The sequence below is a fragment of the Bidens hawaiensis genome, unplaced genomic scaffold, assembly GCF_021521415.1.
Source record: "Bidens hawaiensis isolate Kalapana, Puna unplaced genomic scaffold, B.hawaiensis_p1.1 tig00013347_1, whole genome shotgun sequence".
Lineage (NCBI taxonomy): Eukaryota > Viridiplantae > Streptophyta > Magnoliopsida > Asterales > Asteraceae > Bidens > Bidens hawaiensis.
In genome coordinates, this window is record NW_027492132.1 from 22,252 (window position 1) to 94,340 (window position 72,089).

At 39.2% G+C, this 72,089-nt stretch overlaps 1 protein-coding gene and 1 pseudogene across 1 annotated transcript; both read right to left on the minus strand.

Moving 5' to 3' along the window:
* Positions 1-22,697: 22,697 nt before the first annotated feature.
* LOC143543892 (ankyrin repeat-containing protein At5g02620-like) lies at positions 22,698-26,604 on the minus strand. The gene is made up of 3 exons (XM_077036111.1): positions 26,229-26,604; positions 24,292-24,701; positions 22,698-23,726 (listed from the first exon to the last, which is right to left on the minus strand). Exons 1-3 carry the CDS (start codon positions 26,560-26,562, stop codon positions 22,842-22,844), a joined length of 1,629 nt encoding a protein of 542 aa, XP_076892226.1. The 5' UTR covers positions 26,563-26,604; the 3' UTR covers positions 22,698-22,841.
* An 18,208-nt stretch (positions 26,605-44,812) lies between these two features.
* LOC143543893 (exocyst complex component EXO70H1 pseudogene) lies at positions 44,813-46,962 on the minus strand (annotated as a pseudogene).
* Between the last annotated feature and the right edge of the window lie 25,127 nt (positions 46,963-72,089).

The window sequence follows — 72,089 nt, forward strand, 5'->3', positions numbered from 1 at the left end:
GACTATCTCTATCGGATATGATGGATAGTGGCACACCATGTAAGGATACTATGTTTTCGACATATAAGTGTGCTAACTTATCCATACTAAACGTTTCTTGTATTGGAATGAAATGAGCAGACTTCGTAACTCTATCTACAATAACCCAGATTGCATCATTTTGGCGTGAAGTTTTCGGTAGCTTCATAATGAAGTCCATAGTTATCATATCCCATTTCCAGATCGGTATTTCCGGTTGTTGAAGTATCCTAACGGCTTTTGGTGCTCGGCTTTCACTTTGGAACACGTCAGGAATTTGGCTACATATAATGCAACATCTTTCTTCATACCGATCCACCAGTAATCATCCTTTAAATTGTGATACATCTTATCACTACCTGGATGCATCGTGTATTTTGACTTGTGTGCTTCTTCGAGAATCTTATTTCTTAGATTTCCGACCATTGGTACCCAAATCCTTATACCAAGTCTAAGAATTTCGTCACTTCCTTCAATCAATTGATCAATTGTGTCGTTTTCTTTTTCGGCCTTGATGTTTCCTTCTTCCAGTGCCAATTTCTGAGCTTCTTTGATTTGACTAGCTAAATCAACTTTAAGTTCCAATCTAAGAGCTCGAACTCTCTTTGGCTTCTCATGTTCTTTTCTATTTAAGGCGTCAGCCACTACGTTGGCTTTCCCTTCATGATATACGATCTCACAATCATAATCATTAAGCGTCTCCATCCAACGCCTTTGTCTCATATTCAACTCCTTTTGATCAAATATATGCTTCAAGCTTTTGTGGTCAGTGTATACCGTGAACTTAACACCATACAAGTAATGTCGCCATAACTTCAATGCGAAAATTATAGCGCCTAATTCAAGATCATGCGTGGTGTAATTCTTTTCATGCACTTTCAATTGTCTTGAAGCGTAAGCAATCACTTTCTTTCCTTGCATCAAAACACTTCCCATTCCCATGTGCGAAGCATCACAGTAAATGGTAAAGTTTTCCAATCCATATGGCAAGGCCAGAATAGGTGCGTTGGTTAACTTTTGTTTGAGTGTTTCGAATGCTTCCTCTTGCTTCGGTCCCCATTCAAACTTAATTGCTTTCCTTGTGAGTGAAGTTAGTGGAACAGCTATTCGGGAGAAGTCTTGAATGAATCTTCGGTAATAACCGGCTAAGCATAGAAAACTTCGAACTTGAGTCGGTGTCTTGGGTTTCTCCCATTTAGTTATAGCCTCAATCTTTGCTGGATCTACTTGAATACCCTTCTCATTTATAACATGACCAAGAAATTGTACTTCAGATAACCAAAATTCATATTTCGAGAATTTGGCGTATAATTTCTCGTTCCTTAGGGTTTCAAGTATGATCCTAAGATGAACTTGATGATCTTCTTTGGATTTTGAGTAAACAAGAATGTCATCAATGAAAACGATAACAAAATTGTCCAAGTATGGCTTGCAAATTCGATTCATCATGTCCATAAAAGCTGCTGGAGCATTAGTGAGTCCGAAAGGCATAACGGTGAACTCATAATGTCCATATCGGGTTCTAAATGTTGTTTTAGGTATATCTTCTTCTTGTACCTTCAACTGATGGTAACCCGATCTTAGGTCAATCTTTGAAAACAACTTGCTCCTTGGAGTTGATCAAATAAGTCGTCGATTCTTGGCAGTGGGTACTTATTCTTAATCGTGACCTTGTATAGCTCTCGGTAATCTATACACATTCTCATCGATCCGTCCTTCTTCTTAACAAACAGAATTGGAGCTCCCCACGGTGACGAACTTGGTCGTATAAATCCTTTTTCTAATAACTCGTCCAACTGTTTCTTCAGCTCTTTTATTTTCGTAGGTGCCAGCGATAAGGTGATTTGGCAATTGGTGATGTTCCTGGCATGAGGTCGATCTTAAATTCTATTTCTCTATCAAGCGGGGCTCCTGGTAGCTCATCAGGAAATACATCTTGAAATTCGGATACTATTGGTACTTCCTCCATCTTCTTGGGTTCGGGTTCCTTCGTTACATAAGCCATGGATGCAAGACATCCTTTACCTATGCAATGAATTGCTTTGATCTTCGAAATAATTCCTACTTTTCCTCCTTCTTTGTCTCCAGTTATACGAATGGTTTTGTTATTAGGGGTTCGTATGTCGATGGCTTTATCGTTACATAGGATACGAGCTTGATTAGACGATAACCAGTCCATACCTAATACTACATCAAAACCTGCTAATGTCATGGGTAACAATCGTACAGATATGACGTGATTTGCTAAGGATATTGTGGCATTCTCTAAAGCCTCGGTTATTCTACTTACATTCCCATCAGCAGTTTCTACTTCATAATGTTTATCTAGTTTAACTAATCATTTAATAGACTACAAAATTTATAATCTATAAAGCTTTGGTTTGCACCCGGGTCAAATAATATTCTAGTATAAACATTATTTATAGGAAACGTACCGGTGATCACATCCGGTATGTCTGCTGCCTTTTGTGTGTCTAGTATAAAGACACGAGCATTTCCTTTCTTGGCATCGGTCTTCGCACCGCTACCACTTGCACCAACTGTCACCGTCGTTGGTTTCTTCTTCGAACACTTGTTGATATAATGTCCCTTCTTACCACATATGAAACATTCTACTGTTTTCCTGGTGCAATTTGCTTCCACATGACCCAATCTTTTACAGAAATTACATGTAACCGAGTTGTTTGGTCGAAGGAATTTTCCAAAGTGCCTCCTTCCACATGACTTACAAATAGGGCGATTATACACAAACGCCCATTCCCTCTTCTTCCCCGTCTTTTTCACCTTTCCACCCACACTCATTTTTCCATCATCCTTCTTTCTCTCATCTCGGTTCCTCAACATTCCATCCATTAAATATCCGGCCAACTCCATGGCCGATTCCGTCGAAGACGGCATGTGTTAACGTACTAAGTCACGGATTTCTATTGGTAACCCGTAGATATAACGCGTCACTTTATTAACTTCGGGAGTGACCAAGTGGGTACAATTCTGCAATACTCAAGGAACTTGGTATTGTATTCCTTGAGATTGGTTCCCACAACATTGTGGTTCCACAGCTTGGTTTGAATCTGATCCATTTCGTTGATCGGACAGAATTTCTTCAATATCATAGCCTTGAATGTTTCCTAATCCAAATTGTATAGGTTTTCTCTACCCTTGACTCCAATTAGGGTATTCCACCATTCCAATGCCTCTCCCTTGAACATCTGGGAGGTATACTGAATTTTCTCTCTTTCCGTACACATGCTTATCAGCACAATTGATTCCATTTCCTCCAACCATCGGAGGGTATGTATCACACCTTTATCCTCGTGGAACTCCTTGGGGTTATAGACCTTAAACACCTTGAAATCACAACCTTCATGTATTTTAAGTTTCTTTGTTTTCTCATGTAGGTTGTTTTCAGTAGTCGAGCTTTCATCACTAGCTTCTTTCTTTTTCGATTCTTCCCTTTCTTACTTTCTTTCTTTTCCGTTTCCTTCTTTGATTCTTTCTTGGATTCTCTTTTTGAATTAACCGTTTCACTTCGACTTACTCTTTTATTAGATTGAGAAGCAGTTCGGCTTAGATCATTTTTCAGAATTTCATAAATTGGGTTCACAGCTTCTTTTATTAAGTCGCGGATACCAAGCACATAATTTTGAGGTATGGCTTGTATATTTTCCGTGACAACTTTTTCTTGCAAAATTTCTTCAATTGTCTTTCCTTTGTTATTTTCTTGAGTTTCTTGATTACTGTTTGCTTTAGACATGCTGTTACATGAATAAAACAAAATTTAGGGGAAAGACACACCTTATATTACATTATTTATTTTACATATAGATTATAACAACAAACAACTATACATAACATACTATCTAATACTTAATCCACTTTGTAACAATATTTTTCATCTTGTCACATTTCTTAGCTATTTTCCTTCCCATTTTCTTCTTATCCACAACCTCATTCCTCAGCTCGTCCATCACCGAGTTTGGCGGGATCGGATATCCCGTTGGTGCAGACGCAGCTGGGAAGAGATATGCATTTTCCTTGGGATAGAGATATGGATTAGCAACGTATGCATGCATTTCTTCATCGGGAATATTGTTGTTGTAAAATTCCTCGATGAGATTTGCCTCTTCGCGAATCTCTTTTGCTTGTTGTGAAATCGAAGGTCTTGATCCTAAGTATGATGGGAAGTAAGGATTTTCGTTTTCCTCTTCTTCTTCCTCAGGATCCTCATCTGATTCATAAGGATTCTTGATTGGTGAATTGAATCTCTTTTTGTATGGCATGTTAACCCTCATTTTTGATTTGTGACTGGGTTCTGTAGATGCTGGTGGGGTCTCGTATTGATAGTTTAATGGTGGTGATCCAAATTGCCATCTCCTTTGATCAGAGTGACAATTCATCCAGCTTGATGATTCCGATTCAGTTTCCTGCTTGATCTTACTCTGCACCTCCTGTTCCTCGGAAGGATGGTATGTTGGAATGTCGGAGGGGTAATACTGGGGAATATTTTCCTCAGTATTATCAGAGATTTCGATTGGATATTGTTGACTGCCTGGGAGATACACGGGTTGACTCCCATAGGGTATCACCGGATTGATTGGTTGATTGTGATTGAAAAAGCTAGTATAATAACTATTGCTACTTTCCATATCAGATGGATCGTAATTGATTGTCGGTTTTGATCGAATGACTACTCGGTGTCTGCGACCAAAGTAGTTAGTATAAGACATCTGCATTTTAGTTAAATTAGGGATAGGAGGTTTACCAATCCTATCTTATCCCTACGAATAATAGTGATAATAATAATGGTTAAAGCTTAGGTACTAATGTTTAAATACCTAATTCGCTGAAACCGATGGCTCTGATACCAACCTGTCACACCCCGACTTAGGGCCTAGGCGTGTGACCACAAGTTGGTACCTGTTTTGTAAATGTCACACCCCAACCAAAGGCGGCGGAACATGCCGGGGTGCAACGATTGCTCATAAGCGCATGACACTATTTAAAGCGACAATATTTAACAAACTCGATTCATTTCACAACATCGAAAATGTCACATAACCAAATATTCATAACTCAAATACAACAAAATATAGCAAATCAAATATTGTTCATTTTTGCTAATATCCTGACGGTATTTGTGATGTTTTTTTCACCGAACTCCATAATCAACCTAGATGCAAACCTGTAACATTTCATAAAATAAAATTTATCAACACAAAGGTTGGTGAGCAATTCATAAGTTTGAACAATAGATATATAGTATGAAAAGCCACAAAACTAGTATACAAAACCATAAATAATAGCTATAAACTTGGATAAATAGTTATCGCTAACAAGTTAGCGACACCCAACTATAAGGGGTTGCCAAATAGTTTAGGATTTTATAGTTATCGTTAATTGCATTACGTTAACGACACCTTGCCATGAGGGGTTGCCAAATGGTCTAGGATTTATAGTTCCACCATCCAAAAGCGATAAACACATAGTCAAATAAGCATAGAACACCAAATCGAGCAATTATTCAAGTAAGGTATACAACAACGTTTGTGGTTTAAGACCCAAGTATAAAACATTTAGTTTAGAAAAGTTGAAATGTCACCCCAAAATAAAAGATAGAAAACGGGGTATGAAGTTACTCACGTTCAAGTAATAAACTTGAAAGATTGATTATTTGGAGAATTGCCGGAACGACGAGTTTAACGTATGAAGCCTAAAATAAAAGAAAGTCTTGGATTTAGAAAGGTTGTCTTGAAGATCTTTAAATAAAATAATTGTTGCAAAAACTAATCAATTAAAGTTCAATGTTTAAAATGTAACTATTTAAGAATTTATAATAATAACCCTTTAAAAAAAATGTAAGTTTGCTCAAAACCGGGTTAAAGTATCTAACCTTAATATTTACTTAACCAATGTTAAGTAATAAGGTGGAGAAAATGCTAAAATGCAAGTTCCATTAGGCTAAAGATACTAAAACGGGTTTTTAACGAGTGTTCGGGTTGTCGGTTCGGGTCTTCACAAATGGTCAAACCCAAAGTCAACTTTCCAAAATATTAATTGTTATGAGATAACTCATTAAAACATACTAACACTTAACCAAGTATGTAGATCTATTGTTTAGAACTAACAACGCACGTTAAGCGAGTGTTCGGTTTTGTCGGTCCAAATTATGTTATGAGATCAAGTTGGATCCAACTATTCCAAGTACTTAAGAAAATAATTAAAATCAGTTTGTAAACTATTTTTAAAGAAATATACAAGTCTTGATAGCTAAAAACACACTTGTGTGTCTTAAGCGAGTAAAAGTCGGTATAGTTCGGTTTGGTTCGGTCTCCATCTCACAAATAGTTCATAGATGGTTTCTACATGCCCAAATATCATAGAACTTGTATATTGGTTTATAAATGAATAAAACTTAAATTTTACAACAAAAAAAGTTAACTACAAGTCTTTTAAGCAAAAGTTTCGGTTTAGTTCGGTTTCCATCTCCCAACAAGTTCATAGATGGATTCCATATGCTTAATATCAAAGAACTTGTAAAAATGATTTTTGAAACTCAAATCTAGCAATAAACATGTTTAAAACAACTATTTTAACAAAACTAGTAAACAAAAGTTCGGTTTCCGGTTTGGACTAGTTTCGGTTAAACCGAGGTTAGTCTTATACAAACCCACACCATGGAACTTGTAAATAAGATGAACAAACTAAAGGGTTAGAAGTAGTCATAAGTGATATGTATAATAAGTTATGTGTGTGTAAATATATATCAAGAACACGAAGTCCTCCATGAAGCCTTGCCTTATGACATTCGAAACTTAACCAACCAAAGTCGGTGAAGTAACAAATAAAGGAAACAAGGGGTGTGTATTATATATATGTTTTACCACCATATTCAAGAGTTAGTAATGCTAGATGAACAAGTTAGAATGAAATACTATAGTTAGTTTGACTTGAGAAGTCAAAACTTCAAGAATACATAAGAAATAACAACCTTGAATCTATGGAGTTTTGAGAGAGTTTTTTGGAGATGTAGCAAGAGTAAAATGAAGAAGATGGGTGTGTATATATAGGGAATGAGTGAAGGGTTGGGTATAAAGATTCTTTTATGGTTTGCATAAAAATGGGTATGTTTAAATGGTCAAACAATGCATAATATATAAAAAAACCAATATTTTATATATTTTAAATGACAAGATCCAATATTTTATATATTTGAAATGTTCGGGTTACAAACGGGTCGGGTTTACATAACAAAAGTGACCCGAAATTGACGAATGTCACAGTATTCCCTACTTTAGGAAATTTCGTCCCGAAATTAAGATGAAGACGACGATGCAAACAAATGTGGATACTTCTCTTTCATTGCGTCTTCTCGCTCCCAAGTAAACTCCGCGCCACGCCCTGATTCCCAACGAACTTTTACTAACCGAATACGACTACGCTTGGTTTTCTTCTCGTTGCGATCCATAATCTCAACGGGTCGTTCAACCATAATCATAGACTCATCAACATGAACTTCATCGAGGGGTATATGAAGATTACCCTCGGCTAGGCACTTTTTGAAATTCGAAACATGAAATGTCGGATGAACACCGGCAAGTTCTTGCGGTAGTTCAAGTCGATACGCTACTTTCCCAACACGCTCAAGAATTTTAAAAGGACCAACGAAACGAGGAGCTAGTTTACCCTTCTTTCCAAAACGGACTACCCCCTTCCAAGGAGATACTTTTAGAAGGACAATATCGTCAACATTAAATTCGATCGGTTTTCGCCGTTTGTCGGCGTAACTCTTTTGACGATTTCTAGCAGTTATGAGATTTTTACGGATTTGGTCAATGACGTCGGTGGCTTCCTGGACCATTTCGTGTCCCGTGATTTGAGCTTCACCGATTTCGTTCCAACAATTCGGGGAACGACATTTACGACCGTAAAGAGCTTGAAAAGGTGCCACATCAATGCTAGAGTGGTAGCTATTGTTGTAGGAGAACTCGACGAACGGAAGATGAGAATCCCAATTCCCACCGAAATCAAGAACACATGCTCGTAGCATATCCTCGAGTGTTTGGATTGTACGTTCGGATTGACCATCCGTTTGAGGATGATAAGCGGTGCTAAGATCGAGACGTGTTCCTAAAGCTTCTTGAAGTGAACGCCAAAAATGAGAGGTAAAACGGGCATCGCGGTCGGATATGATAGACAATGGCAAACCGTGTCGGCACACGATTTCCCGAACATAGATTTGAGCAAGCTGCTCGACAGAATACTTTTCGCGGATCGGAATGAAATGAGCAGATTTGGTTAATCGATCGATGATCACCCAAATGCTATCGTTGCCTTTTTGGGTTTTGGGTAATTTGGTGATAAAGTCCATAGCAATGTCTTCCCAAAAGGTCTTTGATGCTCGGCTTTGACTTTCGAGCAAGTAAGACATTTAGATACAAACAACGCTACGTCCTTTTTCATACCCGGCCACCAAAAGATAGCACGAAGATCGAAGTACATCTTATCCGCACCGGGATGAATGGAATAGTGCGAATTATGAGCTTCGTCGAGAATACAAGTACGAAGGTCATCGCGATCGGGAACCCACAAACGATTGAGAAAATACAAAAGACCATCGGGTTTGGTTTCGAGTTGAAGTTCGGCTCCACATGACATTTCGTCATACATGTTACCTTCTTCAACGGAGGTGCGTTGAGCTTGAAAGATACGAATTTGAAGATCGGTTTGAACAATGACGCTTAGAAACAGAACGGATTTAACATTAACCTTTCGACTTAGGGTGTCGGCGACAACATACGTTTTACTGGGGTGGTAGCGAATCTCGCAGTCGTAATCACTAAGTAATTCAGCCCATCGTTGTTGTCTCATGTTGAGATCTTTTTGGTCAAAAATGTGTTGAAGGCTTTTATGATCGGTAAAAACCACATATTTTGTTCCATAAAGGTAATGTCTCCATATTTTGAGAGCGAAAACGACGGCACCAAGTTCGAGATCGTGAGTCGTATAGTTCTTCTCGTTGACCTTAAGTTGCCTTGATGCATATGCGATGACTTGACCTCGTTGCATGAGAACACAACCAAGTCCTTGATGGGATGCATCACAAAATACAACAAAATCGTCGTTTCCATCGGGAAGAGTTAGAATAGGAGCATTGCAAAGCATGTCCTTGAGAGTACAAAATGCTTCCTCTTGCTTCGAACCCCCAATCGAATGGTTGTCCCTTATGGGTGAGAGAGGTAAGAGGCAAAGAGATCTTGGAAAAATTCCGAATGAAACGCCGATAATATCCGGCCAAACCGAGGAAGGATCGAATTTCCGTGGGATTCGTTGGAGTTTTCCAATCCTTAACAGCCTCAATTTTAGCGGGATCAACATGAATACCTTTGTCGTTTACGATATGTCCCAAAAATTGAACTTCCTCGAGCCAAAATTCACATTTGGAGAATTTGGCATAGAGTTGTTCGTTTCTAAGAAGCTCGAGAATGGAACGCAAATGATGTTCATGTTCGGCTTTGGATTTAGAGAAGATAAGGATGTCATCAATAAAAACAATAACGAATTTATCAAGGAATGGCTTACAAACGCGGTTCATGAGGTTCATAAACACCGCGGGTGCATTTGTTAACCCGAAGGGCATAACCAAAAATTCGAAATGTCCATATCGAGTACGGAAAGCGGTTTTTGGAATGTCTTCTTCGCGAACACGCAATTGATGATAACCCGATCGAAGATCAATTTTGGAGAAACAAGTTGCGCCTTGAAGTTGGTCGAATAAGTCGTCGATACGTGGCAATGGATAACGATTTTTAATAGTAAGTTTGTTGAGTTCTCGATAATCGATGCACATACGAAACGAACCATCCTTCTTTTTCACGAAGAGAACAGGAGCGCCCCAAGGAGAAGAGCTTGGACGAATGAAGACTTTATCGGAAAGTTCTTCGAGTTGGTTTGATAGTTCTTGCATTTCCGACGGGGCTAGACGATTAGGAGCCTTGGCCACGGGCATCGCGCCGGGCACAAGATCGATTTGGAATTCAATCGGACGAACGGGAGGAAGACCGGTAACATCATCGGGAAAGACATCAAGGAAATCACGAACAATAGGAATATCTTGGATCTTCCTTTCCTTTTTGTCTTTTGTCACCGAGAGAGCTAAAAACGAAACGTACTTTTGGCGTAAGCACTTTTGCGATTGAGCACACGACATGAGATTTAGCCTTCGAGACGTTGTGTTTCCAAAGACCTTAAGAACCTTGCCGTTGACAAGCGGAATGCGAATGAATTTATCAAAACAAACGACTTCGGCACGGTGCAAAGACAACCAATCCATGCCTACTATGACATCGAAGCTACCCATTTGCATCGGGATGAGATCGATGGAGAATTTATGCTTAGAAAGAATAAGAGAGCAATCGCGGACGACAGAATTGATGGTAATAGAATTGCCATTGGCGACTTCAACAGAGAACGGTCGGGAAAGCTTAGTTCGAGGCATTGCAAGTTTCGACTCAAATTTCAAAGAAATAAAACTTCTATCGGCACCGGTATCAAATAAAATAGAAGCCAAATGATAGTTCACCAAAAACATACCGTTCACAACATCGTTTGCCACTTGAGCTTGATTTGCATTCATCATAAACGCCCGCCCTTGATTACCATGGTTGACTTGATGTGCTTGTTGTGGAGGTGGAGGTGGTGCTTGGATTGTTTGGATGGGTTGGATGAGTGGTGCATTGAGTTGTGGAATTTGGGGTTGGTAAGTTTGAACTTGGTAAGCTTGTGTTTGGTAGTATGGTATGGTTACGGTTTGAGCTTGGTTGGCAAAAGCTAAACGTGGGCAATTTTGGCGGAAATGGTTGGGATCACCACAATTAAAGCAAGCTCGGGGTTGTTGGGGTTGGTTTGATGGGTATGGTGCATAGCGGTTTTGGGCATTTTGGGGAAAGTTTCTCGGTTGGGTTGGTGGGTTAGGTTGGTTGGGTTGGTTTCGTTGGGTGGATCGGCTTGTGTTGGGGAAGTGACCAAATCGGTTACAAATTGTACAATGGCGACACGGCGAGTTCGTTGGGTGGTGAAGTTGGCAAGTGTTACATAGTGAGGAGTTACCAATATAAGGTTTTCGGTTTTGGGGAAGAGTTTGGGCTTGTTGTGGTGGTTGAGGTTGGGTGACGGCAAAGTTTCGGTAATTAGTCTTGGGTTTCTTGTTGTTGTTGTTGTTGTGCCGGGAGGAGTTGGAGTAGTTTATAGCTTGTGGTGCGGGTTCAATCTTGGCTTGGGGAGCGGGCTTGGTTTTGGCTTTCTCGATTGTTTTCTTGAGGGTTAGGGTACCCTCCTTCACGTGATTTTCCGATAGCCAACCGGCTAACGTGATGGCTTCCTCAAGGTTCGCGGGTTTGCTACTCATGACTGAGTCCCGGATTTTCATCGGTAAACCCCCAATATATTTGTCAATTTCACGTTCGGTTGGGGTGACCAAGTGAGGTACAAGAACGCTTAGCTCGTGGAAACGGAGCGAGTAAGTGGCGTTATCACCCCTTTCTTGTTTTAGGTCCCAAAATTCTACCTCAAGCTTTTGGAGCTCGTGTTTAGGACAGAATTTCTTCTTCATCAGCGCCTTGAGCTCGGCCCATGGAAGAGCCATGGCCACATCCGTACCTTGGAGGTGCATGACACTACTCCACCATGTTAGGGCGGTTCCCCTAAACATGCTTGAAGCAAAGTTTATCTTTTTCGCTTCGGGGCATTCGCTGTGTAAAAACACATTCTCCACAGATTCGAACCACTGCAACAACGTAGTCGCACAGTTGGTTCCATAGAATTCGGACGGGTTGGCACTAGTAAATTGTTTAAGCAGGTAGGATGCGGGTTTGGGCTCAATAGGTGCAACAACGGGTGCGGGTTGGTTTGCTTGTATTTGGGTTATTAGTTCGGGAATCACAGCGGCCATTTGCTTGGCGATGATGGTGGCCATGCGTCGAGTGGAGTTCTTGCGCAGTTGGCGTCTTAGCGGAGGCATGCTAAAAAATTATAAAGAAAATAGGATAAGTTTTTGGGTAAAAAGGAAATGAATATAAAAGTGTATAAAATAAAATAAGATTTCGATTTTTGATTTGTGAATCCTAGATTTAGTATGGAGAAGATGTTAGTGTTAGATAAAATATAAAACTTTGTTTATAAATAACAAAACCGAAAACAATAGTAAATGGTTTTTTTTTTGAGAATTTAAAGCTTAAAAATTTGAGATTTTGAGATTTATAGAGTTGGAAAAATCGTGCATGAACCACCATGACTTGATATTCCAACACTAAAAAGTTTTATAAAACAACATATTGGAGTCTTAAACATGTGTACGAACCACCGAAACTTTTTCATGTTTTCGACTCAAATAACGATAATAACACAATAAATCGATATACAACGTCATGTCAAAACAATAGTCTACGAAATCACCGTAGTTCTATTGTTTTAACACCGAAAATTAGGATGGCGACCGGAACGCTCGCATTCGACTACTTAAAGTATTGACATTTATAACACGATTTATGGCCTAGAAAACGAGCATTATAACTCAACCATCCCAGGTAAGTAAATCACCTTCGATTCTTGGAATCTTTTTGTCAAATGATCGTTTTATAATTTCTCGTTTCCTATGATGGCTACAAACCTGAAATAAACGCAACCTTTAAGGGATTTGAAACAACGGAATCCAAGTTAATCTTGTAATCCATAAAACACAATGAAAATCTACTTTTTGCGTTTTAAGGTAAGGATACATTGGAAATACTATGAAAGTGTGTGTATGTGATCATTTAGGATATTGGTGAATTTTAAACAAGTTAATAAATAAACATGCGATATGAACAATTAGATAGAGTAAACACGTATGAACACACGTATAGGACCCTAAGCATAACAATTCTAGGTCTTTACGTCTAACCACCTATCTTAATTGTCATGGCTCTGATACCAATCTGTCACACCCCGACCAAAGGCGGCGGAACATGTCGGGGTGCAACGATTGCTCATAAGCGCATGACACTATTTAAAGCGGCAATATTTAACAAACTCGATTCATTCACAACATCGAAAATGTCACATAACCAAATATTCATAACTCAAATACAACAAAATATAACAAAATATAGCAAATAAAGTATTGTTCATTTTTGCTAATATCCTGACGGTATTTGTGATGTTTTCTTCACCGAACTCCATAATCAACCTAGATGCAAACCTGTAACATTTCATAAAATAAAATTTATCAACACAAAGGTTGGTGAGCAATTCATAAGTTTGAACAATAGATATATAGTATGAAAAGCCACAAAACTAGTATACAAAACCATAAATAATAGCTATAAACTTGGATAAATAGTTATCGCTAACAAGTTAGCGACACCCAACTATAAGGGGTTGCCAAATAGTTTAGGATTTTATAGTTATCGTTAATTGCATTACGTTAACGACACCTTGCCATGAGGGGTTGCCAAATGGTCTAGGATTTATAGTTCCACCATCCAAAAGCGATAAACACATAGTCAAATAAGCATAGAACACCAAATCGAGCAATTATTCAAGTAAGGTATACAACAACGTTTGTGGTTTAAGACCCAAGTATAAAACATGTAGTTTAGATAAGTTAAAATGTCACCCCCAAAATAAAAGATAGAAAACGGGGTATAAAGTTACTCACGTTCAAGTAATAAACTTGAATGATTGATTATTTGGAGATTTGCCGGAACGACGAGTTTAACGTGTGAAGCCTAAAATAAAAGAAAGTCTTGGATTTAGAAAGGTTGTCTTGAAGATCTTTAAATAAAATAATTGTTGCAAAAACTAATCAATTAAAGTTCAAGGTTTAAAATGTAACTATTTAAGAATTTATAATAATAACCCTTTTAAAAAAAATGTAAGTTTGCTCAAAACCGGGTTAAAGTATCTAACCTTAATATTTACTTAACCAATGTTAAGTAATAAGGTGGAGAAAATGCTAAAATGCAAGTTCCATTAGGCTAAAGATACTAAAACGGGTTTTTAACGAGTGTTCGGGTTGTCGGTTCGGGTCTTCACAAATGGTCAAACCCAAAGTCAACTTTCCAAAATATTAATTGTTATGAGATAACTCATTAAAACATACTAACACTTAACCAAGTATGTAGATCTATTGTTTAGAACTAACAACGCACGTTAAGCGAGTGTTCGGTTTTGTCGGTCCAAACTATGTTATGAGATCAAGTTGGATCCAACTATTCCAAGTACTTAAGAAAATAATTAAAATCAGTTTGTAAACTAATTTTTAAAGAAATATACAAGTCTTGATAGCTAAAAACACACTTGTGTGTCTTAAGCGAGTAAAAGTCGGTATAGTTCGGTTTGGTTCGGTCTCCATCTCACAAATAGTTCATAGATGGTTTCTACATGCCCAAATATCATAGAACTTGTATATTGGTTTATAAATGAAGAAAACTTAAATTTTACAACAAAAAAAGTTAACTACAAGTCTTTTAAGCAAAAGTTTCGGTTTAGTTCGGTTTCCATCTCCCAACAAGTTCATAGATGGATTCCATATGCTTAATATCAAAGAACTTGTAAAAATGATTTTTGAAACTCAAATCTAGCAATAAACATGTTTAAACAACTATTTTAACAAAACTAGTAAACAAAAGTTCGGTTTCCGGTTTGGACTAGTTTCGGTTAAACCGAGGTTAGTCTTATACAAACCCATACCATGGAACTTGTAAATAAGATGAACAAACTAAAGGGTTAGAAGTAGTCAAAAGTGATATGTATAATAAGTTATGTGTGTGTAAATATATATCAAGAACACGAAGTCCTCCATGAAGCCTTGCCTTATGACATTCGAAACTTAACCAACCAAAGTCGGTGAAGTAACAAATAAAGGAAACAAGGGGTGTGTATTATATATATGTTGTACCACCATATTCAAGAGTTAGTAATGTTAGATGAACAAGTTAGAATGAAATACTATAGTTAGTTTGACTTGAGAAGTCAAAACTTCAAGAATACATAAGAAATAACAACCTTGAATCTATGGAGTTTTGAGAGAGTTTTTTTGGAGATGTAGCAAGAGTAAAATGAAGAAGATGGGTGTGTATATATAGGGAAGGAGTGAAGGGTTGGGTATAAAGATTCTTTTATGGTTTGCATAAAAATGGGTATGTTTAAATGGTCAAACAATGCATAATATAAAAAAAACCAATATTTTATATATTTTAAATGACAAGATCCAATATTTTATATATTTGAAATGTTCGGGTTACAAACGGGTCGGGTTTACATAACAAAAGTGACCCGAAATTGACGAATGTCACAGTAAATATATCAGAGTTTATGGGTTAATTTTAGCGGAAGACTTTAGGTTTGAATATAATATTAATTGACATTTAAAATCTACTCGGGAATTAAACACCCGAGTATTAGTTTACAAAATATATATTCATATTACAAGGATTATTATTTTATTAAAAAGGGAGCCATCCGGTACGCGCTTCTATCTTTATAAGACTTCAATCCTTGCTAATGCTACTTATGCTTAATTACCTGCAGTGGGTGGGAAAAATACGTCAGCTATATGCTGGTGAACACGTATGACTCAATAAAACATTTTAAATGACATTACAATACAAATGTAGTTTTCTCTACAAGCTCAGCAGAAGCATTTCTACTTCTGGTCTATGTACCACTGCCCTACACACACAATTGTTCCTGAGTCACGTAGCCCTTACCGGGAGACTAGTTATGACCATTAGCCCACGGCCACGTAGCCTTAGAATGATTTAGGCTGAACGGTTATGTTTGGATCCAGACACATGTGTATTCGGTCTGAGTTGACTTTATTTTCTACTTTGTATTATAAAGTTTTAGAGATTACTCGATCTCATGTAGACAATTGATTGACTCGTTAAGACAAACACCCGTTCGTCTCATTGAGTATAAATATGTTTTGACTGATAAAAGGTTAACGTATTCACCTGTACCGTCGGTGTTGGAAAACCTTGACTGTTTGATTGATTGACTGTGAATGATATTAACCTATACATAAATAGGTTTGTATGAATGCTTTTGAATGGTGTTTCTTGATTAAGCTATGATTGCTAAGCTTAACCTTGAAATCGTTTATCTTTGATTGTAATTGAAAACTCTTGGTTTTATGTGACGTTTGATATAGCATGCTTTGGCCTAATAGGATCTAACACGTTGGTAAGTTTCTCCAGTTAAGTAAACGGGTCCCTCGGTTGATTGGGATTTGTACGAATTACTTTTCCTTAGACAAGAAACTTACTACTAGTGATATCCCCCTTCCAGTTACTACATGCCCGTCAAAATATATCTTTCGTTTAACATTACTTCATCATGAAGTAACGTTTATGAAAACATGATTGTGAATGAATGTTTGTAAAATACGATCAAGGTTAAAGGCCATAGCCTCGATTGACAGTCTAAGCTATGATTCAAATAACTTAAACATAACTCCTACCTTAGTTTGGATGCTTAGATTGATAACAAGATAAGGCAGGACTTGATCTACTCGCTTATGTGATTGCTAGCTTGATTATATCTTCGTTTCTTGCACGAACTTCGAGAAAACAGCAACTCGGATTGCTATGGCAACGGGGCACACTTTCCAATGCTATGTGTGTGTAAAGAGAAGTGTGTTTGGGATGAATGGGGTTCATGCCCGTCACCCCCCTTTTATAGCCATTTTAGGACCCCGTCACGGTACGCGACCGGTTCCTTTGGGACCCGTCGCGTACCGCGGCGCCGCAATATTGCGCCGCCTTATGCGGTTGTGACACGTGGTCTATCATATTACGCCACGTGTCGACACGGTGTTCAACACGTGTCCACTGACTCAGCAACCCCATCGCGCTACGCGATGGGTTATTTGTTACCCCGCCGCGTACCGCGACGGGAGAATATTTTCAGAATTTACAGTTTAGCCCCTATACTTATAAAAGTTAGTATTTTAAGCTAAAACCTATAGGGTTTGAGACGTGGTGTTACAGGAAATCAGGGCCAAAGGATTTTTCAGTCTTTGCCGTTTACTTTTTCTGATTTCAACCTCCTCTATCTCAGATTGTTCCCGAGGTTCATCTCCAGTACTTCCGTTTTGAATACTTTTCTCAACCGGTCTAGAATAGCTCGGTTTTCCTTTATCCAAACATGGAAATTATATTCAAATCATGATGCATCCTTTGATTCTATTATAGTTCCATTGTTTATTCCAGGATTCTTGGAATCATGCACAAGAAATCGATATGCACCACCGGGAAGGGTATATCCTATAAATACACAATCCACGGTCTTGGGTCCTATTAGTATGCGTTTTGGTGGAGTCACCACTACCTTGGCTAGACACCCCCACACTCGCAAGTATTTATATGGTGGTTTAATTCTCGTCCATAACTCATATGGAGTTAAATCTTTCTTCTTATTCGGTATCATGTTTAAGACATAATTAGCCGATAAGATTGCTTCCCCCCACATGTCCGGGCTTACCCCATAACTTATCATCATGACATTCATAATTTCTTTCAAGTTCGGTTCTTACATTCCGCTATGCCATTTGATTGAGGGGAGTAAGGAGGCGTGACTTCATGTATGATTCCTTCTTTTTCACACAAGTCAATAAAAGGTGAAACATATTCACCTCCTCGGTCACTCTTTACTCTTTTAATTTTTCGATTTAGTTGATTCTCAACTTCGGCTTTAAATAAGATAAACTTATCAATAGCCTCGTCCTTACTCTTAAGTAAGTAAACATAGCAATATCTTGTACTATCATCAATGAACGTGATGAAGTACTTGTTCCCACCACGAGTAGGAATTGCTTTTAGATTACACACATCGGTGTGAATCATCTCGAGGGGTTCGGTAAATCTTCAATGATGAATATCCAAACATTTGAATATCTCATTACCATATATTAATTCATATGTTACTATTCACACTTAGTGAATTTTCAAAGAGTTAATACATCATTAACATATATTAATTCATATGTTACAATCCACACTTAGTGAATTTCCAAGGAGTTAATACGTCATTAACATATATTAACTCATATGTTACAATTCACACTTAGTGAATTTCTCCAAAGAGTTAATACGTCATATATGTTACAATTCACACTTAGTGAATTTGTCATTAACATATATTAAATCATATGATACAATTCACACTCAATGAATTTCCAAGGAATTACACATCATTTTTTTTTCATCTTAGTATATTCACCTCGTTATTCTATTACCATCTCATGATGTGATTATATATTTGATGTGTCGTCTTAGACTTTAATCTTCGCAACAACTCACAAGTTGTTTATTATACGAAATTATTTTGACGACATTTACACATCAAATCTCCAAGTGTTATTATCTTCAACACTTTCGTCATCCGACATGAATCATCTCAGTGATATCGTTTTATATTATGTATACAAGTATTCACTCAAATAGAAATCCATGCACACATATCCTCATATCCTCGTTTCACTTTTGAAACCATACCCTTGAACAAATATGTTCAAATAACATCAACTTGTTACAATTACTACACTTAAGTAGGAAAGCTTGAATTTTCTAACACATCCATTATAAAATTAACGTTTACACAAAACGTTATAAATAAACGTATCTTACACGCATGTTAGATATTTAACGTTTACAAGAAACGAATGGTATACTCAAAACCATTTCTAACACAATTGTTAGACACAAACGATTGCAAAAATCGTCAAAACAAAACTAATAAAATCCCAACGGTTTTACAAGGTCAGTTCTAACACTATAGTTAGAACACAAATGATTACACAAAATGTTTTCTAAAACCAAACGGTTGATCAAATATAACATTTTGTAACACTGTATAGGATTTAAGATTGCATCATGATATCTAAAATCCAAACACACCAAGATGTACTACGCACATAATTTTCCAAAAGAAAATATTTATAAGATTATAATATCTAAATATTTTTATTTCGAACGATTTCGTGAACCCAAAAATCCTTATAAGTAAGGTTTTAAGATTGTAGCAACAATCTCACGAATTCTGAAAACGAAAATACAAGAATAATAATAAGTAATCTGTTTAAGTTTGTTGGAAATCTTGTATTAATAATAAGCATAGAATCTAAAAATAAGAAAATAAATAATCAAGAAACGGTGAACCGGGCTTGTGTTTGACACAATTCCCTTAAACAGATTCGCGGTTTGTTCCCAGGGTACTCCGGTTCGAAGCTGAAGCATAGTACTGCTGGACTTGATCACTTGCCCGAAACGAAAACCGTAACAATGTTGTTGTAGAAAAAAGGAAGAAGAATAAGTGTGTATGTTGGTGTATTTTCGGTGTAGTCAAAATGATGCACTCATCATGGTTTTAAAACCAAGGAATCATAACCATCATCAATTTCTAATTGATGACAATTAAAGAATAATAATATTCAAATAATGACCATTAAACATAATCAATTCTAATTGATGACTATTAAAGAATAATAATATTCAAATAAATAATGGTCATTAGTGCATAATTGAAAACCAAAAACAATAATCATTATCATAATGATTATTAATTATCTTGCATATTTTGAATTTCAAAACCGAAACCGAATTTCAAAATTGTCTCACGCGGGCTCGGGTTTTAATTGAGACTTCATTCACACACTTTAAAAAAACTTCCAACACAAGATATTTTGGTTCGGTTTGCATAGTTATTATTGATTATGATCTAGTGAATGGAATATTCAAATGTCTTAATACCACAGTCAAACAAAAAAAAGGATATGAGGAAAGAAGATGTGGTGTGTGAAGTTAATGATTCAGGGCATTTTTTGATAGTAACCGATTCGAGATGGTTAATCTCTCAAGATAGTTAATCCGTTGAGTGGATCAAGCTCTAAAGAAATAAGAAAAAGAACAAAATATTTTACTTCATAATTTTCTTTTTAACTATTCTAATTGCAATCGTACGGTATTTAAAGACAAATAAACAAACTACCCCAAACATGAAAATAGGAAATAATGTAAACATGCATAACTGCATGAACTAAACTAAAGTAACATGAGCATAAAACGTGGGTATGGATTAGTGGCAACTGGCACGTATCATTTTTCATAAGGATTACTCCATAAAATAGTAACCAACTTTGAAGGTTGTTCCAATCAGGTCACTGATAAAAACTTTTGTTCCAATTAGGTCACTGAACTTTCATTTTTGTTCCAATCCTAGATATTTTACCTGGATAGCAGGTAATCTAGTTTTTTTTTTTAATTTTTCAATGTTTTTACTTTGCATAATAACTTTTAAAGGATGCGAAAATTAGTAAAAATACGAAATATAATTTTAAATTTCCGAAAATTTGCAAAAAAAGTTCGGAAAATTGAGGTTCGGGTTCGAACGGGTCAAGGTCGGAACCGGTCAAAACGGGTTTCGGGTCAGTTTTTTATTTGAATCAACGAATCAGTGCGTTTTCAACACGTTACAGCTCGTTTAAGCGATTTTTTCAATTCGTTTCAGCACCTAACAGCTCATTTATGCGTTTTTTTCAGTTCGTTTCAGCATCTAACAGCTCATTTAAGCGACTTTTTAGTTTGTTTCATCACGTAACAGCGCGTTTAAGCGATTTTTCAGTTCGTTTCAGCACCTAACAGCTCGTTTAAGCGGTTTTTCAGTTCGTTTCAGCACCTAACAGCTCGTTTAAGCGGTTTTTCAGTTCGTTTAAGCACTTAACAGCTCGTTTAAGCGGTTTTTCAGTTCGTTTCAGCACCTAACAGCTCGTTTAAGCTGTTTTTCAGTTCGTTTAAGCACCTAACAGCTCGTTTAAGCGGTTTTTTCAGTTCGTTTCAGCACCTAACAGCTCGTTTAAGCGGTTTTTTAGTTCGTTTAAGCACTTAACAGCTTGTTTAAGTGATTTTTCAGTTCGTTTCAGCACCTAACAACTTGTTTCAGCACCTAATCATTTAAACGAGCTGTTAGGTGCTTAAACGAACTGAAAAATAGCTTAAACGAGCTATTACGTGCTGAAACGAACTGAAAAACCGATTAAACAAGCTGTTAGGTACTGAAACGAACTGAAAAATTACATAAACGAGCTGTTAAGTGCTGAAACGAACTAAAAAGTCGCTTAAACGAGCTGTTAGGTACTGAAACGAACTGAAAAATCGCATAAACGAGCTGTTAGGTGCTGAAACGAACTGAAAAAATAGCTTAAACGAGCTGTAACGTGTTGAAAACGCGCTGATTCGTTGGTTAAAAAAAAACTGACCCGAAACCCGTTTTGACCCGTTCCGACCTTGACCCGTTCTAACCCGAACCTTAATTTTCCAAACTTATTTTTGCAAATTTTGGAATTTTAAAATTATATTAAAAAAAACCTAGATTACCTGCTATCCAGGTAAAACATCTAAGATTGGAACAAAAATGAAAGTTCAGTGACTTAATTGGAACAAAAGTTTTTATCAATGACCTGACTGGAACAACTTTCAAAATTGGTTACTATTTTATGAAGTAATCCCTTTTTCATAATTAAAAAGGTCAAAGGCACCTACTTGACAGGTTTAAACAATGCAGAGTCAACATCATTACATCAACCATCAATCCTTTCCTTATAAGTTAAAATATAACTAAATTTTGTGAGCGTAGATCATAAAAGGCACCTTGTGAATGTGATTCCAATCTTTAAAGTGGCTAATTTCGCTTTATGCAATGACAGCTTTTGCCAAAGCACAAACTGTTGCTTTAAGCACACTTGCATTCACTTGTATGCAAACACATCATCCATACAACCATCCCAATCACTAATAAGCAACTCATGAATTAAACCCATGACGCGTGTAGTCAGACCCATGGCGCGGGCCTTGGTCTTTCTTGGTTTCTTACTATGTATGCTTTCTAGATGTTAAAAGGCTAGCAAAAAGCAAGCGCGATCGCACATATGCGCACAAATGAATCCTTGTTACGCATTTTGTCCTTTCATCCTTTATTAGAGAAGGATTTTATCATTTCACTACCTGAAACACAACATGAAAAAAGTCAGGTTTTGAGTTCGCTAACATAATCAAACATGAACATGACATGTTTAATAAATGGTTTAACCCTAACAGAGAAGGTTTGATAAATGTGTTGACCACTTGACCTGTTAACCTATTTAGGCTTGAGATTTTTAAAAAATTCACGTTTAGATTTTAAAGAGCAAATGAAAAGATTTTCCTAAAACTTTTTGCCAACCATTTATTTCAAACAACTACCTTTATTCAACACTCTCAACCGCTCATTCTTACCTTCCCATTATCCAATCATTTTCATCAAAGCTTGAGCTAAATAAAAACCCCAAATTTGCTAATTGGAAATTTGAGATAAAAGAATATAAACAACTAAAAAGAAATCGATTACAAAAAAAAGGAAAAAAAAAAGTTCACTTAACATAAGTCATTGGTTGTTTAAATTGTTAGCAAGTCTCAAAAATATTACTCGTATTCGCAAATGAACCTTCAATGGGTTGGCCCAAAACGCACCTGATTCTAGGTGCATACCAGCTAGAGTTGATATCTTTGATAAGAATAAATATAAACCTCTTCAGAATACACACATTTCCAACACTCATCCTTCGAAGATTAAATCAAAGAGGACAAAGAGATTCAAACATGTAGTAATTTAGGGCAATTTTCGGCTACTTTATATCATTCTTACATATATATATACATATCACATGGTGCCATGGTACCCATGTACCAACACAGATATAATAGGCATAAGTTCAACTGCAAAACACATAAAAACACAACACATTATGATGATCATATAGCATATAGCTTTTTGAAATTCTCACTATCAGAATCCGAGAGTGGCGTAAGTGACACCGAACCCGACAACGATTTACTACTCCTCTCAAGCCGTCGACTCTTTATATTACTTGCTTCGATCCTATGCATAATAACCCAATAACACATTGTCCCTAACGTCGACGCCAATGTAACCGACCCAATAACCGTTACCCCAACCGCTAACCACTTCTCTTTACCAACAACAATAAAAGAAAGCGCAAGAAACGCCACGGACACAAACACACAAGCTAACCACATTAACTTATTAATAACCGCCATCACTTGCTTCTTCGCCCGCTTCTCAACTACCACTATTGACGTCTGAACCACCACCACTGCGAGTGATATAAACAACGCTAGCGAGTCAAAGATCAAGAACACGATGAATTCGGGGTTTGAAGCTATGTTTCCTTCTCCTAATGAGAACCCTTGTGGGACATTTTTCGGGTCATCCACGTATTGACCCGGAAGTTGAAAAATGGCGGCAAAAGTGACCGTTGCAATTAAAACCGCAACTACAGTTGTGGAGTTGATGGCATTGTTGAGGCCTTCTAGATGCATTTTGTTGATTCGTTTTCCAATTCCCTTGACTCGTTTTTGGGTTCGGATTGTGTGCTCGAGTTGGTTGTGGACGCCGTGTTTGATGTCGCTGACGGTTTGTTTTAGTTCGCGGGCGGTGGGTGTTAATGGTGGTTGTTTGTTTTTAAGCGATCGGGCTTTGGGGATGCCGTGTTCTTGCAAGATTAAGGCGATTTCGGATCGATTGAATTTCTCGGCCGTGTCGAGTGCGGTCTCGCCGTATTTGTTGATGACTTCTTTGTTGATTGTTCCCTTGTGATTTAGCAATGCACAAACAATCTGCAGATTAAGTAAAGTGATGTTAAAATGAGTTTAAAAAGTCAAAACTAATAGTTTGACTTTAGAAGTCAAACATAAAAAAAAAATACAATGCCTATTTTGAATTTGAAAAGTTGTGGATCTCAATTATGTCGGGTTGACGTGTTAAATTGTTCAATCTAAACATGTCCCATATATTAATTTGTGTAAAAAGCCTTAACTCTACCCTAACACACAAATGTTTAAAATTGTGTAACCCGAACGTTTATATAAATGTATCAAACGGGTTGACTAGTAATAATCAAGTTGCAAACATGTTAATTGGGTCGGTGGGTTGGAAAATTGGGTTAAACGACACACTTAGTGGGCTGACCTATATAACTAAACAGGTTGGCACCCGTGTAGCTAAAGGAGTTATATAGGTCACACAAAACACAAGTCTTTTTTTAAAACATGTTAGATATACCAACCCAAAACCTGCTTATGTTTGGGTTCTCTCATAAATTGGCACCCCTGGGTTTTATGATTAATGTTTTTTACTTGTCAGTACCCAACTCGCTCATTTTGTTGGATGACTTTTACATACCTCTTTGCGGCCCTTTCTTGTAGTTATATGTAGCGCGGTGTTATCCTTTTTGTCAACCATATTTATCAAACCGCTATCGGCTTCAATAAGCGCATTAACAACCTCAACGTTTTGTCCTTTAACCGCCATATGTAGGGCTGTTTGTCCCTTTTTATCAGCTCTACCAACAATCGCAGGTACTTTTTGTGAAAGTGCTTTCACCACTTCTAAATGGCCCTGTCTTGCACCCGAATGTAATGCGGTTTTAAGGTTGCTTCTTGCAATATTTGCCATGCCACTGTTTTTCTCCAACAGATAATTCACCACTTCTATATGACCTTGTTCTGATGCTGTGTGCAATGGTGTGGTGTTACTTTGGTCAAAAGTCAATGAAAGCTCTGAGTGCATTTCCATAAGCACCTTCAATACCTCTGAAATCAGTACTTTAAATCTTGAGAACCTTATATATTTAAGAATATCTTGACATTTTTTTTTGTTAGTGTGACATGTACGTAAAACAGTATAAAAAGTTACAAGCGGACTACTATGACGTTAGGCCCAATTCGGACTTACGTGTCAAAATGGTACAAAAGTTGCAAGTGAATTACTATAAGACATTTATGCAATGAAGTTTAGAACTTATGTTGACAAACTTGCACCAAAAGGGACTTGATTAAACTTTATGATTGTTTGAAAAATCGAAACTTAGATTAAGCATAAATGAAGGAAATTTCATGTGCTAATGTGATTAAGAGATAGTGGATTTAACTTATATAATTCATCGCATTTCATAAAAAAGGGTTGGACACTTGCACTTTGATATCTGACTTCAGAATTATTTCTTTCCATATTTAGAATTCAATGCAATTTTGTTGCAAACTTTTTACCTCATTCTATTTATAGCAACTAAGGACTTTTTATGTCATCAACCAAAACCTTTTCAAGTTCAGTCATAAAGAAAAGATTGAACTTTCTCCTCTTGACCTAAATGTTCAACTTGGGCTTCTAGAAGTGTCAAAAGACTCAAAACACGTGGTCAACTACTACAAATAAGTATATTTATTACATTGATTTTGATTTATAAATAGTATATTACAACAACAATAATAATAATTTGAATCATGGAAAACAAATTAGAGGTTTCTTATTAATAATATATTTTGAACGAGTTTCTAACATCTTTGACCTTTTTTTTTTCTTTTGGTCAAACTTTTTATGTTAAATTATTTGACTCATTTATCATAAAAACCAATGTTTTCATAACTAGATCGGACAATGAACCGGCCGGACCGGCTGAACAACTTCCGTCCAAAAATGACTGGGTAGGGCTAAAAAAAGGATTTTTCAAAAAACATATTTGGTAGGGCCGGTCAAACCCGTTCGAACCGGCTGATTCCCTGAAAACGAGCGAACTAAATAGAACCGGACCGGTCATACCTGTTCGACCGGCCGGTCCGGTCCGGTTTCAACAACATTGATAAAAACAACAAAGCCACCTCCATGTCACCAAAATCGGGGCGTAAGGCACCATTACACCCAAACCAATTGGCGTGCTACCCTCCTATTCATCGCCATTGCACGAACACCTCTTGCCCTCTCTTCACTTACCATTTAATTTCTAAACCAATAAAATAATTACGCCAAACATCTCTTTGTTTTATTAATTAAAATTAAGCATTATTTTAATAAAGTGGTTAGTTAAAGTGTTAAACCATTACACACTTTTGAGGGGTTAGTTAGTGAAGCTCTTCTACCCATGTGATAGTAACTAGACCCTCTCCATAACACTCGGTCTAACTAAATGGTTCAGGATTGTCACTTAAGATAAACACCCTTACATTCAAAATTATAATTAAAACCAGATCTCAAAACTTATCAACTAGGTCAACTCTTAGATCACAATAACATCTAGCACAAAGATATTAAAAAGTAAATGTTACTTATGTTCAAACCCTTACCAAGATTTCCTTGTTTGGCAGCAACATGGAAGGCATCAAACCCATTTTTAGCCTTAATACTTGCAGCCTCAGAGTCATAAAACTTGATCATCTCTTTCACCAAATCGACAAAACCGTACTCCGCAGCCACATAAAGCGCAGTTTCACCAGATTGATTCTTCTTCATCAGCAACTCTACTAACTTTTGTTCATCACAACTACTTATAATTTCAAAAGCAACATCTAAATCACCTTGCCTAATAGCAATATGCAAAGATGTATCATCTTTTTTCTCCATGGTCTTGTTTCTACTCAAACTTTGATGCATATTCTTTCCAGAAGCTGGAGAGTCCATCTTTTCAAGTTTTAACAAAAACCCCTATGAAGAACACAAAGATCAAATCTTGTTCATAATAAGCAAAAGTTTAAATTAACCTTTGGTTCTAGAAGTTAAAAAAGAATACAACTGTTGAAGATATAGTTTATGTGGACATATGAGTAAGAGAGGAAGTTGTAGCCTTTTCATTTTCTTCTTCTTATATATTATTAAATTTTGACAATTGGTACTTAAATTCTTTTCTTTTCACATAATGACTAAATGATTGATGCTAATGGTAGGCTTAGGTCAAATGGAAACTGTTGTAGCTTGTAACTTGTAAGCATGAACTGTTTACAAATTGGAGGCTTTATTTCAGTTTTCAACCAATCTAGAAGAAAGAGAAAAAAAGGTCAAATTTAATTATATCAAATATTTAATAATGGTAAGCATGAGTATATCATGAAAGAAGCAAAATCATGAGTAATTTGACTCAAAAATACACACAAAAACATTGAATATTGATGTATAACTAATCAAGACATTAATTTAATCTTTTTACCTGGGTATTGAAGAACACACAAAGATTCTTGTTTCTTGATGACTCAATTGTAAAAAAGATAAAAACTTTAAGGCTTTCAAGAACATTGGGTAGACTCAATAACCATGATTTTTGTGACAATGATTAAAAGGTGAAATAAGAAGTTGAGTGGTGAGTTGAAGATGTGTAGGGTCTTGTAGTTTTCAAGGATTGCTAGAAAAATGAAATTATGCTTGTATGGTGGTCGAGTCATGTATTTGTGTTTTTTTTTGTGGCCAAGCCTTCAACTACTATTTTTAAATTAAGGAATCAATATTGAATGCTCCATTTGATATTTGTTATTAATATTTCTATTCTTATGTATATCTTTTTGTAGATACAATATGATGAAAAAGTAAGGGATAATCTAGCCATTTGAGATTTAAAAAGGGTATATTAAAGTCATATAAATGTTTAAAATAAAATGATAAAATTTGTCTCTATTGGGCTCTCACATGCATTATTGATAAAAGTATCTCATTTAAAGACGCAAAATGATAGAATTTATTAACGAACAACTCTCTAGTTAGATTGAACAAATTTTCGCATTCGTGGTTAGGGATGAGCTTTACAACTCGGTGCGATTGTCTACAGTTCATCATTTATGGTATAATAATCATTATAGTGTGTTGTTGCATTTGGAGTTAAGAAATAATACTCACTTCTCATACAAAGAGATCAAGGTGGATGAAATTATGGAGAACATTAAATCTTTTGGTTTTCTTTGGTTCAAATATAGGTCCAGACACAATTCTATCCATTGAAAGAATGGTGTGAATTCAATTTCATGTAATTAGTCTTGTTGGGCCCTTGTGTTTGCTTGGGTGTTTTTCTAATGAAACTTGCCTTGGAAAAAAAAATCTAGCTAGATATGAAAAATTCTGTAAAGTTAATTAGCAACATCATATTGTCATTTTAAGATTTTCTATCAAGTTTTCCAACGACAATGATAATTGGATGATCAATAACGTTTATTCCTTCTATATTTGGGTGATCTTGATATAACTTTTTAAACACTAACTAGAAACATGGGCTTTTATGTATTTTTCAACAAACTGATGATGATAAAGTCAATCTACTTTATATGTCTACCGTCCACAAACCAACTTGTCCAAAATAAATTTAAATACTAATTCTATTACCCTAAAAACCAGCTTTAAAAATTGTATTAAAGAGGTAAAAAGATGTATCACTAATAATATCTTAAACCAAAATGGCGCGTAAACCAATAGTACCAAGGTGATGAAGGTGCTTTTCGAGAGAAAATGATTTTAAGTTCTGTTGTGATAATTGTATATAATTTAGAAGTATGTTTAGAGATAAATGAGAAGAAGAAAAATTTTACTATATCTTATTCTTAGAGAGGTGGGGACGGTCTCAGGTAAACCCAACTGGGCACTAGTTTTTCTAGGAACACCGCAAACGCCCCTTAGAGTTGTGAAATCAGGTATCCAAATAAGTTTATACCACCCCAAAAATAGGATATGAGAGATAGATAGGTGTTTGAGTGTGCATTGGAGAGAGAAAGGTGGATCTTGGGCGGGTAGGCGAGATCATTACAGCCGAGGGTTGGATGTTTGTTGGGTTTTGACGGTTTACGATGAGCTGTTGAACATGGGTTGGATGTTTGTTGGGTTCTTGCGGGTTGCCGCCCTTCCTCCTTTAATATGTTTGTCGGGTTCCAACTAATTAATGTAAAATAAATTATGCATATGAGCATATCATTATTCATTACCTCTTAAGAATTTTTGATATCAAATGATTCAAATCCCTTTTAAATTATAAATTTATTCATGTTTGATTTGCACATGAATGGATAACGTGATATATTGGTATTCTTCTATTATAAATTAAATTATTTAATTTGTTATTCAAATTGAATTTTCTATTATATGTACTACACTTAACAGAACAGAATAAATATAAGATGCAATTAACCTTTGTCAGAAGTTTGTATATATGAATTAACACAGGAAAATTTGTATCTCCGGTAGTTTAGTGTCTTTATTATTCAGAAAAAATATATATATAATAAAGTTATAAGCATAATAAATAAATAAATGGAATGCTGACTCATATGTTGACCTGTATTTTGTAAAGGCACGGAAACAATCGCCGAATGGCATGGGACATGAACGACAATACGACGATATGTCACTATGACACTACTCTTCATAAATAAGAGTTAAAACTTGTATAAGTAGGTCTCATGATGTTGAGTTTAATTGATTTTTGGTTTTGATAAAACTAATTAGTAAGCAAAACTCTGCCGGCATGAGCTCGGTTAAGACAGTATAGTTTGGTCAGAGTAGGGCATCGGGACTCTCAAAATTGAGGAGTGTGGTTGCCTAAAAGCAAGAAAGTCGTCGTTCAAAAAAAAAGTTAGTAAGTATTTTAGGGGGGACGGGGGGTCCGTGATGGCCACCCCATCACGCCGGGAGGTCAGTGATGGTCCGTTATGCACTCACAAACACTGGCGCCGGTCTCCCATCACGCGTGATGGAGTCCGGCCGTGATGGCCATCACTAGTATTGGGAAGTGGTGGGGTGGGTGGCACACCCCCCATTAGAAGTGGCAAGTGATGGGCCCCTTAGCTTGATACTTGAACCATTTGTTGAGCCGTTGGAATACGTGTGTGCATACTATTATCATTGTTATTAGTATCTTTTATACACAATTTAACCAACTTATTGTATTTCCTTGTCACGCCCAGTCAACTTACAAACACATACTTGATTAAAACCATTTGATCCATCTAGATCTAGTTCATCCCTTCAAAAGCCAGATATAATTGATAACACCATATAATCTTTTTCCTACCAATCACTTATTCACATCCGCATTCATTTTAGAGACTACCCGCACTGCCGGATCTTTTTATTTGGGTTCACTATCCAAAGATCAACGCAGTGTTTTTGTTTATTGACGTTGTTGGGGCAAAGGATGGCAACAACATGATTGTTACTTTCTGGATACGAGGCATCGTATCGTATCCAAGGTTCGATGGTAAATCTTAAACCGATTGTGTTTGTAAATGTGTTAAATTTTTAATGCTTTATTTTTGTTTAACACAACACTGCAAAATAATTCTTTGTATATGTTTTAATTGTACTAAGAATATTTGGATGTTTGTTTTCATCTTTACATTAAGTGGGTCTGTAAGCATATTCATATTGAAAAGAGACGTGGGTTGACTTGATTTCGAGTCAAGCTCATCCACATACTGAAGAGGTAGGTCCCAGCAGAGCCCAGTTGGACCCACAGGACTCACCTTGAAGAGAGACGTCTGCGCAGAAACCAACTGGATCCGCAGGACCCACCATGCTCAGAGATGTGACGTCCTTACGCGCAGTACGCAAGCTGTTCCCGCAGGAAATGCCTCCCAATGGTGAAGTACTCCGCCTGTTCCCGCAGCTGCGGATACAAGCCATCAGGGAAGGCAACCCGCGCAGCAAGGCTACATGCACAAGGCACTTAGCTCTCAATAATTCAGTAGTCACCTGAAGGAATGAGCAAAGCCGGGAACAATCCCGCACAAAGGCGGGAGGGGGAATACTCCCGCCCAAATGAGCCAGTCCGTACGATACTGGAAGATCTTTTTTACTGTACCTGACGAGGTATGGGCAAAAGATCTGACCAGAGATACGACAGCCCATTGACAACAGTATGGCGAGCAGCATGCTCTTGTACTGTATGTCACTATTTGCCGCTACCTACTCACCAACTCCTGTCATACCACGTGCATAGCCTGCAGTTGGTGGAAAAGGAATAGTACACAGCAGGCCTGGTCACTGTCAGCCGCTGCCTACCCACCAACTACCAGCATGGCACGTGCGTAGGCCACAGTTGGTAGAACAGGAATACTATTCAACCGGCTATACCCTCTTGGAAACCTACCTTCGGCTATAAATACCCCAAATGGTATGATCATCTCATCTTATCTTGTATCTTACATCTTATACCTGATATCTGCTCTAGCAATCTCTTAATATACACTTATATTCAAGAGCAATCTAGTCTGATTCTCACGCCGGAGGGTGGTCATAAGTAGGTACCCCTCCCCTTTTCAGTGACGAGCTCACGGTGTCTGTTTTGCAGGTTATCATAAGAACCATCTTTGCCGGATCTAACCCCTCGTGGGAAACATCTATTTAACCCCCAGATTATCCGTAATCTGCCCGGGGTCGCTTAGTGTTTCTTCATTGGCGCCATCCGTGCATAAAAGCTAGAACTTCATTTCTTTTCAGTTTTTTCAAACTTCTGGAAAGATGGTTAAAGAAACTCCGGTAACCACAACCCCAGCTACTGAGGGGAATACCGGCGACTACACAGTTTTTACGAACACTACCCCGGTTACCCAAGCTGGGGCAAGTGCAGTAAATAATCGCTCACTGGGATTCACCGATACCCAGTTAGAGAGACAACGAACGAGGCTCCCCCGCCAAACACTCGATGAAGTTAAAGCGTGGGCGGAAGCACGTCAAAAAGAATTCCAAGCTGAGTTGAATGAACGCTTACGTTCACTCCAACAGCCTGAGGAATTCGGAGAGTACTGGGACAATGATTCGGAGGAATCCGATAGTGACGCAAACCCTCGTCATAGGGCGAAAGGGAAGCGTAAGGAAACGGACTCCCAACCGAGAAGGCGTTTTGGAGAAACCTTCAAACCAAAAAACGCATGTGGAAACCCACGTGACTTCTCCAAAACATTTACACCAACTGCTGCAAAGGCGGGAACGTCCAAATTTGCAAGGGACATCGCGGAAGCAATCGTCCCGAAAAGTGCCAAACAGATGTCCAACATCGGCACTTACGATGGTATATCTGATCCAGACGATCATTTGAACAGGTTTATAGCGGGGGCAACCGTCAGTAGTTGGACGGAACCTACGTGGTGTTACATGTTCCAAATGACGCTTGTTGGGGCAGCTAGAGCGTGGTTCGATCGTCTACCGGTCCACCACATCTACGATTGGGAAGACTTCCAGCAGAAATTTAGCCAACACTTCAACCAACAAAGAAAGTATACCGAAGAGCAATGGACAATCCTCAAATGCATTCGAGAGGAAGATGAATCTTTGCCAGACTTCATCACTCGCTTCAACTCAAAGAAGCTAAGTCTGGGTAATATTAACGAAGATCTTGTTCGCGCTGCTTTCATCCAGGGCGCGAACGACCCAGAGCTCATCCGCACCTTAACGGGTAAAGATGGAATGCCATCCACATGGGATGCCATCATGACAGCAGCTAAACGCTTTGCGGAAACGGAGAAGCAACTGGGTAGAGATCTCCCCCAGAGCACAAACCTCTACACCCATAAAACAAGAGAAGACAACATCCTTACCGCCCGACTAAACAAAAAGCGGAAGCTAGGCATTTGGCAGTCAAGGGTAAACTTTGACACCTCATCCGGCTTGCAACATCGGTTAGGCGGCAGGGATAACGTACAGTCGAACCAGAACTCCAGATGGACGCCACTCACCAAAAGCGTCACCGAGATATTCGCCACTGAGGAGCTCCCATGGCCAAAGGCTCCAATAATCCGACATCGTCACAATGCTGATCGGAGCAAATACTGTGACTTTCACAGGACAAAAGGCCATAACACTGAAGAATGCACAGACGTAAAGGACATCGTCGAAGCATTTGTCAGAGATGGGACGCTCGCACACCTCGTGGCGTAACGAACGCTGAGCAGGCTGATGCGTGTAGAACCCCAGCTGGGGAAAACACGAATAAAATTGCAGCTTCAATGCCGGAGACTACATACTGCGTAAACAACGAGATCCCGAACCAGGTGCATATCGGCTCGATGGCACTCCCATCCCAACAACATGGAAGGGAGCTTAATTACACAGTTTGCATGTAGATCAATTCCAAATTTGTAAAGGCCCAGAGCCACTTCTAATGGAAATGATTCTCAGAACATCGACGCTGATGATTTTACATTTATACTTATGAACTTTCCACACGGATATGCTGGTTTTCACCGCATAATTACGTGGAAAGTCGTTGCGTGGGGAAGGCGGCAAAACCCGCATAAACCCAAAAAACGGCAAACCTTCACGCAGGTCAGTTAAAGGTAAAGTTCAGTCATCACACTAAATGAAAGTGCCGGTCTATCCGCACGAATCATGATAGAGGAAACTGAACACCAACCTATTAACAACCGCGCGTCGAACGGTTAATTTATTCAACACTGATGCCAGTACTCACCGCATAATTACGTGGAAAGTCGTTGCGTGGGGAAGGCGGCAAAACCCGCATAAACCCAAAAAACGGTAAACCTTCACGCAGGTCTGTCATAGATAAACTTTGGTCATCCCACTAAATGAAAGTGCCGGTCCTAACCGCACAAATCATGAGAGGAAACCGAACCTATTGACAACCGCGCGTCGAACGGTTAACTTATTCTAAACACTTAGAAAATTTCTAAAAAGATGAGGAAAACCTCCACGAAGGTCAGATATAGGTAAAGTTTAGCCATCCTACTAAGTGCAAGTGACGGTCTTACCCGCACAATCACGAACGAGGAAGCAAAACTTCAACCTATTATCTACCACGTTTAAAGGTTAACTTATTCTAAACACTTAGAAAATTTCAAAGGAAAAGATGAGGAAAACTTCCACGCAGGTCAGATATAGGTAAAGTTTAGCCATCCTACTAAGTGCAAGTGACGGTCTTATCCGCACAATCATGAAAGAGGACGCAAAACTTTAACTTATTATCTACCACGTTGAAAAGTTAAATTATCTAAGTACTAAAGAAATTGCTAAGTTAAATCAGAATATGCGTGAAATAAACAAGGCAAGGGATTGGCAAATAATCTTTATTCCATCGAAATTCAAATATTATAAAGATTGTTGGGTACATACCCGCATACAAAAGAAGCTATACAAAAATAAAAATCTACTCTAATGGTGGAAAGGGATCTTCAGGATCAAGCCTCAGGACCACTTCCACTTGGACCCGCACCATCAGTAGAGTGTGGCGGTTCAAGAAAAGCTTTAAGGATAGCTAGCCCATCATCAGCAGCGGCAACTTCGTTTACCTTCTCCACCACCGGATGCGGGAATGCGGCATACTGATTCACTGCTTTGTCATATACAGCTTCAGTATCCACATCAAATAAAGGGAAGTTGGAAGGCGGGATGCCTTTCTCAACGAACCCTAAACCAAGCAGGAAGCCGGCCTTTTCCCCATCCTCATGAGAAGCGTTGAGGGCTGCGCTCATAGCATCGTCATAAGACGTATCCGTGAAGACCCGATGCACAACCTACAAAAAGAAAAAATACAAGTATCAAAACCTTTTCTATTTACAAAGAAAAGCGTAAAGACATTATGAAGTTAAACTTACCTGAGACAACGCTTCTCGAAGAAGCCATTCCATGGCAACCAGATCCTCTTGGAGGGCGGCTTGAGCTTGGTTACGGGCGCGTTCGGCTTCACTTTTATTGAGGTTGGCAAGCAACACTTCCTTGCAGCAGCCTCTTCAACGCCCTTTAGCTTCCGCTCAGTGTGGTCAAGCACGCCCCTCTGGTCCAAGATCTCTTGGAGCTTCTTGGCGTCTTCCATCGCCAAGGCATCATGAGCCTGTTGGAGCGCCTCTAGTTTGGCTTTAAGTTCCTTATTCTCGAGGCGTAGAGGCTCAGCAACAGCTTCAGCCTTGGTGGCCCTCTCGGTTGCGTTCTGTGCGGTTTCCTTAGCCAGCCGAAGCTGTTCGTTAACAGCTTGGGCAGCCTTGGAACGGGCCTCTAGACGGGCCTGAACATCAACCTCAAGGGCCTTGAAGGCCTTCTCCTTCTCCGCAGCCACTGCTGTAAGCCTCTTGTTCTCCTCCCGGACAGCCCGCGCCTGAGCTACTTCTTGAATACGAGCTGCTTTTAACTTGTCGTTTTCACGACAAAGCAGCTCGACGCGAGGCTGCATCCGGGCCAGGAGAATCCGAAGCTCATTGGTTAGCCTACCCTCCTGGTAGCTAGCCATTGCTTTCCCCAACGCACCACTGGGAGCTGCGTGACAAGCCCACTCCACGCACTCCACAGGCGTGCGAAGGGTTGTTCCTCGGCGGATGTTCCATCGTGGAACATACACTTCATTGGAATCCGACACTGCAAAAAACAAAAAGCAGTTAGGAAAAGATGATATATAAAAAAAAAAGAGGCCAAAAGAACCCTACGCACATGTAGGGTCGACAACAGGCCGATAGCCGCCAAACCCATCACCTGAACCCAAGGGAAATCCATCCAAGAGGTCAGGCAGATGGGAAGGGGGCAGATGTTGGCGAGAAGCCCCAAGCATACCTGAAGGATCGGCCGTAGCCGCCGACGTCGGAGGAGGCATAGACGCCGCCGCGGTAGAAACCAACGGAGGTGAACTCACCGGAGGTGAACTCACAACCGTGGTCGCCGCTGCGGAGGTACCCGCAGGAATAGTCACCGCCGGCTCAGTGAAAGATTCAGTAAATATGGCACAGACAGCCGGCGGTGATGTCATCACAGTTGGAACAGTTGGCTCAACTGGGTGAGTAACTGAACCAACTGAAGCAGGCGCAGCCGCCTGGGTCATCGCCTCAGGTAGGCTGACCAAGCCTACCGTCATGGGTCCGGAGGTGCTCCTCCCCGCTCCACCCTGGAATGCGGTAGCATCCACGCCTGCACAAAGAAGATAAGTATTAATGATGGAAAGCTATGAAGTTAAAAGTAAAGGAAGTTTGTACTTACAGGTTTTCTTGAGCCTAAAAGTGCGAACAGGCGGGGACGAACCCGATGGAGCCGGCCTCTTTACGCCACTCACCGTCGTCATCCTGGGCTCTCCGGAGGTGACAGTTGTCGCAGCCTCCGGAGCAGTGGTCTTATCACCACCAGGGTTCCCCGCCACCTCCTCGCTCTCGGTCTCTGAATCAGACCGAGGCACCGGATCGGCAGTGGAGGCCACCTTCGCCTTCCCCTTCCCGCCGGCAGCCTTCTTTTTCCGCACCAATGGAGGACCATCTGCGGATTCCTCATCAGAAGATGACAAAATTAGAGGAACTCCAGCAGAGGTTTCAGCATTGAGAGGTCGAGGGTTGAATAACGCCTTACCTGGCCGCGTGGCGCTCAGAATAGGGTGGCCTGGCGGGTAGACCTCCACAAACCGATCCCACGTTTGCTCCAAGATGGGCAACTCGTTCTCATCGAGAGCACGAGTACCCATCCGAGCGGGACCATCACTCTCCCGCGGCTGCAGGAGAGACTGCAAATCGTTTCCCTCTGAAAATAAACAGGAAAGAAGTTAGAAGAGATTCTAAATCAACAAAAAGAAATGAAGCATACCGTAAGGGACAGAGTTCAAACCGTATTCAAGGACGATCGGGATCTTTTGCGCCTCCGCATCCTTCCACACCCGGCTCATCCCGAGCATCACCATCCCAGACTCCGCAAAGCGGTAAACCGGAGATTGGACTCGGGAAATCTTTGAGAACCATTCCGCCTCCTGGTAGTTGGAGGCGTGAAGGCTGGGGAGTGCTTGCCCATTCTTGAACTTCATGGCAAGGGGGATGGCGCGAGCGGAGATATAAAAGAACTCCCGCTTCCATGAACGAAGACTGCGCTCGGTTGCGCAAATCTTCAAACCCTTGATCCGGGTTATCAGAGTATACCACCCCTGGATGCACCTCCAAGAGTAGAAGGTCATCAGGCGGTCGACGAAGGGCTCAACGCCCAGAATCCGGCACACCCACTCGAAGTGGCGAATCTTCGCGATCGCCATCGGGTGTACCTCGGTCAGGTGTACACCGTGCCTCTCCAGAACACGGTACACAAACTTCATCAAGGGGAACCTAAGATTCCCATAGACAAAGAATGCGGCATATACCCCGATCTTGCCTCTGGGGGCATCATACACCGTCTGGTGAGGTTCAGGAAACTCAGGCTCGAAAGACTCGAGCATGAACTTCCTGACGATGTACTGATATAGATCGACAGGCAGAGCACACTGGCACTCGCCAGCAGTACTCTTGTCATCCTTGTCGGACGTGGATGACGGGTTCTCGGCGTACACCCCAGCCTCCTCGGCTGTAGCCTCAAGATCGTGAGCAGAAGACATCTTCCAGGTATGAAAGAAGAGAACGATTTCAAGAGAATGCTCGACTGAAAAGGTGAGTATTCGCCGGAAATCGTTTTGAAGATGAAAAGTGAAAGTGTGGATTACAAAGGACCCTCTCCCCCTTTATATACTAATCGCAATCAATGCGATGAATTTAACGCGGAAGAGAGAGAAATCGCAGGTGCAATGAAACTATGACACGTGGCAAAGAGCAAGCTGGCAACAACTGTTGAAAGGACGCGTGCCATTAATTTCGCGGCCACGCGCCCGAAAAATCGCGCCCACGCGCCTGAAAAAGCGTCTGGAATGACCATGTACTGTCACTTCACCATAACTTCCTGCACTTCCTGACACAGTCAGAAGAAACCGTCGGACGACGTTTCAACAGTTTGGACTGTTCTTATCCTTTCACCAACTCTTCGAATTTCAAAATTTCAAAAAGATTCAAAAGTAAGCGGGAAAATACCCCTTACCTTGGCAACCAAGTAACTGTAAGACAGGTGCGAGTACAGTGTTAAGGCAAAACCCTTCACATACTTAGCACCTGCAGGGAATTGAAGCCAAGAATACCTCGGCGACCAAGTAACTATAAGACGGGTGCGGGTACAGTGTTAAGGCAAAAACCCTTCACATACTTAGCACCCGCAGGGAATTGACGCCAGGAATACCTTGGAAGTAAAGTAACCGTAAGACGAGTGCGGGTACAGTGTCAAGGCAAAACCCTTCACATACCTAGCACTCCGCAGGGAATTGAAACCAAGAAGGATCTTCTGGGCCATGCTTGCGGAAACGGGAATAACATCCCCGCATAGCGGGAACGTCGAGAACTATATTGTTTGAAACTCCAAGATGGAATTGGTGGTTTTAACATAATTGATCACTATGTTCAAAACTACCAAAACCTCAAGGAGAATCCACACAAGTGGGACTCAACGCTCCTGACTTGCGAGGAGGTTACAGACCTACCCGCATCATACCCAAAGATCAAGCAGGAAAGTCGGGAATTTCTGCAAGTGACATAAGGACTTCCGCGGGAAGAATCCCCATGAAAAACCTTAAAACTAAACCCTTTTCAAAAACCCTTTGCTTAAGTCCAAAAGTTCACCTCACTTATTAAACACTCATGAGAAGAACATTGGACTTGGGGGACTTGAAGAGGTAGGTCCCAGCAGAGCCCAGTTGGACCCACAGGACTCACCTTGAAGAGAGACGTCTGCGCAGAAACCAACTGGATCCGCAGGACCCACCATGCTCAGAGACGTGACGTCCTTACACGCAGTACGCAAGCTGTTCCCGCAGGAAATGCCTCCCAATGGTGAAGTACTCCGCCTGTTCCCGCAGCTGCGGATACAAGCCATCAGGGAAGGCAACCCGCGCAGCAAGGCTACACGCACAAGGCACTTAGCTCTCAATAATTCAGTAGTCACCTGAAGGAATGAGCAAAGCCGGGAACAATCCCGCACAAAGGCGGGAGGGGGAATACTCCCGCCCAAATGAGCCAGTCCGTACGATACTGGAAGATCTTTTGTACTGTACCTGACGAGGTATGGGCAAAAGATCTGACCAGAGATACAACAGCCCATTGACAACAGTATGGCGAGCAGCATGCTCTTGTACTGTATGTCACTATTTGCCGCTACCTACTCACCAACTCCTGTCATACCACGTGCATAGCCTGCAGTTGGTGGAAAAGGAATAGTACACAGCAGGCCTGGTCACTGTCAGCCGCTGCCTACCCACCAACTACCAGCATGGCACGTGCGTAGGCCACAGTTGGTAGAACAGGAATACTATTCAACCGGCTATACCCTCTTGGAAACCTACCTTCGGCTATAAATACCCCAAATGGTATTATCATCTCATCTTATCTTGTATCTTACATCTTATACTTGATATCTGCTCTAGCAATCTCTTAATATACACTTATATTCAAGAGCAATCTAGTCTGATTCTCACGCCGGAGGGTGGTCATAAGGAGGTACCCCCCCCCCCCCCTTCTCAGTGACGAGCTCACGGTGTCTGTTTTGCAGGTTATCAGAAGAACCATCTTTGCCGGATCTAACCCCTCGTGGGAAACATCTATTTAACCCCCAGATTATCCGTAATCTGCCCGGGGTCGCTTAGTGTTTCTTCACATACTTTATACCTTTTTAGTAAATTAAAAAAAATCGTCTTTATGTTATGTACTTTTATATATAAAGCTGTGGAAAGGATTAATAAAAACAAAAAAAATCCCACCTAGGTTTTTTTCCTTTCTGAATTCACATTACCTAAAGTTTATCCCAATTTTATTAAAGAAATGCACTATTATAATATTATTAATGTTTGTAAAAAATGTAAACGCTGTATTCCTTTCTGTAATCCATGCTAGAGGTTTTCAATTAGTTTAACATGGTCTTGTTCTTCACCATGTTCTCTAAGTTGGTCACTCACCTCCACAACTACCACCGTCCATCCACCATGACCACCATTATCGGAATATGTCATGTTATTCAAGTTCTTCACCAACTACCACAGTCTTACATCCACCATAACCGATCACCAAAATGCGACCTTGTTTTGAAAACGGAGTTGGTTATTGAATCAACCATATTACTGGTTTACTAGTCAGGCCGCTCAAATCAGTTGAATCAAACTCAAACACGGAATTATGTCATAAGAGAAGCCTTTAAACATTATATAAGAACTGAATACTAAAATAGTGGAAACGTACATTATATATCTATTAAATTGGAAATTAGCTTGCTCTTTCATTATGGTACTATTCATCATTTACTTTTATTTTTGCATATTGTACAAGTTGTTTGTGTGATTTCGAGACACATGTCTTTTTTACACACGCTCTTCTCTTTTACCTTCTATTCTCTCCTCTGCTTCAACTTGACGTGATAACATACTCTGGTTGTACCACTACTCTCAAGTCCTCTCTCCTACAATCGTTCCAACGACCACCCATCTTCTCCTGCATCCACGTCCGATGTTTGTATAATGGGTATGATTATTTTACAACTTGTGTAAAAATCGTGAAATCCCCAATTTTTACCTTGTTAAACTCTAATGTTATTGAAAACGAGCCGTGTCAAATACGATATACTTTTGTTTTTTAAATTGCTTCCGTGTTTTTTAACGCTCATTTTTACAACATAACTTTTTGTTAATTTTCTAAGATACCATTGCGACATGACTTATTTATCTATGTTTCGAAATTCAAAAACAAATTGTCACAACTTCATGCATTTCTCTTTACGTACTTAACAATGTCAATGTCACCGGCACTAACGCGAGGAAACGTCATGTCCACTAGTTAAGCAAATTAATCATCTTTTAATATTTAATTAGCTTATTAGACGGTCATCGTTTTGGAGACTTTAGATATTTAGTTGCTTGATGAACCACCAAGCAACAACACTCATATACCTTAAACTATCATCAAATATATTTAATTGTTAAAGTAAAAAAGTTTCATGCACATGAACCATTCAAATTTTAGGTTTCACGTCAACTATTTTAGCTTTTCTTTAATGAAAAATATAAAAATGTAGCATATTTCTTTAATTTATAGAACTTGCTCGCAATTTAGATAGTGTTTTATATTACTAGAGTCGTTTAGAATTGTTCATTTGTAATATATATATTAGGAAATAATTCAAGTGATAATTAATATTTTAAAAAGAAGAAGACTACGAGTTAGAAAAGGATAAAAAGAAAAAGATATTAAATAACAAATAAATTAGTGAAATAATGAGTACGGTGTTGACCGTTGTTTTGTTACACTGACAATCAAATACAATATTGTGAAGATGAAAATATGTTAGTTCGGGTAGAGATGGACAAACCGGATTTTTTCAGAAATTGGTTACAGGTTTGGTCAAAAAAGTCAAGTATCGGATCGGGTAGGAACCGTTTCAGGTATCATCTGGTTTTTGACCAGTTTTGTCGGGTTCTGGCTGGGTCAGGTCCGGGCTTTGACCGGTAGAGGTGGAACCGATTCTGATAGGTTCGTTTGGTTCTAGTATGGTTTTTTTAAGATACTAAAACCTGGTTCATTCCCACAGGTCTGGTTCCGGGTTCAGGTCAGGTACGGAACCATGTTTTATGTCCACCTCTAAGTTCGGGTCCTCCATAGAATGGGCTAGAATATGAAGGCATTGTCATGTTGGTCTTGCTTTAACGGACAGTGTTATTATCCATCATAATTGAAGTGGGCCAAATGGTGATGGACTTCAATTTTAACAAGTTATATATAAATGACCATGTGCAAGTCAAACATCAAAGTGTCCCTTTTTATCATTTTATGTAGTCCTTTATGCTTTATGACCCAATAATGTATAATTATATAATTGTGGCTGAGATCGATTTGATCCTTGTGGGGAACTTTGATTGTTTCATTTCCATCCAAACAAGTCTATTCATGAGCTTCAAAAATGTTGATCGCCCATCAAAGTTGTTTAATGTTTTCTACTAGAATTTGTCAATTTTAATTCCATGAACTCCACGAATCAAGCGGGTTAATAATTAATGGACGAGCTTACTTGGCCAAATGTGACATGCTGGCGTTCGATATTCATAAGCCAATGTATAGTGAACGAATAGATGCGTATATAACAGGAAACTATACAAAGAAAACACATTCCACTTGTAATAACCCTCCAAACTCATTCTTTGTCACGTATTTTAGTAAAAAGGTTAGTTTTGTGTGGTAGTGAATAAAACTGAAAAAGTTACTTTCATTTTTCTCACTCATTTAACAAATGTGTAACAAACATTTAACAACTTGATGCATAATTTTAAAAAAATTTATTAAATATAATAAAGTATATTACATATATGTTTAAAAAAATATTATTACATTAGATTTTCATGACTTTTCACAACTTGAGTGAGTGTTTTATTCTAACCATTCCGTGTATATAACCTCGCGAGCCTAAGTGATAACTAGTAACAAATAAGACATGAAAGTAAATGAGGAGTACCCAAATTCATGGAGTACTAGTCCCAGCAATGAGAGACAACCACCTTATTTTCAATCAAATTAAGTAAAAGACTATCAAAATTGGTATGGACATCAGAGTTTTTTTTTCGTTTTCTTTTAAATTAAAAGTAAATTACAAGCAAATCAATTTATTAATTCAAAATAAACTATATAAAAAGAAACTTACATAACCAAAAAATCAAATTCTTTTAAAATCTCTTTTCCTTTTCGTATAAGTTCACTTGGTCGTTCAACGTTCATTGTGTGCAGAACTAAAGGGTAAGAATCAAAACCATATCTAAAACTAGCAAAATAATATAAACAATCAGCGAATGTGTAATCAACTTGTTTGGAGCATTTTTATATATAATGATAAAATCAATGTTTAATATAAATATTAAGCGCATGTATTTAGTTGTCAATAATTCACAGCGATTAAAAAAAAAAGAAAAAAGAAAAACAATTAGACACTAATTTAACGACTTCAATTAAATATGTTTACATGAAGAATGCTATTTTTTATTTTATTTTATTTTATTTTTTGAACGACAAAAATGCTATATTTTACTTAAAAAAGTACTATTTATTTATTTAAAATATAGATTTTCACGTACATAAAAGCATCAAATATATATAGAATAAATAAGAATTTTCCTCTTTTCACATCATTAATTAATTTCTTGAAAATTTAGGAAAATGAGTTTCAAACTTCCAATTTCTTCATGAGGTCAATTATCAATTATCTTACGATTATTGGGACAAATTGAAGGAAACAATGGCCCACAAGACATTTACGCAGCCCAAAATTTTGAGGAGTTAGTAATGGCCACAAGTATAATATAATACTATTTTTAAAAAATAACGTCAAACGTAATAATAATATTAAAAAAAGGTCGTGTTCAATGATTTCGGTATCAATGTGTCTATTTTATGTTAGTCTTGTAGTTGTCATCTTAGAATAAAATTACCCAAAAACCGACCCACCAACTCAGAGATGCTTTTCTAAGTTGAAATGTGTCTTAGACAAAGGTGTTCATGTATTATGCAATGTGTGAAATGTGAGATATGAGTTTGTCAAAAACGTGACACATAGACGTTAGGGATTTTCACATATCACATCAAATTGGGTATGCTATGATAGAGTGAAATGTGAAATATGATTGAGGTGAGGTGGAGTAAAATGATTGCACCTCCACCCTCACACCCTCGTTGTGCTGACGTGTGATGTCTTATTTGTTACTAGTTGCCATCGTAGCAAGGCCTTAGCACACTTTAGCGATTACCATAAAACATAGCCTAATATTAAAAATCGTGACACCTTACACGTGTCATATATATTATTTTTGACATTTCGCATTCGATTTTGCATGGTCTTGTGTGATCATAAAACTTCTATGTTGATTCCAAGGGCACACCTGCTTAAGGATTAGTTTTAGTAAGATTGTGTCTAGTTGAACGCTTTTACTAAATTCTAATTATTATTTCTTGTGAACTTTTTAGTTTTCTAATGGGGTGGTTTTGGACTTTTGGTACATGAATGCGTACACGTGAAAAGATGTATCATCAACAACTCAACATATAGGGGTGGGGTTGAGGAGTATGTAGATATTATATATATAAACGTATATACTTGCATAATTAGTTGTTTTGTTCACTTCAAAATAAGGTTGTGTTGAACATATTCTTAACATGCTATAACTAAAAATGTGAAAAAAAGGAAATCCAAACCAATACAAAACGTGTAAAAACACTGGTTTCGTAGAGAAGACAATTGGTAAGGAGACATGTTTAGGGTAGAATGGGTTGGCCGGGAACACCAATGCAACTGCCTCCATCATGCTAGATGTCAATTTGGGATCATTTTCAAGTTCACGAACCCATGCCGGATGATAGAAAAATAAGAAGACAGGGGGTTGATTTTCTTAGTTAGGAAAGTTGAGAGCTTAGATGATGGAGCTAAACACCACCCGCAAGTGATATGGGTTCGTTTGGATTCACACGAGTTTTGATGAGATGGCTACATCCTATTGGGTAATTTCATGAATTCAAAAGAGGTTCACATTTCCCTGTCCCCGTAAACAAAGAAATACAAAAATAAAGAAGATTTAAAAAAACATTACAACCTTTCAAATCAATTCAGATTAACTTCCTATATTTTTATGCTATTAAATTCCTTAAAACTTAAACCATCTTGTATATTATTAGAAAATACACACGTATAAATGATAAAACTCGATTCAGGAGGTGTATGATTATTTCGGAAGGAGATGATTCAATGTTGGCATGTTGGGTGTTTAATCGTTTTAACAACATTCGTCGGTTAGGTGCTTTTAGAAAAAAATAGGTTATGAATGAACTCACATCCTTAACATTGCTAAATGATTCAAAGACACGTCAGGCATGTTTAATCCATTTAAAGACTATCATTGCTACCTCAACAATATTTTCTCTCCTTAATATCGCGTCCATGTGGTTCTTATTCTCCCATTCGGTTTCATTTTGATTTCTCATATATATCACCCTTCCCGTTTATATATATCTCATTTTATACATAACTTTGGTTTTCAATTAGTAAGTTAATCACACTTTTATCATTTAAACAAGTCAGAAATTACAAAACAAGATTGATATGCAACAAACATCACATGCACAATAAAACAATTAAGAATTAATATTTAACCTCAAATAGTAATTTTTTATTAACGGATCGATCCGATTGTACTTCATATTCCCATGAGAAAGGGACATATATTGTATTTACACATACATACAAATCCCCTACAACCGGGTGGGGCAAAATCTCAATTACTAATTATTAAATAAAACCAGTACGGCTTCGCACGACGTTCACCGCGAAAGCGACTTTCTTGACTCCGACAAAGACGAAGAAACCGACACCGAACCCAACCCTGATGCGCTCCCGGACCCAAAGAACAAATCCGAAAGCGCATGCCCCATATCATCCGGCGCGTACTTCACAACTCCCACATACTTTCTTTCTTTCCCCATCTCAACTCTCTTCGCATTGTAAAACTCCGTGTACGCAGGCAATAGCTTTCTCGCAACCGAAACTTTAATCTCATCCCGAAGCTTACCGTTCGGTATGACAACAGCCAACTGTTTCCTATGTGTCTCTTCAAACACACTATTTATTCTCTTGAAAGAATCTTTGACTTGGTCTCTGGTCAAACTATTAAAGCTTTTAGGTATGGCATCAATGACGTGGCCCCATGCGACCCGTTCATAATTGGCTGCAAACGTTTTTACGTCTGCTTTACGTTTGCTGATCCAGTCATCACCTAATAGATACCGGAGATTTGACGATCGGACTTTGGAAATAATATGTTGATGGTTATTAGCGAGAAATAAATACGACTGAGACACGTCTTTGTAATGCTTCGCCTTCCCATCGAGTTTACACACGACGACGAATACGAGCCACGCTAACCACAACGACACCGCGGGCGCCGGAGAGTTTTCTAAAACCGATTTATCGAAAAAGGTTTCCGGTATCGGAACTTTTTCCGGCGGTGGAGTTTCTAACAATATGTCTTCCAACACGCCATAATCTCCGAGACGCGAGAGGTAGTCCATCGTGTCGGATGTAAATTTATGTACTCCGGCACCGTGGACAATCGTTTTCAATGACTCTTTGTTTAATAATGTTTCAAACTCGGTGAGGTCCAGTCGTACTGACTCACCGAGTTTGACAAGCGCGTTGAGCGCTTGATTGACGAAGACAGTCGTCGAATTAAACGAGAATATTGAAACAATCTCCGGCCACCGGTCAGCTATTCCGGTGTACATATCCAACGACCGGAATATTCTTTCCGGTGACTTCTTACTATTTTTCGCTACATTTTCCGGGAACCCGAATAATATTAAAGCTCCTTCTTTGGTAATTTCCGTGTAACACGCTTCACGGATCGAATCAGACGAAGCGAAAACTTGATCGCATAATAATCTTTCGCCGTAAAATAACGTTTTCACCGCAATCTTCACAGCGTCCAACCAGTTCTGGATTTTAAGATTTAAAACCTCGTAATCCATTTTATGAACATGTGATTGCTTCATCTTTTCAACTCCAAGCTTATATATACCTTCATCAACGATAGATTTACGTATAACTTTATAAATATTAACACATTCTCGACCATAACCGGAGGATATCATGCAATCCGCTATCGCTTTCAAATCCTTCATAACTCCTTCAGCAGCATCTTCAACCTCAGTAATCAATTCCGCAGCCACTCGTATCTCATCATGATCAGATTCATCAGCGAAATCGGATAAACTCGATGACGTACGAGACGATCTAGTCGAAACGGATTCCGGGTCCAATTGGGCTCGGTTTAACGACAAAATTTGGTAAAACTCTTTTTCTAACCGTTTCATAGCGATCTGCATTAGATGCTGAGCTCTGATAAGCATATCGGAGTTTGAATTCTCAGCAGCTAATGCATGCATCGCTTTATGAAGCTTGTTTACAAGCTTGATAAACTCGGAAGCCTCCCTACGGTTCTCGTAGAACAGCGAAGTGACCTTCGCGTAGGTCGAGGCTTCCGGGTCCCATTTGACTATGACAGGCTCGGCGACCTCCATTGTCTGGAGCATCACCGAGTCTGCTAGACTTTTACTGGGAGCCGGTAAACTGAATCGTGAAGGTGATGGATAATGAGCTATGAAAGAAGATGAAGATCGGATTGGAGATGAACAAAATTTCTTCATATTGTTTTTTAATAGTAGTATGAATAGTGGTAAAGATGAATATTATTGAATGGGTGGTGTTTATTGTTTTGAAATGAAATTTGTAAGTTTTGGTGTGTGAGGAAAATAATGAAATATGGAATTAATTTGGAAGTGTAAGAATAAGAATAATATTGTAAGGTGACATGAGGGGTATATATAGACGAGAGAGAAAGCAGGATGCGTGGACCGCAATCTAAAAGACAAAGTTTCTGTTTGGGTAACGGTTTTTGACTTTTATCCATTTTGTGTGGGAGACAGAAATGTTCCAGTGGACAGATTTTCTTCACAGCCGAGTTCGATGATAAATTAGTTTCAAGTCATAAAAGTGTAAACAGAAATGTGTTCCAGTCCGTTGTACGATAATACACGGTTATAAATGTAGTGCGTTATTATATTGCAACATGCAAAGAAAATTCATTGAAATTAGTTATTTTTTTTGCATAAAAATTATTATTATTATTATTATTAGCGGCGTGTCTCTCAACTGGTCATAACATTAACCAAAATCTACTTATCCAAGTTCGATCCTAAAAGAAATTCTTCCATTCAATGATATGCACTTGTTGATTCAACGCCCAGGAAAAAAACTTTGTGGTAAAACCCATTGATCATCCTGATAAACCTGCGATGGTTGCATAAAAATGATTTTTAAGTTTTGGTTTATGGTCCTGAATTTTTCACACTTGTTTACATTGAATGTGATATAGATGAATTATTAATTAAGTTTAGTAATTCTTTATAACAATTTCATCTGGTAAAAATTAAAAATACTAGTAATAGATTATAAGCAATACTTTTTCTTTTTATTCTCTTTAAGTAATTAAAATTATTAAGTTTAACATTTATAAACATCATTTATAATTAAAATTTGAGCCTAATATGTTTTAGCGGAGACTCTAGAATAAGATATGATATCTGATTTTTAACGTGTCATAAATGACGTGCCATGGACGATCTGACGCATGGGAGAGGCTTACGCGGCAACACATGTTTTTACAGCTGGAAGATTGAGATATTCTTGTTGGGTCAAATGACTAGGAAATTTCGGCTTCATTTCCTTCCACTATAACTCCTTCATGGTTATAACTTTATCAAACAATGTTGTTTAGTTTGAGATTATGAATAAAATATTACCTTGTGTATGATCACTTCGATTAATTAATGAGTAAGTGGGTATGAATTTGCGTTAAACTATCTCCAACTCCACGCCCTTGATGCGTCTTTGGATGAGGTTTGGATAAGAGGGTGGTGCCGGGTGGGTATTCTTATTTTTTTATTCCATGTGGATAAGATCATAAGAATATCATTATAGATAATGATAGATAAATCATTAAGTTATAATACCAAATTAAGAAACAAGAAGAATGCATTATTTAAAATCTTTAAAATAATAGTGTGTCTAACTTTCACTTATGCCAAGGAGCTAGTGGTACAGCTATCCGGAAAAGACTTGGTGTTTATGTGACACGGGTTTGACTCCCGCCATTATAATTTAGTTTTTGTGGCATCAGGTGATGATGAGAGACTAGGTGAATATGTGGTGTTTACTAGTTGAATTCTTAAACTGAACAAATTTTATATTACTGCATTGTCGTGCCTTAAATAGGCGGTGTTCACTAGTTGGATTCTTGAACTAAATGAGTTTTATCTCATCGCATTATCATACCTTGGGGCGAGTGTTCACGGGCGTTGGCATTAGGTAAAGTTTAATAACCCAGGCATTACGCATGAGCAGAAGACTTGTCACCCATAAGAGAGGCAAACAACGTGCGATGGGTAATATCGAAGCCAGTCATAGTCCAAGATTCCCCAAAGGACTACGATGGTACGAATAACCAATCACAAGACGCCATCGTTGTACTATATGGTGAAACTTGTCTCAATATGCTAGCTATTACACCCCATCACAGACCTAAAATTTGCTCGTTCATGAGAATATAAGGTTCGATTGAATGTGACAGCTGGTTCAATCCTTCCCAACCTCTCAGGCTATAAAAATTCCTTCCATGCCAATGGTAAAAGGATCCAGACTCAGTCATTCTAAACAATTAGTCTCTCACTACACATAACGATTGACACGCCAAAAGGTGGTTACGAGAAGAAATCCCCCCTCTAGAAGAAGGCGATTATAACAACCTTTCTAGTTACTTCGTTCTCTATTTCTATTTGAGAATGTCCTAAGGAAAAGGGTTTTCTAATCCCCCCCCTCTTTCTCTTCTCGTAATGAACTCACGGTGTTCTATTTTGTATGCTAGATTGGTATTAGCTCTCCAAAATCATATTACAGTAATCTACTCCGGTCAAGATATTAGGCTGACCCTTATACGGTTGAACTAGATTTTCTTCACATAACATGTTTTCACCATCTCTAAGTATAGTTTCCAACCATGCCTTTGTTTTTGAACTTCTCCCATATAAAATATATTCAAGGATCAGTCTTAGATTTGTGTTACAAGCCATTAAAATTTTGGACACTAATACATAAAACATCAAGGAAAAGTGGTGACTTCTTGTAATTTTTAGTTTCTAAGCAGCAACACATAACACATGCATAACTTATAGTGTAAAAGTTGCATTGATCATAAACTACTTTTTAATCAATTATATATGGTATTGAACGTTTACTATAGGGACGTGATTAGGGGTGCAAATTAGCCGAGCTGTTCGCGAGCTACTCGAGATCGGCTCGTTAAAAAACTAGTTCGAGCCGAGCTTTATCGAGCCCGAGCCCGAGCTCAAGCCTAAAAATAAGCTCGTTTAATAAACGAGCCCGAGCCCGAGCTTTACTTCTCGAGCTCGAGCTGGCTCACGAGCCTAAACGAGCCTGCCATAATTTTTTTAAATATATATTTAGTAATTATTAATTAATAAATATAATGTTATGAAAAAATAAATAAATATAACTAAATAATATATATTCTTTTATACATAAAATTATAATAGAAAAAATATATAAAATATTATAATTATATAAAAAAATAATTTATAAATAGTAAACGAGCCGAGCTCGAGCCTAGTCGAGCTCGGGCTCGGCTCGGCTCGGCTCGTTTGCACCCCTAAACATGATTTTCATACACCACCTCATGCTAACTGGACATAACTATACGGCTCATATAAGTCTATACGGGCCCCGTATAGGCTACGCATGACTGACATGATATAAAAAAACAGCCTTTTGCAGCCTAAGCGACCGTATAGGCCTATACGAACCGTATATGTGTTTAATGGCTCATATTACTCCCTGACACACCATAAAGCCTATACAACCGTATAGGGCTATACGACCATGTAGAAAACTTTTCAGAAAAAGTCAGTCTGCCTTTGAACATTGTTAAGCGCTGCCGGAAAACAACTATACGACCATATACGAGCCGTATAGTGCTTCAAATACTTAGGCGAATATGTTATGTAATTTTAATAGACAATTTATTTATTCTAAAATATCATATCATTCAACTTTTCAATATAAAATATAATTCTATAAAAGTGAAATAAAACATGAAAGAGTCGAAAATGAGAGCGGATAAAATTTCTTAAAAAAATGATACAAGTTAGATAATATATTTGGATGATGGCTACATAAGATGTTAAATTCATAAATCACATAAAACATATGGTTTCAAAAATTTGTGTCCAAAAAATTGTTTATATGACTCGTATAGCTAGGGCTATACGAGGCACTACAAATAATGGCCGACAAACATTCAACCCAAACTAACACAATTCATGTGTTATACGACCGTATAGCCCTATACAAGCCGTATAGGAAAAAATGGTATGAAAGGATCTCTAGTGGTGTGGGAGGATCATAAGCCTTACTATAATAATATGTTTTTCTATATTGTTTATTATCGGTATAAATTATAGACTACATTATTGTTCATGTTTCTTAATTCGATAAAATATAATAAAAGTTGTATGAAATTAATAATTATAACTATTCAAATATTCAGAAACTTATTTAACAATACAAACTGTGTGTAAAATGTAAAATTTTATAAATTCACCAATTTTATAATTTTTATAGTTTAAAAGTTCAAAAGGTAAATATGTTTTTAAGTTTCAGTATTGTCTATAGGTTAAGTTAAATTAGTACCGTTAAAATGTAAACAATTACATTATATTAACATAGAAATTAGAGAAGTGACAGTGATAAATCATAAGACAACCCGTAGTGGAAACACCAAAACGTCCCCACCTCCCATCTTCATTGGTCAGTTTCTCTCATTGGCCTCACCATTTTTTTCATCCAGTAGCGTTGTGTCTAAAATGCTTAGAGAGGTTGAGGGTGGAAAATAATGAACGAATCCCTATCTATCCAGTGTTCAAGTGTCTTTTTCTGGAATTTTTTTGGACAATCAGTTTAATTGTCCATTTGTTCACTTTTGCAGCTGGTCAATATTCAATCCAGGGCAATTAATGGTTTAGCATATAGCTTCAATTGTTTATGTGAACATACTCTTGGGTCAAGTTCTATACTTTCCACAATACTTAATTACATATGCAATTTAACGGTATTCAATCCAGATTAAGTTAATAGTCTTTTATATATTGTTTGAATTCACATAAATTTTCGGACTCCTAAGATTATATATAACTATGGTTTTCCGACTTAGATTAGTTATTTTATTCATGTTAATAGTGATACGCGCTAAGCTGTTTTGGATCTTGTAGGTATTCGTACATAAATGATCATATTATATAAAGATATGATTTCTTGTGTGGTCATGAGTCGTATTTAAATGCACAATGAACTGATCACTGAGTCTCGTTACATTCAAAGTTTAACACCTTACACCCTATGGAGTATGGACTCACTATAACATTGTTGAATATAGAATAGTCAACTATCAACGTAAACAAAAATAATTAGCTTAGCTTCCGGAAGCACGTCAAAACTTAACAAATTCAAAGGACGACTCGCCTTTGTCCAGCTTCCTTTTCTTTACTTCTTTATATTTCATTCCTCTATCTATGTCCTTATATGTGTGAACTATATATGTTTGCCTATATATTCAAGCTCAACAAGATTGAGTGTTCATATATAACTACAATTAGTCTGAAAAATCCTACATACAATTGAAAAAAAAAATGTCTAATTAACTAATTATGATAAAAAAAAATTAAAATCTTAAATAAAGAATTGAACTTCACTTTATACTACGATATATTTTTCATTATTGCTTCATAAGGTTTTTCACTTTTTCATAAGTAGCTTACATGTCTATTAATTAACAAAAAGTGAAATTAAATTAATAGGCAACGATATAGTCATATCTTACGTACATACGTATTCCTTCTATATCAAGGGGCATATCTTACGTACTGAAGAGGTATGTACCCGCCTCAACACCGAGCAAGGCGGGTCAACCCACAAGATAAAGATATTATGAAGCCACAAAGCCAAAACCTATGCGCATGGCGCATACAAAACATGCTCAGGCATCATATGCCCAGGCACACATATGCTCGCGCATCACATATGCGCGCGGCGCATCAGCGCGCGGCGCATATCACATGCTCGTGCATATCACATCTGCCCAGGCACACATATGCTCGCGCATCACATATGCGCGCAGCGCATCAGCGCGCGGCGCATATCACATGCTCGTGCATATCACATCTGCGCGTGAGAATAAAGAGAAGACCTCGCGCATCCTCAGGATGGGCGCATATCACACGTGCGCATAATCAACCTCGTCCTTATCCAAATCAGGATTAGGGCAACCTTGATTGTGCACGTCAGACAACCTTCCAGAAGGCATCTTTTTAAGGAGTAAGAATATGCTGATGTTGACAGCTGCCAAATGAAGGGTCGACAACTCAGCATGACACATGTGTTGCCACGTGATTACAACCAACGAGAAAGCGCCAGGTGTCCCAGAGGACACGTGGCGCAGTGCGATTGGAGGAGGCCAACGAGGTTGAGCCCAATCAGTGGAAACCCTAGCATTATAAATACAGCATCAACTCCACTTTGATGAGACATTCATTCTCAATCATTGACAGTTACAGGCAGTGATATCACATTCAATCATATTGAATTATATTCACTCACAGTCAGTTACATACAAAGAGACAGTCTCACAATCAGAGGGTATTCAGCTATTCAGCAATACTCTTGAGATTCCCTTACACACATTATCACCTTCTCCACAAGATACTGATTCTCACGCCGGAGGGTTACCCCAAAGAGGACCCCTCTGTCCCTTTCTGAGGGGTAAGTAACGGCGCTGTTCATTTTGTAGGTGGAAGAACACAGATCCAGAAGAACCATCGGTGAAATAGTATAATCACACCCGAGGAAAGTAGATCTGCTACCAGTGAGTAGATCCACGTTTCTTCATTGGCGCCATCCACTGTTACAAACGGCAATCAGATCTCATCAGATCTATAAAAAAAAATCAATCACCATGGTTTCTGGCGTTCGTAACGTTGATCAAGCTCTGGAGGATATTGAACGTGAGGGTGTTAACGACGGACAGCAGGTTCTGAGGGTTCCGCGTGATTCTACGCGTACCACCAGCAACCGTCCCTTCGTCACAACCCCTCACGGCCAGACTGAAACTCCTCCAGACGATCTCACGTTACAAAATATGGCCGGCGCGAAACTGAAAGGACCAATGGGTCCAGAAGAAGAAACAAATGATCCGAATGAATGGCTCATAAACGAGCAGCGGCGTCTGATGGAAAAGTACAATGAAATGGTCAAGCAGAAGAAGCTAGCCGACCAAACACAAAGGCAAGCTTTTGATAAGCAGACTACAAAAAGGCCGCGCGCCCCGGAAGAAGGACATTCTGTTCACACTGCACACACTGAGTTCAGTGATGAAGAAGTGCATAGCATGAGGAAGACACGGGATACTCATGCAGGAGGCTCACAGCTCCGCGCGCCTGTGAACATGGCGCCTGGAGCCAGAGCAGATCTGGATCTGCACATGCCGTACAGCCCACCGGTCAGAGGGCAAGTGGACGTAACCACGCCCTACAGACCAGCCATCCTGGTAAAACACTCAAAGTTTACTGCGCGCATCGCGCAGGCTCCCATCCAGCACAAGACCAAGATGCCAAGTGGTCTGGGCAAATATGATGGCACAACAGATCCAGATGACTTTTTGCAAGGTTTCTATAACACGGGAAACCTAGAGAGCTGGACGATGCCAACATGGTGTCATATGTTTGCTCGCTGCCTCACGGGCGCAGCGCGGGTATGGTTCGAGAGCTTGCCGACAGGGCAAATTGATGGGTTCGAGGAACTATTAGAAAAGTTCCAAGCCCACTTCGTACAGCAGCGCAGGCACACGCGCGATCCTGATGACATCATGCACTGCGTACGCAGGAATGATGAGACGATTGAAGATTACATCACTCGGTTCAATCAGGAGTCTTTGGCAATCGGAGGTATAACCGAGCAACTCCTGCGCGTGGCCTTTATACAAGGCGCGCGCAGTGATCAATTACGAAGAGCTCTCGTGAGCAAAGATGGCATGCCCACCACGTGGGCCAAGTTAATGGAGGCATCGCGAGTTTTCGCGAGAAATGAAAAACAGATTGCCCAAGATAGGGCAAGAGAAAGAGCGCATCAGGCTGATTCACCGCGCAGCAAAGAGAAGAGGGCCAAACAGAACTCTGTATGGTCCAGGTTGCAGCCAACAAGTTTTTCTTCCGCGGAAAAACAAGCGCAACCAAGCTCACCCCAGCCCCAAAAAGATGTTCGTAATCGCGGGGAGGGTGACAAGAGGGAGGGCGGCAGAGATCCTAGCAGACCTCTGCCAAGAATATGGACACCCCTCACTAAAACACCTTCACAGGTGTTAAGTACTGAGAATGTCCAATTCAAGCCCCCCAAGCAACTACACTACAAGGGACCGCAAAACAGTGGCAAATATTGTGAATTTCACAGGTCCCCGGGCCACAACACCGACGCATGCCATCATTTAAAGGATGCGATCGAGAAGGATGTAAAGTCAGGCAGGCTGGCTCACTTGGTGAAAAACCAAAGAATAGAAGATGAGCAACCGGAAGGAACCTCTGCCAGCAAGAAATACAAAAGAATCTGTGTGGCTGAGGGGGGACGACAAGGGCAGACGTCAAAAAAGAGAAGCGCGCAAATCCACGGGGATTGGCGCGAGCAGCAAGTCATCTTCCCAAGAATCAGGGGAGGCCCTTCAATAAGCAGTCCTCTCGTCATCACCACACACATTGCTCATTACGAAGTGTCAAAAGTCCTGGTGGACACTGGAAGCGAATCTGACATTATGTATGAGCAATGTTTCAGAAAGTTAGACCCGGCAGACCAAGCGCGGCTCGAAATTGTGAACGCACCAATCTGTGGTGTTTCAAATGAAATCATCCATCCCCTAGGCCAGATTCAGTTTGAATTAACTATGGGGGATGATGAGCACAAGCGAGCCGAAGTTGTCAACTTCTTGGTCTTGCCCACCACGTCATGCCACAATATGATCCTGGGTAGAGGAACGATTGCCCAATTTAATGCTGTACCGTCGCCAGCGCACGGCGCATTGGGGTTCCCTACACCAACAGGCGTAACATTTGTTTACCGCGATCATTTGTGCGCAGTGACAAGTACGCCGCGGGAAGGGAGAATGAAACTTCCAATGGCAGACAATGCGCCAGAGAAGTGGATTTTAAACCCAAAATTCCCAGAGCAAACGGTCACAATTGGCGCTACCATTTCAGACGAAACGAGATTGAGAATGAAAAGGTTGCTCACAAAATACACGTCGGTTTTCGCGTGGCAACACTCCGATATGACGGGGGTCCCGCGAGACTTGGCGCAACATTCTCTTAACACGTTCAAGTCGGTGGAGCCAATTGCTCAGAAAAAGAGAATCATGGGGGATGAAAAGGCGAAGGCCATGAATGAGCAAGTTGAGGACCTGTTGCGCGCAAACATCATCCGCCCGATACGATACCAGACGTGGGTAGCCAATCCTGTGATGGTAAAGAAAAGCAACGGGTCATGGAGGATGTGTATTGACTTCAAGGACCTCAACAAAGCATGTCCGAAAGACTGTTACCCCCTACCAAACATCGACGCAAAGGTGGACTCTGTGGCGCCATTCAACCTCAAATGTTTCCTGGATGCCTACAAAGGCTATCACCAGATTCAAATGGCACCACAAGACGAAGACAAGACGGCATTCAGGACCGACAAGGGTGTTTTTTGTTACACAAAAATGCCCTTTGGTCTAAAGAATGCGGGCGCCACCTATCAGAGACTTATGGATTCGGTTTTCAGTGAACAAATCGGAAGAAATCTAGAAGTCTACGTTGATGATTTGGTGATCAAGAGCAGGGAGGAGAGACAAATGCTCAAAGACATCGAGGAAACTCTTCAGCGCCTAACGGAAGTTAACATGAAGCTCAACCCGAGCAAATGTACTTTCGGCGCGGAAGAGGGGAAATTTCTTGGTGTAATGGTCACTAAGGATGGTTTCAAGGTGAACCCTGAAAAGGTGGAAGCCATCCTTGACATGCCTTCACCATCCACCATGAAAGAGGTTCAGAAGCTGAATGGTAGATTGGTGTCAATCAACAGGTTCCTAGCGAACCACGCCAGCAAATCTACTCCATTCGTTAACACTTTGAGGAACTGCTTGAAGAAGAGCCAATTCAAGTGGACGCCTGAGGCTGAGCAAGCTTTCACCGAGATAAAAGAATGTCTCATAAAGCTGCCCGCGCTCACAGCTCCACTTCCTGGCGAAACCCTTACATTGTACTTGTCAGCTGGAGATCGCGCCATCGGCGCAGTATTATTGGTGGATCGCAAGGGGATCCAAACGCCAATATACTATGTGAGTCGGGTGCTCACAGACCCTGAGACGCGCTATTCCATCATGGAAAAGTTAGTTTTGTCACTAACACACGCGTCGCGCAAGCTCCATAGATACTTCAATGGTCATCCTATTGAAGTTCTGACTGGTTACAACATCCAGCAAGTCTTGCGACGCCCTGCGCTCTCCGGAAGGCTGACAAAGTGGGCGCTGGAATTAGGTGAACACACGATCACCTATAAGCCCCGTCCAGCAATAAAGGGTCAAGTTTTAGCGGATTTCATCACGGAAATCCCAGAGGGAAAGATTGAAGAAGCTCAGCGCGAGGTAGACCCTCCGCGAGCAAATGATGAAGAAGATGTTTGGAGGCTATTCACTGATGGAGCCTCCAACAGCGAAGGGTCCGGCGCAGGCCTCAAACTGGTGGACCCTGATAATCATGAATATACTTATGCTATTAGGTTGGACTTCAAGAGTACCAACAATGAGGCTGAGTATGAAGCCCTGCTGGCTGGTCTGCGCATTGCGCGCAAGTTTGGAGTTAAAAGGCTAGAGGCCCATGTTGATTCTTACTTGGTAGCTGCTCAGGTCAACGGCCTATATGACGCCAAGGAGAACACAATGCCTCTATATCTAGAGCAGGCAAAAAAGCTCGTTGAGCAGTTTGACTTCTTCAGAATCATACACATCTCGCGCAGCGAAAACAAGTCCGCTGACGCGTTGAGTAAAATGGCATCAACTAATTTTGATCACTTTGGCAAAGATGTCAGGGTGGAAGTAATGAGTAACCCGTCAGTGCAAACGCAATCGGTCCTTGTAATTCATACAACCCCTTCATCCTGGATAACTCCAATAATGGAATTCATGAAGGAGGGGAAGTTACCGGACGATCGCGCGCAGGCGAGGAAGATAAGACACAAGGCGCAGAACTATGAACTACTTGAGGGTACATTATATCGACGCTCTTATCTTGGACCGCTCATGAAATGGCTGGATGCTGAAGACGCAAGCTATGTGATTAGGGAGATTCACGAAGGAATCTGCGGAATACACGCTGGCCCGCGCATGGTGGTTGCCAAGGCAATGAGCGCAGGCTACTATTGGCCAGGCATGTACTTGGATGCGCTAAAAGAAATCCAAAAATGCAAGGCATGTCAGAGCCACGCGCCAAACACCATGCGGCCAAAGAACAACTTGATTCCAGTGACCTCCGCATGGCCTTTCCACAAATGGGCCATTGATATTGTGGGGCCCCTGCCGCAAGCGCAAGGGCGAGTGAAATTTTTGGTAGTGGCAGTAGACTATTTCACAAAATGGGTTGAAGCCAAGCCACTAGCAAAAATCACAGCTGAGGCGATGAAGCAATTTATCTGGAGCCACATCATTTGCCGTTTTGGCCTTCCTATGGAAATTGTGAGCGACAATGGCAAACAATTCACTGACAGGAAGATATCCAGCTGGCTCAAAGAATTGCACATCAACCAAATCTTCACTTCGGTCTACCACCCTCAGGGGAATGGCCAAGTGGAGCGCGCGAATCAAAGTTTGTTAAATGGGCTGAAGAAAAGGTTGGAGGGAGAATCCCATTCTTGGGTCGAAGAGTTACCTAATGTCCTGTGGGCGCACAGGACATTAAGCAAAACTAGCAATGGCGAATCCCCGTTCAGCCTAACCTATGGGACAGAGGCTATGATCCCAGCAGAAATTGGATGCCCATCCCATAGGGTACTCATGATGAGCAAGACTGATAACGAGCGCGAAAGAAGATTGGACCTCAACTTGCTTGAAGGGCGCAGAGAAGCGGCTATCATCAATGAAGCCAAATACAAGAAAAAGCTGGAAAAATATTATAATCAGCGCGTTAAAGAATGCCACTTCAAGAAAAATGATTTTGTCCTTCGAAACAATGAAGCTAGCCGCGCGATACCCCCAGGAAAAATGTCCCCCAATTGGGAGGGACCTTATCAAATTTCAGAAGATTTGGGGAAAGGCGCGTACACTTTAAAAGATTTGAATGGAAAAAAGATACCGCGCGCGTGGAACGCGGCACAGCTTAGAAAATGCTTCATGTAAAAGTTCAAATATGTAATCAAGGCTTTTAAGCCATCATGAATGATGATTCGCGCTATCTTTCAGTATTTGTTCTATTACCTTTGCATACATGTTTCACACTTCCTTTATTAATTTGGAGCAATATGACAACACTATATTGGCTTCAAAACAAAATAAAACGAAGTAAAACATACATGCGCGAGCCTTAGCTCAAACGCGTTAACGAGTCTTAACTCTAAAACGTCAGGGCCTTAGCCCAAACCTACGAGCCTTAGCTCAAACACGTTAATGAGTCTTAACTCTAAAACGTCAGGGCCTTAGCCCAAAACAAAGAGCCTTAGCTCAAAACACTCACAAACATCCATCTTACATCCCGCGCAGCCTGACAATAAAAATCCTTAAACACAACTAAGGCAAAGTACATGCCATATCATAGTTGTTAAGGTCTCAGGTCGAGGTCGCGCTCGGAATCATAGTGGGTATCTGAGTAACACATGCTGACATGTAATGGCTAAAACTCATACTTCCATATAAAAACCGCGCGACAACGACGCGCGAAAAAGGAATTGTGAAAAGTTATCGCGCATGTCAGCATAAACAAGATACTGCGAAACCACTTACAAAATAGGACAATGGTTAAGTGAATAATTTCCTTACAACCTTGTTCTTATTTTAACGTGCAAGCATATCTTATATCTATACAAGCAAACATGAAGAGATGAATGGAAATGCGCAAGATGTAAAAAAGAGAAAACAAGTTTCATTCCATAGCATTGAAATTTACAAGTATGATGAGTTACAAATTACAAGTATAAAAAAAAATTATAAAATTTGATGAAGGGCTTCTCAAGTCTCCACGTCGACGTCAGCCACTTCATCACCCTCATCATCTCCCGCAGCATCTGGCGCGGCCTGCTCCTCATCTCCGAACTGACCATAGTCAAGTTCTTCCTCCTCATTGGAGTCTTCTATCACGACGGTGTCAGGAGCAGATTCTTTCGCAGCGCCAGAGCCGCTGGCAGGGGCAACATCCCCCGCGCCACCATCATCGCTACCAGCCCTCTCGCATTCATCGAGCAACTTCTTTAGCGCGCCGAGGTCGGGCTAGTCAGCAAGCGCAGCTATCTGCAAATCATTAGAAAAGTATTGAGTACAAAACACTTGGAAAATTAATCAAGTAAAACTCATTAAGGTCAAGGTACCTGCATAAGGATGGGGATGGGAGTATTCATATACTTCTCCCCCACCGCGGCCATGTCCGCGCAGGCCGCGTCGCTCTTGTAAGGGTACTCGGATGGGTTCTTCTTCAACATGCCATATTCATACCCATCCGTAAACCCTTCAGCTCGACCCACCAAGCGCGCGGCAGCATTGCAGTCCATCACAAGGGCCTGAAACTCGGCGGAATATTTCATCGCCAAAGCGCAACGAGTCATGCCCTGTGACACCAGCCATCGGCGATCCTGCGCGAGGCCAGCAACAGACGTCTCGAGGACAGGAACCTGGGAGTTTAATAACTCAACAGTTTCCTTGGTCTTTTTTAGCTCCTCCTTATCAGACGCTGCTGCCGCCAAAATTTTTTCTTTCTCCGCCTGCGCAGCACCAAGTGCTTCCTAGCTGGACGCTGCCGTCGCCAAGGCCTCATCTCTATCGGCCTGCGCGGCCGCCAACTCTCTCTTCAGGCGCGCAACCTCGCTCTCCAGTGATGATTTCTCAGTGATACTCAGGACGATAGCTTGGTCACGCGCCTCAGCCTGCTGTTCCAAGACACGCACTCTACGCGCGTACTTGGCAACTTCGGCCTCCGCCACCTGCTGCTTCTCCCGCGCAGCTTGGAGCTCATGCCCGCGCTTAATATAGGCGGTGTTGGCACTTGCTCGGTTTTCGCTGAGCTCCGCCTGGAGTTTCTCAGCTCGTGCGCGAGCATCAGAAAGGTTCCAGGCGGCCACCTTAGCCTCTCGCTGGGCTTCCACAAGAGCATCGCGTACTTTAATATAATCACGACGAAGCTCCTGGGAGGCAGCAAAGAAAGCCGACCCAGCGAAAATATGGTCATTCAGCAAGTCCGCGCGGGTGCGCTCCTCCTGATACCTCCTTTCAGTAGGAGGCACGGCATGAGCCCAGAAGTCCTCGCATACGCCCATGGATTGGAAGGAACTGTCTTCATTAATATTCCATCTCGGGCGGTAAACGTGGTCACCTTCCTGCAAAACACAAGAAATGTTCTAAGTCATAAAACATACTTACATGGAGGTACGCGCGGCGGAGCAACAAATTAAAACATACCTGCGGGGATGAAGCAGAAAAGTCAGCGCCAGCCCCACCAGAAGTCTGCGCTGCGAACGCTTGTGGCATCGCAGGGCTGGCGCGGTCTCCCAAGGAGTCTTCAGCTTGAGCCCCCTCATCCTCCTCATCTTCTTCAATAGGCCTCTTCTCCTGCGACCTGGAGGGCTCCAAACCAGTCTCGCGGGGAGGGCTGCGTGTAGGAGGAGGCGAGGGTGGTCTCGACGCCGCCAGTTCGGCGCGCAATACGGTTTCCTGCTCCTTGGTAATCCCAATAAGGGGAGACTCAGCACTAGCAGGAGCAGGAACAGAACCAGCGGCGCCGGCAGCGGCGCCAGGAGTGTCACCAGCAACTTGTGCGCCAGCTACAACTCCTATGAACAAATCAACAAGGAAAAATGATTTATGACTGAATCCAAAAGGAAAAATTCAGAAGACAAATGTGCAAAACTTACCTTGGCGCAATTCTGTTCGCAAGGCGAACATCGCCATAAAGTTCATTCTACCCTTTTCAGAGGGTAGAACAGGGGACTTCGATGCAGCCCCCGGCGCAGCCGTAGCACCTTGTGGCTCCTGCGGCTGATCTGCTACCGTCGCCGGTTCTGCAAACATTCGAAGGAGCAAAGGTTTAATAACAATTCAATCAGATGAAGACAAGCAAAGTATACCTGTCGCAGGCGCAGCACTGCTTCTCTCTTCAGCCGCGCGAACGGAGGAGGTGACGCCACCATACCTCAAGTGGACAGGAGGTCGGCCCACTCTCACAGGCAGGGAAGCTAAAGAAACCTTGGTGGTAAACACCTGGGTTTCCTTAGGTCCCTTCGTTTGAGCATGGGGATGAGCGACAGGGGTGTCATCTTTCTTTTGTTTCTTACTGGCCCATGCGCCAGATTTCCCCTTAGCTTTGCGTTTTAGTAGGGGCGCCTCCTCTTCCTCCTCCTCCTCTTCCGCGAGCTCCAGCTCGTAGTTTTCAAGCGCATCTGCAAAAACAAGCAACAGAACTGTTAATAAACTTGGGTATTCTAAAGGAATGAGCATAAGTGCGAAGGCTTACCAGGCGCGTCACTGTCAAAGTCAAAATCCAGATCCACTGGGATGAACATGTCATCGAAGCGATCTGGGAAACCAACCTCCCCAGCGCCAAGCGCGACGGAGCCACCCTCCACTTGATCGTCATAAGCGGCAAGGATATAATCCTTGGTGACTGCGCAAAAACAAGTCAAGTGATATCAGCAAAAGAATTATGTTCGCGCAGAAAGAGAAATAAAGCAATGAAATAAACTTACACAACCCGTCGACTTGGATAACGGGCTCAAGCGCGCGGTCGGCCCACAGTCTACTCATGCCGACACCCACCAGCGCCTCCTCGCGAATTTTCTTCGCGGGGGATGGTTCGGCGGTCAGTTTCTTAACCCAGGCGCCAGTGGGGTTCTTGAGGACACCCTCATCCGCAGGCGCAGAAGAGATAGAGCGCATGGTCATACGGATGGGGATCACACCAGCCCTTATGTAAAAGAACCTCTCAGACCAGTCATGAAGGCTCTTGAATGAAACAGTGGAGCACTTCACCTTCTGACTGCGAGGAATAAAAGAGAACCAATTGTCTTGGATCTTGGGCTTGTAAAAATACTGAAAGCGCCGAGGAGTGGGCTCCTCGCGCTGGGATTTGCACATGAACTCAAAGTGAGTCACGCGCACGAGTCCAAACGGATGGACTTGGGATATATGAATCCCATAGAACTTCAGCAGTGCACCCACAAACCTTGTTATCGGGAGACGAAGGTTGCAGTGGGTGAAAAAGTGGCTATATAGGGATATATAGCCGGCAGGCGGGTCCGCCGCCGTTTGCCCGGCCCCAGGCAACATGCAGCCAAACAGGGGGAGAAAGCCCTGAGAGGCGATGAGGCTGTCGAGATCGGCCTGCTTCAATTTGCAGGGGATTTCATTCCACCTTTTGGTGGCCTTGGTCCTCCCTACTTCCTCCGATGTGGTCTCAACAACCCTCTTCCCCTTCCCCTTTTGCTTCAATGTCGACATCACCACAGATTTCACACGGCGTCTTCGAGAGGCAATAGAGGTGATTGAGGGGCTAGACGAGTCTGAACTATCAGACATACAACTGCAGCATCAAATAATAGAAGTTTTGAAACGATGAAAACACTCAATTCAGAATATGAAAGACAGAAATTCAAAAATTAGTAACAATGAAGATGAAGATAAAAAATTTCCTAAGGGCCTGCTTTTATAGGCCCAGGAGAGAGAAAAGTGGTAACTGATCGGATTTTCACGCGCCCCCACTCGCAGCTGTGAGCCAACGTGGTCGCGGCACGTGTCCTTGACACTGTTTGAGGGGACATGAAAACGTAACTGACCTGCCACGGAGCAGAGACGCGCCCCCACTCGCAGGTGCTAACCAATGCGAGCGCGACACGTGTTCAAGACAGCTGTGTGAGGGGACATGAAAGGCAACTGTAGCACCTCGAGCACACGAAACGTCTGACACGTTTACGGCGCACGTCACCACCAACTAACCACGTGTTTGGACCCTTCGTTTCAACCAAATGGATAGAACTTCGCGCAACCATGGAAAAAACCAGGAAAACGACAAAACCCCATTAAAAGACAAAAATCAGTAAGTCTAATATCCATCTTACCGCGCTCGCGCGAGATAAGACACACATTAGACTGGGGGGGCTTGAAGAGGTATGTACCCGCCTCAACACCGAGCAAGGCGGGTCAACCCACAAGATAAAGACATTATGAAGGCACAAAGCCAAAACCTATGCGCATGGCGCATACAAAACATGCTCAGGCATCATATGCCCAGGCACACATATGCTCGCGCATCACATATGCGCGCGGCGCATCAGCGCGCGGCGCATATCAAATGCTCGTGCATATCACATCTGCCCAGGCACACATATGCTCGCGCAGCGCATCAGCGCGCGGCGCATATCACATGCTCGTGCATATCACATCTGCGCGTGAGAATAAAGAGAAGACCTCGCGCATCCTCAGGATGGGCGCATATCACACGTGCGCATAATCAACCTCGTCCTTATCCAAATCAGGATTAGGGCAACCTTGATTGTGCACGTCAGACAACCTTCCAGAAGGCATCTTTTTAAGGAGTAAGAATATGCTGATGTTGACAGCTGCCAAATGAAGGGTCGACAACTCAGCATGACACATGTGTTGCCACGTGATTACAACCAACGAGAAAGCGCCAGGTGTCCCAGAGGACACGTGGCGCAGTGCGATTGGAGGAGGCCAACGAGGTTGAGCCCAATCAGTGGAAACCCTAGCATTATAAATACAGCATCAACTCCACTTTGATGAGACATTCATTCTCAATCATTGACAGTTACAGGCAGTGATATCACATTCAATCATATTGAATTATATTCACTCACAGTCAGTTACATACAAAGAGACAGTCTCACAATCAGAGGGTATTCAGCTATTCAGCAATACTCTTGAGATTCCCTTACACACATTATCATCTTCTCCACAAGATACTGATTCTCACGCCGGAGGGTTACCCCAAAGAGGACCCCTCTGTCCCTTTCTGAGGGGTAAGTAACGGCGCTGTTCATTTTGTAGGTGGAAGAACACAGATCCAGAAGAACCATCGGTGAAATAGTATAATCACACCCGAGGAAAGTAGATCTGCTACCAGTGAGTAGATCCACGTTTCTTCAGTTATATATATATGAAATTAATCCTCTGATATAAACCAAAACTTTTATTAATCACGATAACACAGTATTTAGTGTAATATAGTAAAATCTTCCATATCATAAGAATCTAATAAAAGTTTAATTTCGTATATATTCTTACAACTTCACACACCTCATTTACACCTCATTTATTGGTTGTATGTCACTCCACCCCATCTTCCCTAAGGGTGTGTGAAGTGGTAAGGAGAATGGGGCGACAAAATTAAGTTTTGGGGCGATAAGAGGCTACAACACCGCCCTCTGGGCTACAAATGGGCAATTTGTGTCTGTGTGTGGGTGGGGGGGGGAGGCGACTACTGCTTCTCGCTTGTTCTTCCTTTTCTTTTATTATTATTATATTCTAATGTGTCTTATACATATATATATATATACACACACACACACACATACATACATACATAGGGGCTTCAACGCCATTGCACCTAAAAAAAACCCTATCATTTACTGACTGGACACCACATAACGTAAAACGCCTCATTTTATAGTCTCTTTACTACACATAGCCTAAATTTACCATGTCATATAAATCAATCACACCTTTACAAGAACAATAATATTTGTAACATTTACAAATAACAATAACGGTTGTAAAATTACTTCCTCCGTCCCATTATAAGTGTCCCAATTTGACTTTTCAAGTCTTTGTTTTGCAACCTTGACCGTAAATAGTTTTGTTTGTGTCATATAATACTTAATGAAAATTATATCAATGTAAAATACATTTAAAACTCAATACATTCATATATTTTACATCAAGTATTATATAACACAAACAAAAATATTGTCGGTCAAAATTAAGCAAGAGAGACTTAAAAAATCAAACTATGACACTTATAATGGGACGGAAGAAGTACTAAACAATAATAAATTAATAATTGTAACAATTAATTAATCATACATTACAAAATTGGTGAACATTATCTCACGAGAATATTCTAAGACATCTAAAAATATTCATCACATGAGTTGGTTCTAGATTCACACAAGTTGATGAACTGCCGATGCATACTTTTGTAAAGCGGTGAAACCAAGCTTACCTCTAGTGTTCAACCTTTGTTGAAAAAAATAAAATCAAACCCCTGCTCTAAATCGCCAAATATTTTTACGAATAGTTGTCAACTCATGCGAAAACAACGCATAAATTTTTTCATTGTCTATGGGATTATCAGAAAATTAATCACGTTCCGGCCGATTATTAATAGTTTTGCAATCCTAATAAACTTGAGCTCATCTTGTATGCGAATGTGAAGTTACAATAATTTGAATTCTAATCGTCCTTGGAAGAATTCAACGATGAGGATGATAAATTTATTTTCTTAATTTAGAGTGATTATATATAAAATGTTTTATTTTTTTAATTTGTTTTTTAAACGAGAGCCAACAAATGAGACTCATATTGGAGCCCCACGCCCCATTGAGCCCGCCACAAATCTTACTCACCTCGACCTCGACCTCGACCTCGACCTCCTCAAAAGGCACAAAACACATAACCTAAGGTAGAATTAGTTATGTCACTTTTATTAATAACGGTACTGAAGTGAAAATATAAATCAATTGAGACGGAAAGAAACTAATTATGTTAAGTTTTTATATTGGCGAAAACGAGTAAGAGAAATGAAATAAGATAGTGATATTTTTTGTAAAAATAGTTTAAGTTGATTAATATTTTCAAAGTCGACCTAAACAAGAGTTTAATCTTAACGTGAAGTAAGAGTTATTTAAATGGTTACACCAAATTATGATACCAAATATCTTCATAAATAAGTTATTAGTGTTATAAATGTATTAATATTATGGTTATCAATACCTAATTTATATTAGCTTTCTCTTCAAATTTCCCTATCCTATATATATCACATTGTACCTCCTTGTATTACACACCTAATTAATGAAATCTCTTTCTTTCTCCCTACATCTCCTTCTTCTATGTTTTAGCTATTAGGCTTGTTTCACAACACGTTATCAGCACGAAGCTGACAATCATCGTTTCATCAGAGTATGTTCGACGTATCCTACAATGGTTGGTTGCTGCTCTGATGGTGTTGGTTACCTTCGGCCCGTTCGATTGATTTTAAAGGTACGTGATTGCAACTTATAATTTCTCTCTATTTGCCAACGAATTAAATATTTTTATTGGTATTAATTGCCGGATGATAGTTCAATTATATTCTAAATTTTAATGGTGCCTTGCAATTGTTTAGGATGTGGTAAATTCTTGTTGTCCATGCTCCTCCTAAAAAGAAAATCACTAAATAGATTGGTTTACTAGAATTTTAAAACGGATTAAGTTTTCTATTGTGTGTTTTGTTTTTAATAAATTTTTCAACCATAAGAAAGAATTCAAGAGATTGCGTGAAATAACCCTATGTTATTCAGTCCCATTGATAGCTTAAAAGGTATACCGTAACTAATAACCGGATATTAAGATTATTATTGTTTTGAATCATTCTCTCTTTTATTTTCTATATCTGTTACAAATAATAAATAATGATTTATTAAATTGTTTTCACTTTCGATTATTAAATTGTCATGTTTACGTGATATATATTATTCTAATATTTATCAATGGTTATTGAAGTATAAAATATTGGGATTTTTGAATTTAAAGAATGTCTAAGGAAATCAACAAGTTATACATATTATACATATTACTCTATTTGGTCCTTTGAATATGGTTTCATTAAAAAGATCATCTGATTCGTGTATATGCAAAGTTGTAAATCCTTGAGGCCTTGATGATAAACGAGATTTTTTAATCAATGGATTTTGTTTTTTGATTTACATGCTAAAACAAAAACTTAAAATTTTTCAAGATTCTTACTTTCTGTTCATTGAGTAATTGTTTCCTTTTATGATCATAACTTTGTTATAATTTATTTTATTGTTATCAGTTGTTCATTAAAAGAAAAATTGTTTATTGTCCATCGATAACAAGCGGACTATTAATGAATCTTATAAATTATAATGCTAACAGAAGTTCTTTTGAAAACAAAAAACATACACCTAAAAAGTAGTATGACGTAGGATTGTTTATCGAAGGAAAGAAAATCAATTATCATATATAGTTTTATATTATTAAATGGTGACAATAAACTAGAAATTGTAGTTCATAATTTCATATTTATTAAAGTGATATCATTATTATGGAAATAAATAAAAGGTGATATCATTATTAAACGTCTCTTTAATATTTGTAAAGTTTTATAAAAGTTATTATCATTATTTTGGAAATAAATAAAAGGAAGTTTTTGTGTATACCTAATTCTTGGTATAATTTTATGCTTTGGTATATATATGATTTTCCACTATTACTATGGAACAACATTATGAAAAAAAAATCCAGATTCGTCTATTATTATTATTCTTTCTCTAGTTAAAGATTATAAGCATTATTACAGTGTGATGTTCCAAATTAAATGTTTCATTTATGATTTCATTAAAACGCGTGAGTCTATATTGTTCAATAAATTCTTCAATTATTTTTAGTTAATTTAGAACCTGATGCGCAAACATTAAATATATTTGCAAATGTTATATCAATAGTTATATTGTTTGATATACACCAACCTAAATTTTTCAAGGTTCTCAGTTTTGCAAATCCACGTGATACTATTTCATATTCACGTCAATATAATTGTGTTATGTTCAATTTGAACCTTTTGAATAGTAATTATAAAGTCATACAAAAGAAGAAAAATACATTAATTCATTAGCTCACTACTGAAACTATATATGTATTTTCTATTAAGTGATTAAAAAAAAATTCTATAAAGTTTTATTATAATTCGTTTTATTATAATGACATGTTATACCACTGTATATTGCATATTAATTTTATAGTTTGTATTATGTAGGCTATCATTTTAGATAGACTATAATATTTAAGAGATCAATCGAATGATCAAAGTTGTGGTTTATTATCACTATTGTGAAAAGCGTAAATATAATTAAATATGACACATGAAGTGTAAGTCTTCCCTCATTAGTGAAGGTTATTAAATATTAATATGACAAAACACACATGACTCATTCATGTAATTACTTCTCCAAGCGTATTAAGTTGATAACCAAGGGGGAGTGTTATAAATGTATTAATATTATGGTTATCAATACCTAATATATATTAGCTTTCTCTTTAAGTTTTCATATCCTATATATATCTCATTGTACCTCCTTGTATTACACACCTAATTTAATGAAATCTCTTTCTTTCTCCCTACATCTCCTTCTTCTATGTTTTAGCTATTAGGCTTGTTTCACAACAATTAGCAAGCATAGTAGCATACAAAATGTCACGAGCTTACAATATGTCACGACCAAACTGAGAGGGACCTGTCGATTTTATTGCTTTCAACTTTATAAAGAATAGTATTTTGGTATTACAAATTATTTTCAATAAGTTAGAAAAATATATAAAACCACACTGTTTTATCATTATGCAAGACCCTACTTTTTAAGAAAATATTGTTTTGTTTTATCATTCTCACTTGATGAAGTGGTCAAGAGTTTTACTTTAGATTATTCTAAGAGTCTATTTGACATAACGTGTTCGAATCTCACACAAGTGTCATATTCTTGGATTTTAGTCTAAGTGAAACACCGCCAGACTAATTAGGTCTCGTGACATCAGACTCTGAGAGTTTTCCAAGGGTTTTGCGTATGTTCATCATTTAAAAAAAAAGGTTTGAAAGTTTGTAAAATTATGTAAAGATCATACAAACTTTATTTAATTATATATCTTGGAGCCCTTACTTTGTATTCCAATTCTAGCTTAAACTCGATAAAGTTTGACTTGATATCTAGCTCCAACGGATTTTAAATTCAAATAAATTGAAAAAAAGCTCAAAAACGCCATATAAAAATAAACCAAATTTCAACAAAGTTGAAGAAACAAAAATGACATAAAAGATATTATATGATCATATAATTATAACTAGTTGAAAAAAAGATCTAATACCGTACGTACTCAAAGTTGACGATTGAGTAATTGATTGAATTAGTGAGGAGTTGATTTAATTGACAGAAAAGTAGAAAATAACTCATTTTAATTTTCCCTTAGGTTGTGTGTTATTGAATTCATTCACACTCATGGTGATGTTAACATCAAGCCACAATTTCTATGGGTTGAATTGAGCGTCGTCTCTACAATCTTGTACCTCACATATAACTGATTATCAGGATGTCTAAGAGACTTCAAGTATTCAAGACGAATACTAAAAATAACCCTTATATGAAATAACTTAGAATGTAACTAATAAAAAACATAAGAACAAATAAAACTTCTAATGAGTATAAATGTATAAACAAAACTATGATGTGACAATATAAACAATATTTTCTTTTATAAATTGATATTGAGGATTTTGTAAATTGATAATTACGTAATACACTCGACTTATAAGTTATAACACATGTATTTTCATAAGCAGGTTTTGAACAATAACGTGATGAATATGCACGACGAAATTTGAGAGCGACCTATTTTGACTTTTATCTATACACATAATAGAATAATAGTATATTGAAATTTCATTTTAACAAAAAGTTAGATATGTAAGACTTTTAGCTTTGTCAATACACATGTCCATACTTTATACTATACGCTTGATTAAGTAAAAAAATTGAGTTAGAGTTAAAAATTCAAAACAATACGCTTTTAAACTTTGTACAATTGTAATATTTTCTTATCTAAGCTCGAGTCGTTTGTTAAGAACTTGAATCAATTGTGTTGAACAAATATTTGTACATATTCATATTTTTGATGAAAGACAAAAACTGTAATCCGTGTAGTTATTAAAAGATGAGGGGCCGTTATAAATTTTCATCATTGAAGATCGGATCCACAAACGTGTTCCTCGCACGTGCAAACTGCAAATGAATATAAACTAGAATCGATGTTCGTTAAAGCTATCGAAAGATGATCAAGTTGTTGGGTTCGTATTAATACGCTAGAAATGTCCGAACCCAAACAAAAAATCATCAATGATTATTCATTGACTGAGACATGCAAAATACACTCTTTGTATAACGTAGTTTACCTTTCTTTATAACATTTGACGTGTCTAACTAGTATTTTTAAATTTAGTTAAAGAATTACGGTAATAACAATCAAAAAGCTTTACAATATTCGTCACTATACACATCATATAGTGTTATGGTTATAGTAGAATACAACTACATAGTGTTTGTTTTTTAGAAAATGCCTTCTTGACCTTTTTTGTCTGTGTTGCGCAGATCAAGAATAGAAATTTAGGTACGTAGAATATTTGTTTTTTGTAAGACCTTTCATTCAAAAAGGTTTGCGCGTCATCTTCTTGCTATAGGCCCGGACCAAGTGCTTCTAATATCTTCTAGCATATTCCCATCTCATATGCTCTAGTCTGTTTCCTCAAACCCAAGCAACTCCAAACAGGCAAACACCCCTCTCCTCCGCCATCACACACCTGTCGCCCCCTGCCGCATTCCAGGTTTTTATCTTATTTTACTGATATTTTTCTTGACTTTCTTCATGTATTTGATCTCATTTATTCTGATTTCAAGTGATCATATATAATTATCATGTGTTATGATGTTTTATTTTGTCACATAAGATTTTCTTCAAAACGAGTTGTTTGTTGTTTAGCAGTGGCGAAGCTTGGACGTGAACGCCGGGGGGGGGGGGGCGGCGAACTCAAAATGTATAGAAAAAATCATAAACGAGGGGGGGCCGAGCTTAAATTATTGGTCGAAAACAGGAAAATTTACACTACGCATAAAATATTACGGACGAAAAATGGCTAAATTTACACTAACGCGCGAAAAAACAAGGGGGGTCGGGGCCACCCGTGGCCCTCATTATACTTCGCCTCTGTTGTTTAGATCATATCTTAATAATATGAATCATTTTTATAACTTGATGTATTGTTTGTAGGTAGAAGATATACCACTTACTTTTAAGTTCGAAGAACACTATGTTGGTTCTTTTGTTTATCCTTTGCTAGAATGTTTTTTGTTACGCTTGTTCAATTAGTATCAGTTTTTTTTCAAGAAAGTTTGTAGGAAGATTAGTTATAATGAAGATCTTGTTCTATTAGAAAGTTTGTAAAAAAATGTTATTGTGATTTTGTGAATCTTAATTCAGTGTTGTTTGACTATTATTTAAATTTCGATGTTGAAGACCTTTTTAAATATTAAAAAATCAGTTTATTTTAGCAATCTTGCAGACTGTATGGATTGGGTCTACCTCTTCTTCTATAGATTTATGCAGATGTGATCAACAGACTACAAACATTTTACATTTGAAAAACAAACAACACATGCGTGCAGCG

Excerpts from the sequence above, each read along its gene's own strand:
- LOC143543892 (XM_077036111.1), bottom strand. The coding sequence starts at position 26,562 with ATGGACTCTCCAGCTTCTGGAAAGAATATGCATCAAAGTTTGAGTAGA. Across the intron at positions 24,702-26,228 it reads TGCCAAACAAGGAAATCTTG|AGGTATTGAAGGTGCTTATG; the intron begins GTAAGGGTTTGA and ends TACTGATTTCAG. Across the intron at positions 23,727-24,291 it reads CAAGAAAGGGCCGCAAAGAG|ATTGTTTGTGCATTGCTAAA; the intron begins GTATGTAAAAGT and ends CTTAATCTGCAG.